This window comes from Quercus suber, unplaced genomic scaffold, assembly GCF_002906115.3.
Source record: "Quercus suber isolate HL8 unplaced genomic scaffold, Cork oak 2.0 scaffold_349, whole genome shotgun sequence".
Lineage (NCBI taxonomy): Eukaryota > Viridiplantae > Streptophyta > Magnoliopsida > Fagales > Fagaceae > Quercus > Quercus suber.
In genome coordinates, this window is record NW_027069801.1 from 633325 (window position 1) to 705413 (window position 72089).

General features: G+C 37.0%; 4 protein-coding genes across 5 annotated transcripts; 2 read left to right on the forward strand and 2 right to left on the reverse strand.

Annotated features, from left to right (window-relative positions):
* Window positions 1-2077: 2077 nt before the first annotated feature.
* Window positions 2078-2587, reverse strand: LOC112035475 (uncharacterized). The gene has a single exon (XM_024068298.1). It carries the CDS (start codon window positions 2585-2587, stop codon window positions 2078-2080), a length of 510 nt encoding a protein of 169 aa, XP_023924066.1.
* Window positions 2588-4507: 1920 nt separating this feature from the next.
* LOC112035492 (probable polyol transporter 4) lies at window positions 4508-8627 on the reverse strand. Of its 2 annotated transcripts, XM_024068320.2 has the most exons (3): window positions 8133-8627; window positions 5775-7174; window positions 4508-5289 (listed from the first exon to the last, which is right to left on the reverse strand). In XM_024068320.2, the coding sequence occupies exons 1-2, from the start codon at window positions 8353-8355 to the stop codon at window positions 5811-5813; spliced, it is 1587 nt and encodes a 528-aa protein (XP_023924088.1). In that variant the 5' UTR covers window positions 8356-8627; the 3' UTR covers window positions 4508-5289; window positions 5775-5810. The 2 variants fall into 2 exon arrangements, with proteins under 2 accessions (XP_023924088.1, XP_023924087.1); XM_024068319.2 differs by lacking the exon at window positions 4508-5289 and having other exon boundaries at window positions 5544-7174.
* A 13440-nt stretch (window positions 8628-22067) lies between these two features.
* LOC112035474 (putative gamma-glutamylcyclotransferase At3g02910) lies at window positions 22068-22499 on the forward strand. Its single transcript, XM_024068297.1, has one exon. It carries the CDS (start codon window positions 22068-22070, stop codon window positions 22497-22499), a length of 432 nt encoding a protein of 143 aa, XP_023924065.1.
* A 1142-nt stretch (window positions 22500-23641) lies between these two features.
* On the forward strand, window positions 23642-30744 carry LOC112035485 (uncharacterized). The gene is made up of 18 exons (XM_024068309.2): window positions 23642-23964; window positions 24644-24763; window positions 24882-25007; window positions 25126-25188; window positions 25273-25380; window positions 25912-25989; window positions 26876-26968; window positions 27141-27227; window positions 27535-27636; window positions 27731-27850; window positions 27970-28032; window positions 28268-28404; window positions 28612-28693; window positions 28805-28863; window positions 28971-29016; window positions 29823-29914; window positions 30000-30069; window positions 30289-30744. Exons 1-18 carry the CDS (start codon window positions 23776-23778, stop codon window positions 30358-30360), a joined length of 1707 nt encoding a protein of 568 aa, XP_023924077.1. The 5' UTR covers window positions 23642-23775; the 3' UTR covers window positions 30361-30744.
* Window positions 30745-72089: the final 41345 nt, after the last annotated feature.

The following is a 72089-nucleotide window of genomic DNA, read 5'->3' on the forward strand; positions in this document are numbered from 1 at the left end:
TGGAGATGTAAAAAATTTTGTGAAACTCCCTCTCTTTCTTGGAAAATCTCCCTTTTTCTCTTCTTTTTTTTTTTTTTTTTTTTTTTATTTGAAAGTCTGACTCATTAATTCTTTGAAAATCTTTGAGGAATTTTAGAAATTTTGAAAATAAATTTTCCTGTATTCTCTTATTTTACTTGTAAGATCTCTCCCTTTTATTTGCTCTTTTTTTCTTTTTCTTTTTTTCTTTTTGAATCATTCATTTGAAAAAGTCTCTTATATATATATATATATATATAAAGAAATTGATGCCACAAATTTTGGAAACATTTCTGAAAAATTTTAAAAACCATTTTCCTTTCTTTCTTTCATCCTTTTTGCAAAAATCAAAAATCCTTTCTCATCATTTTTTTTTTTTAATCTATGGAGAATTCTAAAAATTTGAAAACAAATTACTCCTACTTTCTTTTCATTTTTCTTTTTCTGCTTTTTCTTTCTTCTTCTTTTTCTTGAGTGAGTTAACTCAAGCGAAAAAGACAAGGGGGGGGGGGGGGAGGGGAGGTCGAAATTTGGCCCCCCTTTTAATTTTTGCTTCATCTTCCCTTTTTATCGAAAAACTTTCCTAAGCTTACTTCAAAGGCACATTTGAAGGTGTTTAACTTTAAATGATATTGTTTGAGCATCTCATAAGTCTCGGTTAGTTCCGAAAAGTGGTCTCCCACTATTTCGCTTTTCATCACCATGTCATCAATATAGGCTTCCCTGTTTCTCCCTAGTTGTCCACCAAATATTTTAGTGACTATCCTTTGAAACGTGGACCTTGCATTCTTTAATTCAAAGGGCATGACTTTGTAGTGGTAATTACCAGTGGGAGTTATGAAAGAAGTCCTAATAGCCCTGAAAAGCATTAAGAAAACTCATACTCGGGTGCCCAAAGGTGGCATCTACAAGCTGATCTATTTTTGGTATCGAGAAGGGATCCTTTGGGCAAGCTTTGTTCAGGTCCATGAAGGCCACACACACTCGCCATTTCCTAGTCTTCTTCACTACCATGGTGTTGGCCAACCATTCCAAATAGAAAACTTCTTTAATGGCTCCAGCCCCTTTCATCTTGTCCATTTCCTTTTTAATCGCATTAGAGTGAAAATCCGAGGATCTCCTTGGGTTTTGTTTCTTCGGAGTGCATTTAGGGTCCACATTGAGCCAATGGCAAATGAACTCTGGATCTATCCCTTGAGCTTTATAGGAACTCCAAGCAAAAACATCTCTGTTACTAACTAGGAAGAGTAATAATTGTACCTTTTCCGAGAACGGAAGGCTTTTGCCGATTTGGAAGTACTTATCCCCAACGTCTATGTACACTCTTACCAATTTCTCACACTACTCTTTCGGGGCAAACTATAGTTGCTATAACTCCCTAGATGGCTTAGGCTATACTTGATGTTTATGTCCAATAGTGGCTATCAGGCATTGTCGGGCTGCACTCTAGTCCATCAGAAGTTCATAAACTTCTTGATCAGTAGCGAACTTTGCTTTCTGATGCAAAGAGGAGGGCACAGCTCCCATAGAGTGATCCAAGGGTGGCCAAGAATGGCTGTGTAGGGAGAATAGGAATGCACAACTATGAAATCCACTAGTTCTTTCCTTCCCCCAATCTCCATGGTAAATTGAATCTAACCCGTTGGAGTTACTACAGTACCATCAAACGCCACCAAGGGAGTATCATACTTTGACAAATCCTTCTAGGTGAAGCCCATACCTCGATATAAATTAGAGTCCATAATCTCAGCCACACCCCTTTAGTTTGTCATCACCCTTTTTACATCAAAATTGGCAATCCTCACAGTTACCACTAACGCGTCGTCATGAGGTTGGATAGTCCTTTCCTTGTCTTTTCTTTACTTCAAAGTTCTGCAATCCTCAGTGGTATAGTTTCTTTCCCAGTTATAAGAACCATACAAATTTTGGTTCCTCCGAGAAGCGTCCCCACTCATCTTGTTCGGCCAGCAAAAATAGAGCTCATTCTTTATCTTATCTACAATTCAATAAATTGGTTCCTTGATAATGAGTTCACCACCTCGGATCTCTGCTGCTGTCTTTAGGGGTAGAAGTCCCTTCTCGGTCGAGGAGGATGATCCAACCTAGCCTCTTTCCTTTCTACCACGAGTGTCTTAGACTTGGAATTTACTTGCAACTGGTCATCCTCCAATATTTTGTACTCTTCCACCCTCTCTATTAGCTTATGCATATCTGTGATAGGTATCAAGGTGAGCGAAGTCCTCAGCTTGGAATCGATAGCAAGCCCAACCTTGAAAGTGCTAGCAACAACCCCTCTATTATTTCCCCTAATTTCGTTATACAACTCCCAGTATTGGTCAGAGTACGCCCTGAGAGTTTCTCCTTCTTTCATGGACATAACAATTAATGAGTCAAAAGGTTTTGGGACTCTGCTACATGTCACGAACCTGGCACCAAATGCTCGAGTTAGCTCATCATAACTATGAATGAAGCTTTTCTCCAAACTATAGAACCACCTCATAGCCATAGGTTTAAGGTTGAAAGGAAAAATCTTACACGTCAATGCCTCATTCTTAGAGTAGATGGTCATGCTCTGGTTGTAGTAAGTAACATGCTAGACGAGGTCGGACTTATCGTCATAGTTCACAAAGATGGGCTTGACAAATCTTTAGTGTAGGTCAATGCTTTCTATTTCCTCGAAGAATGTGGAACAAGATATCTATTGCAAGGCCCTACTCATAGCATCATTCCCTAAATTCTGAGGAGTTGATGGTTCCCCGTGGCCTACTTGTATCCTAAACCTCCTCGGCGAAGCTTTTCTCATTGCTATCCGTTGGGGAGAAAGCCCCCTACTCCTATCCCTCCGTGGGGGCAAATCCACCCTTCTATATGTCCTAGGTGGAGAAACTGACCTATTCTTGTATCACCGAGGTGGGTAATCCCTCTTATCTCTATCTCTTCGATGACTCCCTTCGCTATTTCCTCCTCTACGGGAATCTTCCCAAACGGGGCTAACGTCTTAGTGATTTTAGAGCTTCTCTCTTCACTTGACATCCTGTTGCGAGGCGAGCACTTAAGCTCTCAATCTATCCATCTCTTGGTCCCTGCTAGAACAAGAAGGTCTTGCAGAATTGGTAACCAATCTTTCCTTGTGAAAGGGAAGGGACCCCCTTTCCTTGTTGTAATTCTGTGGGACTGCTCTCGAACTTCCCTTCTTACCTCGGATTGCAGTTGCTTATTTTCAGAGATGGATTCTTCTGAGATGCTTGGCTAAGACTAATTGGGAGCCCCTATTCCTTGCCTGATTCATCATCTTTCTATTTCAACTAGCTCCTAATCCTACTGCTTAGTGAATTTCCCGCCGACAATGCTAATTGTGGGAGTCAAAAACACTTGATAGAGGTCCTAAACAAGAATTCTTAATCAACACAACTAATTTCTAACAAATGGGAGAGAAGAATCCACGATAGGAAGACTAAGTAGTTAATCAAAGACAGAAAATAGCTGGATCATGTGTTTACATATGAAGAAATGATGTTCATGTGGTACAAAGATGAGTTCTAAGTGATAGATACAATTGAAAAGTTCTCTCTCTCTCTCTCTCTCGTTCTTGCTCAAGTCCTCTCTTTTTTCTAGATCTCCATTCTTGGTGTCCTCCCCTTTCTTTTATAGCCATTTCCCCTCATCCTACAATTGTTCTGCTCTTAGCTGCATTTGGGAATACTTGTCTCATCCCTTTCTTGCCTTGTCATTTCTTGATCATGAAGAGAGACTTTTAGGGGTGTTTTCACTGTTCATGCCAGTCATTCAGCATTTAATGTGGCTAACATTAGGTGAGGGATCTCATTAATATGGAGGTGATTGTTACATTGAGCTTTGCATTTTCTTCGTTATGTTACTCAGGGGGAGTGTGGGTGACTGGTGATCCCACTTGAGGGAGAAAATTGTTCCCTGGGCGATCTTTGTGATCTCGGGAAATATGGTTTTAGGGATAACCTTGATAATGGGCCTCAGGAAAAGTAGGTATCACGAGTTTCTTCAATTGTGGGCCTAGATTGCCTCTTTCTACCAGAAGACCCTTTTATCTCTCATCGATTGTGGGAGGAATTCCTGGTTCCACAGTACGTAATTCTAATTTTTAATATCCTTTCCTTTTTCTACATTGATTTCAACAATTAATGATTTTACAAGATCAAATCAGGCCACTAAATTTCAAACTTTAAGTTGCACAATAAAGTAAAAAGAAAAAAATTAAAAAAAAAAAAAAAAAGAAGAAGAAGAAGAAGAAAAGAACCCAATTTTTCCAATAGCATTGTGCCATTACTAATAGAATTTACAGCAGGCTATCCAAACTAACATTTAACCAAAATTATATCTATAACCCGTAAAAATGAACTTTGCATTGGGCTCAACAATGTATTACACAATTCTATCCAAAAAAAAAATATATATATATATATATCGCCCAATTGCTAATGAATGGGCAATACCTTAATACACTTACTGAGATACTATTCATTGATATTAATACACCAATTAAAAATAAAAAATAAAAAATAAAAAAATTCTGACCCTCTCTCTCACATCAATGATCAACATACATCGGCAGTGGTGCATAAATCTGGTGGCGGTGGTGGTGGTGGTGGTATTATGTCGATCGGTGGTGGTGCATCAAAAGGTGGTAGATAGATCTAGGGGGACGATGACAACGGTGGAAGCCAAATTACATACCAGCCTTTGTGGCTAAGTATGTACAAGATGAATCAAAATTCAATTAATGAATAAAAGCCAGATTTTTCTATATATAAAACTTGCGTCATTAATCCAACATAATCTGCATATATTTTACACTTGTTTTGTTTGGTCATGGAGAATGTAATCGCATCCTAAACATATACAGAAATTAATGAATTGTCAAACATAATTCATCTTAATGTGAGGGGGAAATTTTTATTTTATTTTATAATGATACCAAGATTATGCATTCAATTCTATTTTACACTTTCATCTTTACTTTTTCCCTGACCTCATTGTTCCATTCTTTTTACTAGTTATCAATTCTCATACATATATTTTTCTCTCCCCTCCTTAATGAGGTCACATCTGACACTACATTAGGAGCCCATTGTCTCTTGAAAAACCTAATGTTTGATTAGTAGAGATAGCATGTTAGTTCTAAATCTGACCAGGAATGAAAAATGTTCCAATTCAACTAAAAATAGAAATGTCTCCAGCAATGCCCATGTTGATAATTTAGGGCCAAAGAAATCAAGAACTGAAGATTGTCAATGCCTGCAGAATAAAACTTATATGTTAAGACCAATTCTTAGAATTCTCTCCAACAAGTGTGATACTTAAAGAAGATAGCAAGCTAAAAATCAAGCCCCTATTAGCTATAATGAGTTCACTTTAAAATTTATTTGTACTTCCACACCATTATAATTGAAGTATGGCTCAATGTCCAGCATTATTAATTATGCAGCTCAATAGGCTCAATAGGCAAGAACAGTTTTAAAAAAAAAAAAAAAAAAAAATCAAACCCAATATGAAAGAATCATACAGGAGCAAATGTACAAATTAAGCTCCTAATAAGTTCAAGCAAGGGCAAAGAACAATTTTGTAACTCTATAAGACAAAATTTTGACCCTTTCTAGTTCTGTTATGGTGTTTGACTCTTATCCACAACATTAAATTGAACCCTCATGATGTGAACTTGGTAATTTCATGGTATTTCTTGAATAATTCCAAGCTAGTTGAATGAGTTTTAGAATTACAACCTCTCTCTTTAGTAGTCAGACATGCATGCCACCCCCTCATTCTTTTTGCACCAACTGCTGTATATCTCCCATTTCCAGCTCTTGTCTATTCCATTCTCCCTCATTTTGAAAGATCATTTCAATTTGCTCCAAAGTCTTCCCTTTTGTTTCTGGAATACATGTGTGGACAAAAGCAACAGAAAAGGCTGAAAATACAGCGAAAACAAAGAAGGTTCCCCCTACCGTAATTGCACGTGACACTGAGAGGAAGGACATAGCAACTGCACCACTACTGACTCTACTACCAACTGCCCCAAGGGCAGATGCTTGAGCTCTTAGCCTTAGAGGGAAAATTTCAGATGACATTACCCAACAAATTGGGCCAATTCCTACTGAAAAGAAAGCAACATTTCCACAAACTGCTAAAATTGCTAATCCAATCCCAATTTTCCCTTTCCCCATGAAAGTTAGAGTAAGGCTTAGACCAATTAAGCAAGTAGTCATTCCAATTGTGCTCACATAAAGCAGAGGCTTTCTCCCCACTTTGTCAATAAGAAACGTAGCAACCAAGATGAACATAGTTTTGGTAAACCCAACAGCAACAGTTGCTGCAAGAAGCTGAGTATTGCCTCTAATTCCAGCATCTTTGAAGATCGTAGGGCTATAATAAACAGTTGCATCAATACCTGTAATCTGTTGGAAACATTGGATTCCACAGCCAGTAATTAGCATCCGTCGGACTGAAGGAGAAGGGTATAATATTTCATGCCACACAGCTTTGGCTTCATACTTCTCAGCATTAGCCATCCCAGCAGCTACCTGTATTTCTGCCAATCTTTCTTCCACTTCTCTTTCACTCTCATTGGTTTTTAGCAGCACTTCTCTTGCTTCCTCAATCCTGTTCTGCATAACTAGCCACCTTGGAGATTCAGGAATCACAAACAATGCAAATCCCATAAAAATTGAAGGAAAGATTCCGACACCAAGCATGATCCTCCAGCTTAAATGTGCGGGCAGTCCTGAAAAGGCATAGTTTGATACATATCCAAGAAGGATTCCTAAATTTACAAATATCTCAGGAAAGGAGGTAAGAGATCCTCTGGCGATGGCAGGTGATATCTCAACAATATATACAGGAGCAATCATGACACCAAAGCCAATTCCTATTCCAGCGAAGAGCCTACCTATCATCAATACTCGAAAATTAGGAGCAAAAGTCATTACAGCAGCACCGGTCTGAAAGATTATGGCTGCAAATGCAATTGTCCATTTTCTACCGATGGCATCCGACGTTTTCCCGGCAGCTAAACTACCCAATAAGGAAATTATGCTTAAAATTCCAACAAGAACCTCTTCTTGCACCTCTGATATCTTCAGATCTTCCTGAATGAATAAAATTGCTCCACTCATAACACCCACATCTGCGAAGTAATTAGCACATATTGTAACCACAGATTTGGAGTACACTCAATTAACCAGCCTAAATAACAAAACAATAATGAAGACTGGTGCAAATAAAGGTTTTACATATGACCTTATACACACTAACACAAACAAAGCTGATAAAGTGTCAATTTTTGCATATACACATGTAGCCCAAAAACATTATTACATTTTGATTGCTTTAGGTAGAATTTTGCAACTCACCATGCTAACTCAACAGTCTAGAGTAATTAAGGAGAAAATATTTTAGTTTTGATAATGTTTTAAATTGATCAACAAAGTTTGTTACTTGGTAGTTTAGCACTAACTGCTGATCAAAAAAAAAAAAAAAGTTTTGCACTAATTGACATGGGATAAAATATTCTCTTCATTTGGAACATTTTGATAAACTGGCATGCCTGGATCTCCATGTGCATTCATTCTTATCTAAATTGGCCACAACAAAGTCCTTTAGTCCAAGAAGTAGATAAGGAAAGCACATTATAGGCACATGAGCCAACTGCCTTCACGGTCTGCAACATCTTAGCAGGAAAGTAATTCTCTTTACACATTAAGAGGAAATTTCACCTTGATTTTATTCTACCACTTTTCCCCAATGGGCATTTTCTTCCCTCATGTTCATTTTCAGGTTCTTACCAAACAATTCCCCATTAATTACATAACGCATACTATGAAAGATTAAACAAACACCGTGCATTTCTATATTCAATCACAGTCATTATTTCAGAGCCCCATAATCCCCAGAGTCCAAATTCCAAAAAGAAAAGAATTTTAACATTACATCACACGGGATTCTACCAAATAATCAGATCAGAGATTTTTTTTTTTTTTTTTTTTTAAAAAAAAGAGATGTTATCATTGTGGGTTCTAAATTCTAATGATCAACCAGATCAAAGTTAGACCATATTGAAAAGGTGACAAAAAGGAAAGACAAACCATATCCAAGAAGCACGGAATTGAGGGAGGCAAAGATGGCACAGAGAAACACAAATTTCTTGGAATTAGAATTCTTCCTTGTCATCACCATGCCATCACTGTACAATGCCAAATCCTCCTCTATGAAATCAGAATCCATCCTCTTGTATTTGTTTTTGCTTCCAATATGAACCTCTCCCACCCTTTCTCCATTCCCATTTTCCTCACCACCCACCAAGCCCATCTCTCTCTCTCTTTCTTTCTCTTCTATAATAATATATATATATATATATAAATGTTTGTGTGAGTTTTAGCTTTTATATATGAATATACAAATGTAAAAATAACAATGGTCTTTGGTGGTGGTGTTCTATAATCTAGACTGACAATATTCAGACAAAAGAAAAGAAAAGAAAAGAAAATGTTAGATCTGGGATTGGCATAGGCATGAAGTAAAAACGTTGTTAAAAATGGTGGGGCTGTATTAGTATTAACGGGGGTGGGGCCCAAAATTGCTCTTTTTTGTTTTTTGACTTTTTTCACAAGGATGGGTGAGGAGGACATTCTCCTTCCTGCCAGTGAGGAATGTGGGGCCCTGTTTTTTCCTCCCTACTATATTTTCGTAGGAAACAACGGAGATTCCCAAACAAATCTTGTAATCCGACACCGTTGATTTAAAACCAACGGTAGTTGTTGCACCGACAACAAGTTCCGCGTCTTTTTCGCGTGTTAAGCCAGCTTCTATTTCTATTGGAAATAACCTTTTTTTTTTTTTTAATGGAATTTGGAAAAACATTGTTACAATATAAAAAAGAAAAGATATGGAAATTGTTATACGCTAAATATGTTTGATATTTATGTCAAAGTCTAAGGATGTGTTTGTGTAAAACTTTTTCATTTTTTCTTTTACAATTTAAAATGGAGTAAAGTTAGGTGGTTTTTTTTTTAATCGAAAATATTCTTAATAAATAATCTATATATCTATATATATAATAATAGGTGAATAAGAGATAGTGTGAAATTAAATTCCAAATTAGAACTCTAATTGTGTGCCACGTGTACACACTAAATTAGAATTCCTAATTAGAGTTCTAATTTTGTGCCATGTATCTAGAATCTAAAATTGAATTTTGCATCATGTGGCTAAATGTATGTGGACTCATTTTTATTAAAACCACTTTTATGTATCGGGTCAAGTGAGTTACTGTGTTAATTAAGTTTTTTTTCTTGATTTTGCAGTCAAACATGAAAACCAAAGAAATTAATATCGGTGATAAGTACTTGGTTTGGGTACATTGCATAATTTCCAAAAAGATAAATGTATGTGGGCTCATTCTCATTAAAACCACTTCTATGTATCGGGTCAAGTGAGTTATTGTGCTAATTAAGTTTTTTCTTGATTTTGCAGTCAAACGTGAAAACCAAAGAGATTAATATCGGTGATAAGAACTTGGTTTGGGTACATTGCATAATTTTCAAACAGATAACAAAGCTAGATTTTGCATCTTTGTTATAAATTGCTTACAAAGTTTGCATCTTTACATTTGCACTGAGTTTTGGATTAAAGTGATTTCTTCTTGGTTCTAACACTGAGTTTTGTTTATTATTCACTTACAAAGTTTGTATCTTTACATTTGTTATAAATTGCTAATATGTGATTAGATGCACATTATGCCTAAAATTCACTATCCTTATATTTGGCTTTTTATTCAGGTTTGTCACCTATAACAATGAAGAAAGCATTGTCGTGGACCAATGGATGATACTTTTTACAGGCCTTTTTTAAGCTACGAAAATTTCAATCACCAATAGAGATTGAAGATTCAAAAGCGTGAATGGATCTTTTGGATAAACATTGTCACCAAGGTTCATCTTTCTGTGTAAAATATATATACTGCTAAGTTTTGTTAATGAAATTTTCTGGTTAATAAAATGAATTTAGACTCTTTTTAAACATGAATAAACTCATGATTAATAATATATCCATTCTCGTGCGGTAGCACGAGGCTACATACTAGTTTTAAATAATACAGATAAAGTGAAACCCTTCAAATCAATTTTTTTGATTCTCAAAAAAAAAAAAAAAAAAAATTTAAGTAAAAGAATATAACAAGTCAAATAGTTCAAATTAGAAGGAAAATTAGAGATTATGAAGAGATATGCGTGTCTATAATGAAAATTGAATTAACAAGTCATCATTATATAAAAAAATTAAAATTAAAAAAAAAAAAAAGCAAAATTTATAACTTAAAAAACTAAGCAAATAAACTTCTATTTAAAAAATATATATATATATATATATATATTACAATATTTGTATAACAAATTTGAAGTGGTAGGTTGATATTGACTATTATTGGTGGATAAAAGTAATTTAAATTATGAGTTATTAAAAGGGATAGAAAAAAAAAAAAAAAAAAAAAAAAAAAAAAACTTATATAAAGAGTTGTCAAATTGTTAGACCTTTAATTTGTGGTTGTAGTTTGGAAAGTAAACTATTAATATCCAAACAAAGATATCTTACCTTTTTTTAAGCAATTAATACATTACTTCTTTATTTGTAGTCAAAGTAATAGTTGAATCTAGATAATGTCCATTTTTTTTTTTAACTTCTTATTATTGAAAATTTTAGAAATTTTGTTGATGATAAGTTATTTAAAAGATAAATTAGCCATTAATAGAGGAAGGTAAATCCTCAAGCCATATAATATATATTATCCCTAACGGGCAAGGTAATAATGTGTTTTACCATTAAGGCTCTTGATTTTGTGCTCAAGTTTTTTTTTTTTTTGGAGAAATCGGCCTAGAAGCCCAGGCAGGACTTTTATTCCAACTAAAAACCATTAAGCAGAGTCAACAAAAGCCAAGGAAATAATTTCCCTGGGAAAGTCTTCTAACCAAACTTAGGACGCTGAACCTACTCTAGCCTTCTTAGCAAGGAAGTCTGCTACCTTATTACAAGTACGGGGAACATGACTGAAATCACAAAACTGTAACTGGGATGTTTGTTGCAAAACATCATCAAGGATATGCCCATACATGGACTGGTCTGCTTGACCGTGTTTGAGGGCTTGAACAATGATCACGGAGTCACCTTCAAAGACTACCTCGTTGATGCTAATCTCCTTAGCCAGTTGGGCAGCTTGACGGCATGCGAGAGCTTTCACTTCCTCCACCGTGGTATATGTCTTAAAAGGGCACCAATAACTTCAGTATTGGAATCTCGAATCACCACTCCAATTCCAGCAGCATTGATGTTGCTGAACACGGCTTCGTCAAAGTTAGCTTTAAACCGTGGATGATCTGGAGGTCGCCACTGATGTGTGATATGCAGTTGATCAAGTGTGGGCAAATTTGGTTACGCATTGATGTACTCCTAAAGCAAACCACCTGCCACCAAGAGTGTCTGATCTAGCGGATGTGTTGGGCGATTCAGGCGTACTGCATTCCTTTGATTCCATAGAGACCAAGCAGCGAGAATGAATATTTCAACTCTATAATCCTCAGTAACCTGCAAAAAACTAGCAAACAAGTTAGAAAAATTGCCCGGCTGGGCATGCACCAAGGAGTTCGTCTAGCTTAGTGTCTGCTAGACCCCTTCCACTGCATTAAAGCTCCACACCGCATGAACAACATCTTCTGGGACAGAGTTACAATTACTGCACAAGTCCGAATTCACCACCTGTCGACGAGCAAGATTAACCATTGTGGGAAGGGCCTCATTACAAGCTTTCCAAGCAAAATGCTTCACTTTGGCAAGAACACGTAGCTTCCATAGACCTCTCCAAAAAGACTTCTGGGGGCCCAAATTTGAGCTACTTGGATTATTGGATAAAGCATTAGATGCCAACAATCTGTAAGCACTTCTGGTAGTAAATTTACAGGAAGGATTTATGGACCAAATCAATTAGTCAGGGGGTAGTCTGATGCTCAATGGTATGCTCAATATTTTTTCTGCTTCTTGAGGTGCAAACACCTGTTTGATCAAGTCAACTTTCCATTCTCGAGTTTTTGTATCAATGAGGCAGCTTACCTTCAAATCAGGTGGGATAGAGGGAAAGGGAGAGGTGACCTTCTTGTAGCATTAGTTTGGTAGCCATTTGTCTTCTCTAATACCCATTGAATTACTATCACCAATACGCTATACCATCCCATTCTTCACTACTTCTCTAGCACTAAGGATGGTTTTCCATGCATAAGAACTAGCTTTGGACTTGTTTGCTTCCAAAATCGAACAATTTGGGAAAAATCTAGCCTTAAAAACTTTAAAGCACAAGGAATCAGGATTGTTCATCATACACCACACTTGTTTAGCCAACAAAACTTCATTGAACTTCTTAATCTCCTTAAAACTCATACCTCCATCCTCCTTAGGACTACACAGACGCTTCCACTTTACCCAATGAATCTTTCTAGCATCTCTATTGTATCCCCACCAAAATTTTCGAATCATCACTTCAATATCCTTAATCAAACATTTTGGAAGAAGTTTGAAATAGCTCATGACGTAAGTTGGGATTGCTTGGATGACAGCTTTTATAAGCACCTCTCTACCTGCCTGAGATAATTCCTTCTCTTTCCATCCCTGTAATTTTTTCCAGACACGCTCTCAGATGTATATAAAGCTTTGTTTCTTTGCTCGCCCCACAAATGTAGGTAGACCCAGATATTTTTCATAATGTCTTATTGAAGGCACACCCAAAATCTGTTGAATGCTAGCTTGAAGATCAAGTTGAGTATTGGAGCTAAAGAAAATGTTGGTTTGTCTCAGTTAATCTTCTGACCTGACCCCTTCTCGTAGATAGATAGGATGTTAAGAATTACCTGGCATTCTGATTCTTTAGCTCTACAGAATAGGACACTATTAGTAACAAAAAATAAGTGAGAGACATGCGGTCCAATTCTACAAATTGAGACCCCCCTAATGAGTCCTTCACTTTCGGCTTTGTGTAATAGACCCTGTAACCCTATATCACACACCAGAAACAAATATGGGGAAAGAGAATCTCCCTATCTTAGCCCTCTACTAGGCTTTATATTACCAACGAGCTCCCCGTTAAGGAGAATGGAGAAAGACACTGAGGTTATACAAGCCATGATCATGCTAACAAATCTGTCAACAAAACCCAAGTGTAGCATAGTTCTCCTCAAAAACTCCTACTCAACTTTCTCATAAGCTTTGCTCATGTCCAGTTTAAGTGTCATGAAACCCAGGTTGCCCTATGTTTTCCGTTTCAAATAATGCAAAGTTTCAAATGTTACCAAAACATTGTCAGTTATAAGTCTCCCTAATAAGAAAGCACTCTAAGAATCAGACAAGACTTAAGGCAAGATCATTTTCAGACGGCTAAGCAACACCTTAGCAATAAGTTTATAGACCACATTGCAAAGACTAATAAGGCAAAAATCAGAGACCTTTTTTGGGTCCTTGATTTTTGGTATAAGAGCAATAAAAGTGTGGTTTAAAGATTTAGGTACAAACCTAGAATTTAATGCAGTTAAGACAACATTTGTAACATCACTTCCCATAATGTGCCGAAAAGATTTATAGAAAATAGGTGGCATACCATCCGGTCTTGGGGCAATGGGAGGGGCCATCTAAGTAGTAATCCTGTATTCATTTTTGGAGTGACAGTTGGGAGCATACCATTGAGAACATCATCAAACCTAGATGGATTCGAAGAGGTGAAAATACTAATGAAATAGGCCTCAACTAGCCCACCCATGCGACTTTCATCCTCAGTCCAAAGTCCATTATCATCCTCAAACCCCAAAATATAATTATGCTTGTTTTGCTGATTTGCCTTGCAATGGAAACACCTAGTATTTCGATCACCCTCCCTTAACCAGTTCACACGGGATCGTTGCTTCCACATTACTTCTTCCTTGGACTTAAGCCCTTGAATTTCAACTCTCAATTTGTTGATAAGAGCCGGATTGGACTTGTACATACCAAACTCCTCAGCCCAATTCAATTCCTTCAATTTTTTTGCCAATGAAATCCGAATATGCCCAAAAGTCTCACAGTTCTAAATTCTGAAATTGTCTTGGCAAGTGGATGTTTTTTTGACAGCACACCAACTGGATTAGGGTCATGCACCTCTGCCCAAGAATTTGCAACCACCTCCTCATAAGTGTTGTCTCGTAGCCACATAGCTTCAAATCTGAAAGGCCTCCCCTTCCTGTAAAACCTCTTTTGCTCGGAATCTGACATGAGGATAATAGGTTTGTGATCCGAATGGAAAGCTTCCGAGTGATGAATTCGGGCAATGGAATAACAAAGGATCCAGTCTACTGTGGCCACCCCACAGTCAAGTCTCACCCAAACATTTTGATCTAGCCATATACACGCAAGAACAAGCCTATGTACACATGAATCCAAGCTGTGCATGCAAGAACAAGTCTACGCACGCAAGAACGAACACAAAAGGTTGTTCTTTGATATTTTCCAAGTTTTCTCAACCAAAACTCTACCTAAACATGTTTCTACTCCTCCTAGAGTGTTAGGGTTTCATCTAAACCCATCCCAAAGCAAAACCCAAGCATTTACAGGCCTAAAAACATATCAAAATGGAAGATCAATGGAAAACTTGAAAAATGAGAAAAGTTTGAAAAACTTATTGATCCAGTCCTTGCATCTTCCGTAAGTTGTTGTTATGATCTATAAGTTAAGGGAGGAGCCGCTGTTAGCCTTATCGCTCCATTCTAGCGGGTGAGATGGAAAGCATCGGTGGAGAGGATGTAAGAACTCTTTTTGGACTTGGGTGCCATTAAAGGAGATCAATCCAAGCATGCAAAATATGTTATTCTACTAACCCAAGATCTAAACATGTGAAAACTAGACTCAACAAGGCCTAAACATGTGATTAAAACTAACCAAAACAAACAAAATAGCAAAAACCCTAAATTTGGGTTTTTGGGCATGAGGATGCATATGTGTACGCATGCCTCTAGTATGCATACGCATACATGAGTATGCGCATGCATATTGCCTAGAAAGATAATTTTAAAGCAGGCAACAAACAACAATCAAACAAAACCTAGCATGCTTATAATATATAACCAAACAACCTAAACTAAAAACAAAGATATTAAAGATTAAGAAAAATAAAGATAAACAAAACAAAATCTATTCCTAAACATGCTTTGAACCTAACAACAAATAGGAGCAACACTTAGCACATCAAAACATGTTCATTAATATATCCAATCATATCAACTTTCAAATCAAAACATGATGAGACAAAATAAAATAAAATAAAACAAAACAAAACATATTTCTAAGTATGAATAACATACAAATTAAGTGAGAACAACAAAAACACAAATTATAAAATATCCAAATCAAGGAAAAGCCATGAAGAGAGACTTGCTTTGCTATGGAACACAAATTTGATTGACATTTAATTGGGCCCTCAGTGCCTACACAACAAGATCTAATGACAATCAAAGGAATCAAATTATTTCAATAGTTCATAAGTGATCACAACTTAAAATAAAAAGACGTTCTTGAAAAAATTATTTTGAAAAAGGTTTTGAAAGGATTTAGAAAGTCGTTTTTTCCTTAAGACTACTAGAAAGAGGTTTTGAAGAACCAAAAAACGTTCATGGTGGCTGTGTGTGCAGAAAATCAGAGTTAGAAAAGCGTTTTGGAGAAGTTTAGGTGAAAACTAAATTCTCTCTTGCTAGGGTTTTATTTTGGAGGCATAAAGATATATTTATATGTTTAAACTAGAGTTTTCAGGTTTATTTTTAGGGTTTTGGACGTTCTAAAGGGTCTAGGGTCGGGGCCCCATCAAAGAGGGAGGCTTTGGGCCCTAAAACATGAAGTTTTGGGCCTCTAGGAAGTGGCCTGCATACACAGGTTGGAAGCTATGTAGACATGCATGCTCCCCACGCATGCATGCGTCCCTAGAAATCTTAATTTTGACAGTTTTGATGGCCCAACTTCAAATGGTCATAACTCACTCAATTTAAGTCTAAATTAGGCAGAATTTGTGTTCAACTTGAAGCCCATGATGTCTATTTTCCAATGAAATAAATCTCACTTAAATATTCTTTATAGATAAAAATTTATGGTCAAAATTGTGAGCAAAGGTCATTTTTCAGCATTGTTTTCGAAGTGATTTGAGCACTTTTAAGTTATGATTACTTCAAAACTATCAAAATAACTTCAATTACCTTTGTAGATATGTTAAGCTTGTCATTAGGACCAGGGACTAAAGTTTGTTAACTGGGTATGAAATGAGGTGTCTACAATACTTGACATCAAAAGATCATAGTCTTGTACGCTACTTAGCTATCGTCCCTGTGAAGTCCGACCTCCACAACAACGATTGCAGGGGACGATTGGTCAAAACATACACTGTGTGGGCCTAAAAATAGTGCAGCAATTTCCTCATGGCGTGCACCAGGGCCAAAGCTATCTTTTCTAGAGGAAAATAATGGGTTTTTGAGTCTACCAAAGTCTTGCGGACATCGTACACTGGATTCTATATACTGTCTTGAAATCTTATTATTACTGTGTTCACTGCATGCATAGACATGGCAAAGTACATGTACAGGTCTTTGCTGGGCTTAGAATTGGTTAAAATAGGTGGGCAAGCTAGGATGAGCTTCAAGCTCTAGAAGGCACTGTCACACTCCTCAGTCCATTGAAATCTCTTCCACTTCCTGAGTAGTTGGAAAAAAGGGTGACATTTGTCAGCTAACTTGGACACAAACTAGTTAGGGTTGCTATCACCCCTGTAAGCTTTTGTACTTCCTTTGGGTTCTTTGGCGGATTAAGCTATTGAATTGCGTTGATCTGGTTAGGGTTTACCTCGATTCCTCAGCACGTTATCATGTAACCAAGGAACTTCCCAAATCCCACCCTAAACACGGACTTAGCGGCATTGAGGCGTAATCTGTGGTGCCTCAATATCTCAAATACCTCAATCAAATCTGGCATGTGCTCCTCTGACTTCTTACTCTTGACTACCACGTCGTTGATATACACTTCTACTGTTTTACTGATTTGCTGCCTAAACATCCATGTAACTATTTGCTAGTAAGTTGCCCCAGTGTTCTTTAAACCAAAGGGTATGACCATATAGTGGTAATTACCTTCTGGAGAGATGAAGGATGTCTTCTCTTGATCTTTAGGAGCTAAAGCGATTTGGTGATACCCTTAGAAGGTGTCTAGAAAACTCATCCTCGAATGGCCGTACATGGCGTCCACTAATTGGTCAATCTTCGGGACTGTAAAGGGATCCTTAGTGCATGCTCTATTTAGATTTGTAAAGTTAATGCAGACCCTCTGTTTCCCATTCTTCTTTTTAACCGCCACGACATTGGCCAACCAATCCAGAAAGAATACTTCTTTTATGGCCCTAGCTTGCTTCAACTTCTCAATTTCCTCCTTCATGACTTCCACGTGGGGTTTAGCTGATCATCGTGACTTTTGCTTCTTGGGGGATACAAGGGGTCCACGTTTAGCATATGCATTATAAACTTTGGGTCTACCCGGGGCACCTCATATGGGCTCAATGTAAAGACATCAAAGTTTTGGACTAGTGAAAATAATACTTTCACACGATCCTCGATTGGAAGGCTTTTACCCACCCAAAAGTACTTGTCTTCATAGGGTAAAATGTGGACTTCATCCAACTTCTTTGCACTATCAGCCCCATTGGGATGGTCGGGGCTCTATGATTGCTATAAAGGATTTGATTCCACATGTTTCTTCTACTTGATTTCGTGATTGATTGCAGCCACCAAGCACTGCCGAGCTACATTTTGATCTCCCTTCACTACTACTATTCCTTGCTCGGTAGGGAACTTCATCTTTTGGTGCAGCGTAGATGGCACGACCCTCATGGCATGGATCCACGGTCGTGCTAGGATCACCATGTACGGCGAGAATACGTGAACCACTATAAAATTCACCATCACCTCCTTCCCTTCTATCACTACAGGGAGCTTAATCTGTCCTGCGGGTATCACCGTCTTCCCATCAAATTCTACTAACGGGGTATTATACTTGGTGTGATCTTCATCTCTCAAACCCAACCCTTTATACAGATTGGGGTACATACTTTCCGCGCCCATTCCCCTGGTCGATCATAACTCTCTTTACAAGGAACCCTTCAAGGTCATTGTCATTAAAAGCTATCTTTTCCCTACTTGACTTGAGCTTTTTCCTGAGATAATCAACTACCTCCGGTTCCTACTGAGGAGTTATGCTAAGTATCCCCCTTTGGCGACTAGTGCTAACCCCAATCGACGTGGCGTGTATGACTTCGATGATGCCGAGGGGAGGAGGCATTGTCCCTCCTCAGCTTCCTGAATCTTGCCTTGTAGTACTCCCCCTTGACTAACCACATATTCCCTTAGATGCCTCGCTTTCACCATCTGCTCCAAGTAATCCTTGAACGTCCTACACTGCTCAATGGTATGCCTCTTATCCCAATGATAGGTGCAATACAGATTTTGGTTCCTCTTGGCTAGGTCTCCGCTCATCTTACTAGGCTAGCAAAAATGAGGCTAATGCTTGATCTTCTCCAAAAAAATTTTATAAGCTCCTTAAAAGTGACGTTTACCCCTTCTGCTCGGCTAATGAGGTTTTGCCTCGTAACTTCTCTTTTGGGCCTTTATCGAAAGCCCTCAATTCGGGATTCCTTCTGGTACTGAAATGCTACAAAGGCCTTCCATTTATTTTGTTGCCTGTCATCCTCTAGTCTCTTATATTCTTCTATCTGCTTCATCAATTGATGCATGTTCTAGGGATTGCATGGTTAAGGAATCCCTTAGCTTGGAATTAAGGGGCAGCCCCAGTTTGAAAGTACTTATGGCCATATGTTCATTGTCTCCCCCAATCTTGTGATACAACTCCTAATGCTTATCCGGGTATGACCAGGGGGTCTCCCTACTCCCCATGGCCATCAATAAAAGCACGTTGATAGGTTGTGGTTCTCGGTTACAAGTCACAAACCTGGCTCCAAAGGCTTGGATGAGCTCAACAAAGCTGTGAATGGATCTCTTCTTTAGACCATTGGACCATCTCATTATCGTGGGGTAGAGACTGGAAAGGAACACTTTCCATAGAAGCCTATCATTCTAGGAATAAAGTGCCATAAGTTGGGTGAAATGACTTATGTGTTCCATCGGGTCCGTCTTACCGTTATAATAGGTGAACGAGGGGCGAGTGAAGTGCCTTGGCATCTTGATGCATTCTATTTCCTCGAAAAAATGTGACTGGGCTATCTTCCATAGTGCTTGGCTCATGGCGTTCATGGCGATGTTTGGGTGCCCATCCCTTTCTCTCCTTGATGATACCAAACTTCTATCCCTGGACTCGTTCAACCTGTCCCTTGACGACTAAGAGTGACTTTGGTGAGATGATGTCCTAGTATGATCGCTTACTGAATCATGGTTATGGGACGACCCCTTAGGAGCCCTCCTTCGATGCCTACTCCTTGCCTCCAGCTCTAACTCTCTAACCTACCTTTATAGATTTTTTAGCTTGCGGTCTTGGTTATTATGGTTCGAACCCTTTAGCACGTATAAAAGTGTCCTTTCTCCTTGGGACAACGTTGCATGTGAGTCATCCTGAGTCACTTGTCCCTCGTAGTTGCGACGTTCCTTCGTACGCTCTTACTCTACCAACCTAAGGGCTTGAGATGAGCCTTTAGATCGGTTTCCACTAAAGCCCATGGACCCTTCACCTGCATGTTGACCCTTCATCAGGTTGTTGCCTCCACCACCTTTAGACCTTTAGCGTGGTAGGATTTTCCCACAAACGGTGTCAATTGTTGTGGTCCTTTCCTAACAACCTTAGGCTTTTGGGCTTGGCTCCAAATTTACTTGTACTTTGGGTTGGGCATATCCCACAATGAGAGTTCCAAGAAGTATTTATTCAGGTCACTGATGAAGTTCTAGTGTTACTTTGGCACCTAACTCTCTGGTTTTTTGCTCGGCCGAGATGGCTACTAGGCAGCCGACCCCCTCCCTAAAATCCGAATGGGATTCCCTTCTCCTCAGGATGTGCTTTTCCTTAGTACTCTCATGTCTCTCTCTTCCTCTAATTCTCCCCTCCCCTTACTCCTACCTCTCGTCTGCTATTTATATCCCTCTCTTAGTGGGGTCATTATGATGAAAGGATATTTCATATATTAGTGGGTCCCTTAGTATCATGTCATTGGTCAGAAGGGACCCACTTCTTGTAGTTAACATGACCTCTTAGTAACTCATGCTTGACGCCGTTTATTGCGTGGCAGACAAATTCTCCCAAGGCATTATCTCTTATTCACGGCATATCTTGGGGTACTTAATTCGTATGTTTGGCCAGACCTATCTCAACTCGGCCAAGTGGGCTGAGATGGGCAGAGACTATTTAATGAGTGGGTTTGCTGTTTGGGGTCGGTCTACTATTTTCAGTCCGTACATCTTCGCAAACAATATATCTGAATAAAAACAATATAAAAAATATGCTCATTAGTTTAGAGAAAAAATAACAATAAAAATATAAACAATTTAATTTATATGGAAAGTTAACAAAAGCAAAATCCAATTTTGATTCTAATTGAATTTTCTCTAAACTTTGGTTTAAAAAAGCAAATATATATATATATATATAATCTAGTTAATAATGGATCGTACATAGTTATGGTATATTACATAAATGATTTATAAATTTGAATTGTTTTTAGTTATTAAAAAAAGACTCAAATATAAAATCATTCAAACTCTCGCTTCCTCTGATTTTATATATAGAGTTAGATATATGATTATGTTTTTTATGATTTATTTATATTTGACTCCTCATTTTCTACACTAAATTAACTTATTTGGCACAAAAATTTTAAAAAAACTTTGATTAGATGGGACACGTAGTGCAAAATTAAATTTTAATTGAAATTCAAATTTTACACTGAATTAACTCACTTGGCACAAAATTATATTCTAGTTGAACTCCAATTTGAAATCTAATTGGATTTTCTCTCAGTTTTACCTATTAATATAGATATATAGATGTGAAAGTAAAAGCATGTGCATCTTTTCTTTAAGATTCAGAAAGTTAGTTATACTTTCAGAAAATATCAAAAATAACCCTAAGTTAATTAGATAATCCTTATTCTTAATAAATAAAAAGGGTTAAAATTGTAATTCAATAAAATTAAAAAAAAAAAAAAAACCTACAGAGAAACTTTTTTTCCTAAAAATTAGCACGCTCTCTATTTAAATATATTTCACATTAAATTTTAGTTTCTTAAAAATCCCTTCATGTATAACCTCACTAATATAATAATAGATAAATTTAAATTGAAAATTACATTAAATTTTTTTTTTAAAAAAGAGTAATTGTCCCACATTGCTTAAGAGATTGTATTGTGTGTAGTATAACTTGGCCCCCACCCTCCCTTAAAAGTTACCATGGCTTTTGAATAGAGTTATGGTATGCCTTTGTGTTAGAACCCCTTTCTCTCTCCCTTGTGTGTGTGTTTGTTTGTTTCTAAAAAAAAAAGAATGAGTAATTGTCTCACATTGCTTAAGAGAGTGTTGTGTGCAGTATAACTTGTCACACCCTTCCTTAAAAGTTACCATGGTTTTTGAGTGGAGTTGTGGTGTGCCTTTGTGTTAGAACCACTTTCCCTCTATCTTATGTGTGTGTTTGTTTCTAACAGAAAAACTTAAAAAAAAAAAAAAAGAAAATTAAAAAAAAAAATACTGATTAAAAAAAAAAAAACCATTTTAGAACCAGCACATCAGAAAATTCAACACAGTCAACGCAATGCAACTCTAAACTAAACACCATTTCATCAAAAATAAAATCCAAATTAACCAAAACCAAAGAGAGAAAGAGAGAGGATAGAGAATTGAACCTTGAAGGAGCCGACAACGACTTCGAGGTTCAATTCTCTATCCTCACATACGACATACTGAAGCAAGGTTTTCGGAAGTCGGAACCACGGCCTAATGCAATCCCTGATAGACCAGAATGACGCCGTTTTCCTGGGCACCCACGTGACCCTACACTCCTACCCACTTGTGTGCAGACCCAACTGTATCCCATACTTGATTAACCTCTTCGGGTCGGGTCACCGGGTCAAGGGCGAGTTCTACTCCGTGTCAACTCGTGGACTCGGCCGCCTAGACGAGCTGGAGGGCACCGCCCTCGGCCATTACGAGTGGCTCCCTATTCAGACTCAGGTTGAGGCGGAGGCTGAGGCGTACTATGCGCACCGTAGCTTTAGGGAGGAGCTATGGGAGAAGAATGGGAGAGAGGGGTTGAGTGAGTACACAGAGAGAGAGGCGAGTGGGTTTGTGAGAAGAGAGGATAGGCTTAAGGATCGAAGTTTTGTTGATGAGGATAGGCCTAAGGAACTGTTTTCGTTGTTAATGTTGTGATGGGTGGGTGAGTGTAAAGCTCAAAATGAATGCTTCACCTTTGTTTTGGTTAATTTGGATTTGATTTTTGATGAAATGGTGTTTAGTTTAGAGCTGCATTACGTTGATTGTGTTGAATTTTCTGATGTGTTGGTTCTAAAATGGTTTTTTTCTTTTTCTTTTTTTTTTTAATATTAGTTTTTTTAATTTTCTTTTAATTCTGAAATTTATTTTAAAAAAAGAAAAAAAAAAGAGCCAAAACGATGTCGTTTTGGCTCAATTAACGGTAAGACATAACTGAGGTTTAACAGAGTACTAAATTGACAATAATTGAAAGTTAGAGGACTAAAATGATAAAACTGAAAGTTAGAGGACTGAAATGAAAAAGACTAAAAGTTAGAGGGTCAGTTTTGCATTTTTGCCTAAAAAAAAAAAGAAACCCTCATCACATGTGCGAAACAACTTTGCTTTGACTCGTTTGCGCTATTTTGTCCTTTGGAGTAACGCTGAGATTTGTTGAATTGATGATCAGTACATGGGCGTTCAAAATCTGACTTTATTAAAAAAAAAACAGCATGCGGAGATATTGACACATGCTATAGTGTGGATTGGATGGATATGTAAAAAGGCTCATTTATTTGTCTGTATATATTAAGAGGAGTCAAAAAATTAGTTATTATTTTTTTTCCTGTCAAAAATACCCCTAAATTAAATAACCAATAACTTAAAAATAATGGTAAAATAGTAAATTGGAAAAAGAAGATTAGTTATTTCTTTTTTTACTGTAAAAAATACCCCTACTTAAACCTTAAAAATTGAGTTAAAATAGTAAATTGACAAAAATAATAAATTCCACGTTGAAATGTCTTTTTGTTTTTAATAAATTCTTACTTTTAGGTTGATTTAAATTCGTACGTTTACTCACTAACTTCCTATAAAATAGGATTACTCTTTTATTAGTTTTAAAATTCCTTTAATCTACAAAACTCACCCCATATTTTTTTTAATATTTTTTTAAAAACATTTCTTTACACCCTTAGTTAAAAAAAAAAATAAAAAAAAATAAAAATCCCAAATTATAATAAAATGCAAATCATTAATCATTACAAAAAAAAGAAAAAAGGAAAAGAAGAGCCTTATTATTATTATTATTACTATTATTATTATGAATGCCACGAGACAGAAGTCACAGTCCTTTCCATACGAATGAATTAGCATCGTTACCCAAACCCAAATTCACGTTTCTCTGAAGTGAAGTGAAGCGAAGCGAAGCGAGGAGAGGAAGGAAGTTATAATTATGGCTGCGGAAACTCTACTACTCTCCAACGGCGCCGTTGCCAATGGAGATCTGTCCTCTAACCCTAACCCTAACCCCACCAAGAAGTCCCGCGATACCGAACGACGTCGTCGCCGCCGTAAGCAGAAGAAGAACTCCATGGCCTCCCAAGCCCCCTCCAGCGACGTTGATTCCAACGATCCTCAACAGGTTTCTTTTCTTTTCTTTTGCGTGGGATATTGGAATCTGTGATAGCAAAAATGCTTAATGTTTTGTGGATTTTGGTTTTTGAAAGTTGAAGTTAGGGTTTTATTTTTAATGTGTGCTGAATTGAGTGGAGCATGGAGTTTTTCTTTGTGATTTATTTCCTGCTTTGTTTGTTTGTTTAGAAACCGAAGGAAAACGAGAGAAAGATTATAGGAAACTAGCACTTGATGAGATTTGTTTAAAACTATTTAAATTAAAGAATATATTTCACGAATATCTTTAAAATTGAGCAATGAAGTAATTGTTCTTGAACTCGAAGAAAAGGAATATAAGCTTGAACTCTTTAAGGTGTAATCATTTATGGGGGTAAAACTTTCTATTTGGATATTTGAAATCTGGATAGAACTGGAAGTAATCTCTCTCTCTCTCTCTCTGATGGAGTTTAATTGAGAGTTTATTTAGGTTTAGTTTTCACATTGCCAGAGAAGAAAAACTGAATAAGATAAGATGAATTTCCTTTTCAATTTAAGCTGGTTTTGCATTAGCTTGAAAAAAGAGAATTAAGATCTATTAAATATAATGCCCATATTCATGTTGTCCAATGAATTATAAATCAGGAAGTTCTGTTACATGGTGTTGAACATGTTTGTTTCTCTTATTCTTATATGTTGGGAATTTGTAGACATTTCCGCAAGTTGAAGTGGAGTATGTCCCAGAGCCTGCCGAGCTTGATGATGGAATGGATGAAGAATTTAGAAAGATTTTTAGCAAATTCAGTTTCCGTGAAACTACTGCTACTCAGGTTAAAGGAATCCTCCCCGTCCCTTCTTTTTATGTAATATTGACTTTAAAGTTATTCTATTTTTCTGCTGGGAGCAGTATGAGCCTAACATGATGCATTAATTATTCTACCCATTCAGGATAATGATAATAAGGATGAGTCTGCCGAAAATGCAGCCTCAACCAAGAAGGCCGACTCAGACTCAGAAGAGGAAGAACAGGATAACCCACAAAAAGAGAAAGGCGTGTCAAACAAGAAGAAGAAGGTATACATATGACTTGTTAATAAATATATCAATCAATATTTTGTATAGTTTCATGTAGTCGTTATGACTGCAACAGTTTGTCATAAAAGACTAAAGGATTTCTGTTCTCATCTTTCAGCTACAACGGCGGATGAAGATTGCTGAACTGAAGCAAATTTGCTCAAGGCCTGATGTTGTGGAGGTAGGGAATGCTTGTGCTTTGTTGTTTCTTCTTATTATTCTTCTCGTTATTTTCCTTGCTTATATACATTTTATTCATTTCCAGGTGTGGGATGCAACCTCTGCAGACCCGAAGTTGTTGGTGTTTTTGAAATCATACAGGAACACTGTGCCTGTCCCAAGGCATTGGTGTCAGAAACGTAAATTTTTGCAGGTTAGTAAGCATCACTAGAATTGAAGACTAATGGGTTAAAAATTAAAATGTGCATGCATGGCTTGTGGAAGTAGTGAACCTGTGGGATTTAGAGAATAGGGTGTAGGTAGATCAAGTCGATAAGGTTTCTCTTATATGTATATATGTGGTTCTTGCAGGGGAGCTGCTGTGACAATCATGGAGCCTGGACTTGTAGGTGTTTGGCAATGGGCACCCTTAAATGATTTCTTTGTTTATGTATTTGCTAGTGTGGGTGGGAGGGCGTAGATATTTGTATGAAGCCAAATATGGGGGAAATTTAATTTTTTAGTTTTATAACGGAGTACTTTTGCATGATATATGTTGGGGATTTGTTTACATTTGAATTGCTAATTAATCTGTTTTGAATTTACAGATGACTTTCCATTGTGCCTAATGCTCGGGCTGAATTCCTCTTAAATTTGAAATTTTTTTACTACTGCAGAATTATCATTCTATTTTGCTGGTGCAATTACTTGTGTCTCATCGGCCATTGGGTATTCTTTTTTGCAGGGCAAGCGTGGTATTGAGAAACAGCCATTTCAGCTTCCTGATTTTATTGCGGCAACAGGAATTGAGAAAATCAGACAGGTAAGTACAATTTCATGCAATCTTTGCAGTTAATTTTTTTTTTAATTTTTTTTTTTATAACATTTTTATCTTCATGATTTTCTGAGATGAGGAATAATAAAATCATCTTTGTGTAGCTGTACGGCTACCTTTATCTTGTCAACAAATTTTCATTGTTGGATGTTTTTGACTTTATATTATTTTATTTGTTTATTTTTTACCTGCTACTTTTTTTTTTCTAATCTCCACGGTCCTTGTAGCTGTGTTTTAATTGTTAAATCTTGAAACTTCTCCCGGTGTTTTGAGTCTCAGCTATATCTTTAAAATTTTTTTTTTCTTGGATAAGTAATAAATACATTAAAAATGCACAAAAGAGCATGGCCCTTGTACATGGGATGTATTCAAGAGAATGACCCAAACAATTAAAATCTAAAACTCAAAAGATCAAAGGACTCCATGAAATTTTTGGAAGAAATGGCTGTCTTCAAATCGTAGAGTGCTTTTAAGAATAGAAGTTTTACATAGAAAAATCACTCTCCTCAAAACTGTGTGCCGTTCACTCCAACATGAAGGGCTTTCCAAATTTGAATATTATGCTGTTGCCAAAGTGTCCCTTCCAACATGCCAGTAACTCAAACACTGTTTTTGGTGTGACCCACCTGGCCCCAAACAAGTGAAACATAAGATACCACATTTCCCAAGCGATATCACTATTTAGAAATAAATTATCCATTTTCTCCTCATTAGGCCTACACATTTTACACCGATTTGTAAGATCTAAAATCTTGTTGGTTTTTTTTTCTTCTTTTTCTCTGGTCTGAGTATTATGTTGATTCATCTACCAAAATGTGCATCTTGGTAATGCTGCTAATGACCTGTTGCACTGTTTCTGTGTTGTCTCATACAGGCTTACATTGAAAAAGAGGACAGTAAGAAGTTGAAGCAGAAGCAACGAGAGCGGATGCAGCCAAAGATGGGAAAAATGGATATTGACTATCAGGTTTGTCTCACTTTTATTTATTTTTTTTTAAAATTTAAAATTTATTTATTTATTTATTGTAATTTACCCTACCCAACTATTTTGTGATTCTTTTGTCTGCATGTCTTGCTGCAGTTTAGGTTCAGAATGATTATTGTCTGTCTAATCAATGAGTGTGATTTCTGTTTGTTAGGTTCTCCATGATGCATTCTTTAAATACCAAACAAAACCAAAGCTTACAACTCTTGGAGATTTGTACCATGAAGGCAAAGAGTTTGAGGTGTATTTCTTATATTGATCTCTCTCTCTCACTCTCTCTCTCTCTCACGAGCACACACACAGAGAGTAAATTGAGATACATGTGTTTTGAAGTTTTCTTTCTATTTTCTCAATTGTATTTTTTTGGAGTTTCTAGATTTAAAAATTGTAGCTTATATATATATATATATATATTTTTTTTTTGATAGGTAACAATTGTAGCTTATATTAATCTTGACAAAATAAAAACAAGAGTGTAATTTTTGGTATTTAATAATATTAGCTGTTATTCACATTATTTGTATGTGTGCGTGTTTTGTGGTATTCAGGTGAAGTTAAGGGAAATGAAGCCAGGCATGCTGTCGCAAGAACTAAAAGAAGCCCTTGGAATGCCAGAGGGTGCTCCTCCCCCATGGCTCATCAATATGCAGGTCATAATACTGAATATCTTGCGCTTGGTAGAGAGAGTGTGTGTGTGTGTGTGTTACCATTTTTATATTTTGTTAACGGTTGATTTTCTTCCAGAGATACGGTCCTCCACCATCATACCCACATCTGAAAATTCCTGGGCTGAATGCTCCTATCCCTCTTGGAGCTAGCTTTGGTTACCATCCTGGTGGCTGGGGCAAGCCTCCTGTTGATGAAGTAAGTTTCCTAACCTTGATATCTTCCTCTTGTTTCCTTTTGTTCTCTATGTACGTTGGTTTTTTTATAAGTGTAATCAGTGTCTTAACAAGTTCACTTCTCCCTGTTTGTGAATATAGTTTGGACGTCCTTTGTATGGAGATGTATTCGGCGTTCAGCAACAAGAACAGCCCAATTATGAGGTACTTTCACATGGAAGTTATTCTTATTGTGATTAAAATTTCAGTTGTGTTTTTAGTTTTTATATCTGAAGCTGTCAAAGTTGGCTGTAGCAAAATGTTGGCTGCATCAAATTCGAAGTCAAATCAAATTTTTTCTTCCAATTTAAATTATTGGCTGGTCAGATGTGAGAGTGGTTTACCCTTAGATTATAGAATATTATGATTGCTTTAATTATGCGCTGTCTTTATCATTTAGGAAGAACCAGTTGATAAGACCAAGCATTGGGGTGATTTGGAGGAAGAGGAAGAAGAAGAAGAGGAAGAGGAAGAGGAAGAACTGATTGAGGAAGAGGACTTAGAGGCTGGCATTCAATCTGTAGATAGTCTCTCAAGGTATTTTTTTTCTCTCAATACCAGTGTTTTTGATTCCTGTTCATGACATGCATTTAGTGCGTTCTTGAAGGTTTTATGTTTAGGTTCCTCAGCTCTTTCTGGCTAGGGCTCTACACATTTTTGAAGCAAATTTGTAACAAGATCATTGTTGGACTCATGTATTGTACTTTGCATTTTCCATGTTTTAATTCCTTTCTTCTTTACCAGCACACCTACTGGTGTTGAGACACCTGATGTTATTGACCTTCGAAAGCAGCAGAGAAAGGACACTGAGCGGCCACTTTACCAAGTTAGTATTTGTGATTCAAGATTCTGGTTCTTATATTAACTTTTTCCTTGTATTTAATGCTCCAATGCATGACATTATCTGAACTTTGTCTTATTTTTGTGTTTTATGAAGGTACTTGAAGAAAAAGAAGAGAAAATTGCCCCTGGTACTTTGCTTGGAACAACACACACGTATGCAATCTTCTTGTTTTACATTATTCTCTTTTTGGTTGTATTTTTTATTTATCTTATTGATTTTATTTCTCTAAATTTGTTTTGATCTACCTTTGTGCCTACAGATATGTGGTTAACTCTGGCACCCAAGACAAGGCAACTGCCAAAAGGGTAAGAATGTGTCTTCTGCAAGCAAGTTGTTGATATTGGTAACACAAATGGTTACTTTTCCAAACTAATCATTTGGTTTTTTCCCCCCTTGAAGAAGCTGGTGTGCTTGATTTAAGCTTTAGCAGACAAATGGTTACTTTTCCAAACTAATCACTTGGTTTTTTCCCCCATGAAGAATCTGGTGTGCTTGATTTAAGCTTTAGCAGCATAGAATGATGAAAACTCATAAAGAAAAGCGCATAGAATGATAACTCATTCTTTAAGTTTATGAGTCCGGTCAACAATTAATTTTCCTTTATTGTAGTGATATAAGATGTGAAAATTTGAGATTGAGAATTAGATATCTGCTTAAACCAATAATGATTATAAGTATCACAAGCAAAGTATATAAGCAGGTTCTTATAGATGTAACCTATGGAGACCCTGCATATAGAAGGCTTTTAGAAAGGCTTATCATTGAAGGAATGGGCTTTGTACTATGACTCTTACGTGAGCTAGAGAATGGTAACTAATGCTGAAAAACAAAGGGCTACATGAAATAGTTGAATTCTGAATTTTTTACTTTTATTTCAACGTAAGTTTTGGCCTTTGCACATGAATTGTATAGTACAAGAACCCTGGCCTCTAGTTACTTACAGAGCAACCTAATTGGAAGGTTTCAGTGATAGATGTGTAAACTTGATGTAGAGTATTCGATAATTGCACTAGAACTCCGGTAATTGGTTCCCTTTCCAACAATTAGGTCTTGATTTATCACTATGTAGGAGCATAATTTGCTGATGCCTGATATGGTCATATTCTTTCAGGTTGATCTGCTTAGAGGTCAGAAATCAGATAAGGTGGATGTAACTCTACAACCAGAAGAGTTGGAAGCCATGGAGAATGTTTTGCCGGCTAAGTAAGTAACATTTTCCTATATATTATTGTTAATGTCAATGTTCCCTAAAGGCATAACGAGTTCCCAACTTCGTTTCATTTCATAGGTATGAGGAAGCAAGAGAGGAAGAGAAGCAGCGGAGTCAGCGGGAGGATTTCAGTGACATGGTTGCAGAGGTGAGCCTATTATGTCTTCACTAATTTGATTTGAAAATTGGGGCTTCTCAAGGGAAATTTTGACAAAAAGGTGCCTTATTGGGCTGTGATGCCACCCCCACGTGGGGGGAGGAGGCGAGGGGAGGGGTGGGTTGGGTAAGATGTACTTACCAGGATGAGATGTTTATGATTTTTATTTTTATTCCGTTAATGTTTAATTTTGAGATGTTATTTGTGCAGAATGAGAAGAAGAGGAAGCGGAAGATGCAAGAAAAGGAAGGTAAGTCGAAGAAGAAGGATTTCAAGTTCTAGGGTGTGTTTGAATTGTGTTTCTGAGAAGATGGTTGCCGGGACTATCATGTTTTCCTTGAAGCTGGCATTATTTTCCATGGGGAGTTTAGAATGTATCTTATAATATGAGGGTTGCCAGCCATACGTGGTTTACTTGAAGCTGGCAGCATTTTCCATGGGAAGTTTAGAATGTATCTCCCATCTGCGTTTTTTTAAACACAGTTGTCTGACATATTATACATAACCTTTTGAAGTTCTAGTAGTGGGCGGTCTTCAATGTATGGCATATTAAAGGGGTGGCAAATGGGCGGGTTGGGTCATAAATGGGTTGGGTCTTAAATGAGTTGGGTTTGTAATTACCTATTTATCTATTTATGATCCGTTTATATATAAATTAATTATCTATTATCTGCGTAACTCATTTAATTAGTAATTCGCTCATTTAACCCAATATAACCCAAATAAATAAATAACTTGTTAAAAACTTTAAAAACAAAAATTAAAAAGTTCAAAAATCACTTTTCCTATTCTTTCTTCTCATTTTCCTTTCACAAAATTCATTTCTCACCAACCAAACAAAGCCACAAAGAGATTTTTTTTTTTTTTTTCTTCTCAGTAAGTTAAAGTTTACAACTTCAAAAAGAAAAAGAAAAAAAAAGTTCAAATCACTTTCATTTGCTTTTTCTCTCTCTTTCTTTCTCTTTCTCACTTGCCTTAACATCAAAGAAAGCCAAAGCAACGAGTGGAAACTCAAACTCAAAACCAAAAGCAAAGCCAAGAAACGTTACCACAGTAACAGCAGCAGTAGCAAAACCAGAAGAACAAGGCGAACATGAAAAAGTCTTCATCGAAAAACTTTGATTCATCGGCTCACTACAATGACTCGCCTCACTTACCACTCCGAATCCATTCGCCGCACCAATCTGAACTCGGCGACCCTCTTGAGACGCCTCTGTACCACTCTCCTGGGGCCTCGCTGGAGAAGCAGCTGTCGGACTACTCCAAAGCCGTTGTTGTCGACGACAAGTACACTTAGTTCTCTCTTTAGAATTTCCTTTTGTTTGGTTACTGAGAAAATACGAGAGAAAATCTGGGAAAGTGAGACTGAGAAAGTCTGGTAAAGTGTTTAGATAATGAGAAAATCTGACAATGAGAAAATCTTATAATGAGAAAGTTAAAAGTGTTTGGGAAAGTGTTTGGATAATGAGAAAATCTGGGAAAGTGAGACTGAGATCGTATTGATATTTAAGTTTTAGAATTTAGATGGGTTTAGTGGTATTAGTGGGTTTATTTAATTTTAAATTTTAGATGGGTGTAATGGGTATTAGTAGATTTATCTATTTAGACCCATCTAATTAAATAACCAAATAAGTCTTTATCAATTTAAGCTAAATAATCAAATGAATTGGGTTAAGACTTATTTAAATAAAGTGGGTAATGAACAAGTTCATAAATATGAATAAAAATTGCTACTCCTATACATAATCTTTTGACTTTTCCTTTTTGTATAGAAAGTAACTTATCTTTAATAATTTATCATGTTGTGACTAAAGTGCTTCAGTGAATGCTATAGATTCCTTGGACCAACTGTTTGACCTCTCTCTGATAGGCTCCAAACGTCATGAACACACCCCATTTTATATGCTCTTGATGCATGATTTCTTTAACGGTAAAAATACATTTTTTTGTCTTTACATTTTGGACCTATTTTTATTTTGGTCATAAATTAATTTTGCACCTACCTCAGTCTCTGAAATTAAGAAATCGTTTTTGTTTTAGTTCCCTGCTGTCAACAGAAAAATCATGGACTGTCCTATTTGCACAGTAAATATTGATGTAGTTAATAAAATAATAATAAAATATTTTAGTTGATATTTTTTAAATGAGCTGTCAACATTTTAATTTTTTAAAAGGAGCCATCTTAGAAAATTTAAACAAAAAAAAAATAAATTAAATTAAAAAAACCTTATATCTAATTTAATTATTAATTTTTTTGGTTACTATTCATTATTTTTTTCGTAAGAGTATTACATCTTGTTCTTCAAACTTCCCAGATCACAAGAAAAAAAAAAAAAAAAAAAAAAAAAAAAAAAAAAAAAAAAAAGAGAAAAAATTAAATTAAGAACGAAGCAGAACGAACCCATTCCAATCATCAAACCCAAATTCATCACAATCACCCCAACTTCATCAATGCAACCCAAATCAACCCAAATTCATCACAATTGCCCAGCTTCATCAACATAACTTAATCAACCAAATTCATTAAACAAGAATCCAAGCCAAAATCATCAACAGACCCAACTGACCCAAGAGAGACCAAAGAGAGAATTTTCACATCGTTTTCTCTGCATCAAGACTCCATGGACCATGGCCTCCATAATCAAAACCTTGAAGATCAGCTCCTTGATCTGCTCGTCGTTGGTCGAGAGAGAAGCCACTAGCATGATGCATGGTCAGATCAGGTGTAGGGTTTTGAGCAGAAATGAGATTTTGAGATTAGAGAGAGTGTCGGTCAGATCGGCGGCGCCTGGTGGAGAAGAAAGGCTGAGCTTGTGAGCTTTGCCCTCGTCCTCGCACTCGTCCTCCACCTCCCAATCCTTACAATAATCAAACCCAAGAGTTTCAGCCGTTGGATCCAAACCAGTTAGTTCGTCCACCCCGCCATTTCGCCCCAAGCCGTTGGATGATTGGAATTGGGAACTAGCCGAGCAACCCCTGCCTCCTAATTCTGGTAATCAATTTTGTGGCCTTTAAAGAAAGAAGATAACGAAATATACAAACACAAACACGCATCAAAAGGGAGAGAAAGAGAGCAAGTCATGACCTACATCTGTAAAGAAAGAAGAAAAAGAAACAGATAACAAACCCAAAGACTAAGAGAGTGTTATACCATTTATTTATTAATTTATTTTTGTTTTGAATTTTGTTTTTGGTTTATCTTAAAAGAAAGAAGAAAAATGAAATAGATACAATTATACAAATACAAACACAAACATATAAACACCAACATAGAGTGAGAAGGAGTCTTAATTTAGTGTTTGTTTCTTAAGAAATAATTTGTTATTTCATACTCTATTTAAGTAATTTTAAACGCAAATTGATATCTAAATCATTCTATTAAACTACATTCATCCAAACAAATCATAAAATAATCTGGTCTAAGTAAAAACGCTATTACTAAAGGTAACAATATAATGCATGTTCAAAGCATATCCTATCAAATTTTTTTTTATGCATCTAATAATCCAACAAGCTTATTAGGAGGGTAGTGCTTACATGTTCAGGTTCTATGAGAATATAAGATGCTAAATAAAAAGCTTTAAATGACAGATCAGTTTTTATTTTTTATTTTTTTTTAAGGAAAAGACTATGCAATATTATTAAGAAGCTGAAGAATCAGAAAGAACAAACTTAGAAATGTAAGATGAAACATGCTCCATCTTTAAATGACAGATCAGTTTTATTTTATTTATTTATTTATTTTTTATTTTTAAAGAAAAAGACTATGCAATATTATTAAGAAGCTGAAGAAACAGAAAGAACAAACTTAGAAATGTCAGTGGAACTCCATCCAGACTAACAAAACGTCTTTTACAAACTGACCGATTGAGAACTATCAAAACCATCCAATTTCAGAGCATTACACACCATCTCAGAATCCCTTTCAAGTGTTGAATGCCCAATTCCACGGTAAACTGAGCTTCCCTTCTTGCAGCTAAAACCCCAAGAACCTCCACTGAAAAAGGATTGGGGGTTTTCTCAGATAAGGCCGCTAACACTTCCCCATTGGCATTGCGAACTACAACCCTATTCCTGCTTCATCTGAGTCTTCAAACACAGCCCCATCAAAATTTGCTTTATACATATCACTCGATAGAGGTCTCCATTTAATTACCCCCGGTAGTGGCTTAGTTGTGTGCATTGGAAACTTCTGCTGGAATTCCGATAGGTAGCTACATGCTGCTTCAAAGATTCTGTTAGGGGCCAAGCACATTCATCAAGTCTCTCACCCTGTTTCTGCGAAACCAAATGAACCCCACCACATTAGCATACAATTCCAGTCTTCGAGATTGTTGGCCAACTAAATGAATTAGCTCCTTGAAATCCTGTAAACCTGGAAAATCTTTTTGAATCCAGCCGAAGAACGGATTCCAGATTTGGTGAAGTTTTTCACAGCCCTAAATGGCATGGAATGTAGACTCCTGAACCGTGAGACAAGCACTGAACCTAGTATCCTCCAGATTTTTTCTTTTCTTCAAATTCTCCATAGTAGGTAGAGCTTCAGAGCAAGCTTGCCAAAGAAAAGTTTTAAATTTTATTTGGCACTCTAGGCTTCCAAATGCGATTCCAAAATTTCTTTTGATTCAAAACTTTTGAGCGCGTCACCCCTACCTTCATTCTCAAACAGCTGCTGATACCCAGTTTTAACCAAATATTCGCCATTCTTACACCGAGGCCAGTTAATACTATCCACTTGTCTCGACACACAGAGCGGAATAGCTTTTATACGTTGGGCTTCAAACCAAAGGATGTGCTGGTCAATCAGATTGCAGTCCCACATACCAGTATCAAAATTTATCAGAAAATTAACAGGGCACCTTCTAAAGCAGGCACACATGGTGATATAACCTTAGTAGACTCATTACCCGGCTGCTAATTTTCATTGTAAAATTTTATATTCTTTCCATCTCCTAATCTCCACCTCATTCCAGCCGAAAATCACATTCTTGGCTTTCAATATGCTCTGCCAAGCATAAGATCCCGAGGATGCTGATGCTTCAAAAATTGATCCCCTTGGAAAATATTTAGCTTTAAAGACTTGATAGAAAAGAGAGCTATGATCATTCATTAATCTCCAAACTTGTCTCGCCAGCATTACTTCATTGAACTTCACCAAATCTTTGAACCCCATCCCTCCCTCTAATTTTGGCTTACATACCTCCTATTGTTTCCAATGAAATTTTTGTTGCTCACCCTTTTGTCCCCACCAAAATTTTCTAATTAGTGACTCAATCTCGTCACAGAGTCCCAATCGTAGCTTGAACAACTCATGGCGAATGTGGGAATCACTTGTACCACAACTTTAGTAAAACCTCTCTACCCGCTTGAGATAGTAGCTCCTCCTTCCATCCTTGGAGTTTACTCCATACTTTTTCTTTTATATAATTGAGACACGCTTTTTTATTCCTCCCTAGCACAGCCGGAAGGCCAAGGTATTTCTCATATCCTTTCACTTCAAGCATTCCCAAAAAATTTGAGATTGAGTCTTTTGTTTCTTCATTCACTGCCTTGCTGAAAAAGATGGTGGTCTTCTCCTGATTAAGCTTTTGGCCAGAAGCTTGCTCATACAAAGTTAAGATACTCTGTATCACTAGTAAATTTGACATAGTAGCTCGACAAAATGGCAAATTGTCATCTGTAAAGAATAATGGGAGATTCTTGGACCCCTTATACGATCATCATCAGCCGCCTTTTGTAACATTCTATTAAAACATTTGGAACATAATAAGAAAGGATAAGGAGACAATGGGTCCCCTTATCTAATTCCTCGTGATGGCCAAATATCTCTCTTAGGCTCTCCATTCACCAAAATTGAATAAGACACTGTGCTACTACACTCAAAGACAAGAGAGACCCATTTTTCACAAAAGCACAATTTCTCCATAATTTTCACCAAGTACTTCCACTCAACTCGGACATACACCTTACTCATATCTAGCTTCATGGCCATAAAGCCCACCTTCTTCGATTTTTGAGTCTTTATATGATGTAAGGTCTCAGAAGCTACTAATATATTATCTAAAATAGCTTTGTTAGACTAAAATGCACTTTGAGATTTAGAAATTACACATGGTAAGATTTCTAAGTCTATTTGCTAAAACTTTATAAATAAGCTTATAGAGAATATTACAGTGCAATTGGGTGATATTTTGAAACTCTTACTGAGATTTATACTTTAGGAATGAGAGTGATAAAAGTTTGGTTAATGGATGGGGTGACTAAACTTGTGTTGAGACAAGTAAGAATTGCATCTGCCACTTCATCACCTATGGTTGACCAATATTGTTGAAAAAATAGGGGAGGCATTCCATCTGGTCCTAGCAATTTTAATGATTCCATTTGCTGCAAAGCTGCATCCACTTCAGTCCTCACAAAAGTTGTAGAAAGTTCCAAATTCATCTCCTCCATGACAACCACAGGGGTGGCCTTTAATGTGACATCAATCTGGTCTAGGGTAGAAGAAGTAAACAAATTCTGATAAAAATCGACCAAAATGTTTGCAATACCAGCTTTCATCAACACATTTTGGAACTTCATTAAAACAAATGCTGATAAAAATTTACTTATTTTCACAGAAATATGAGGGTGACAGCAATACACATTACTTTCATAATATTGCTGTCACCTTCATGCAAACACAGCGCCCTTGAATGCTGTTTCCACAATTTTTACTCCTTAGGTAATAAATCATTTATCTCCTTTTTCAACCTTATTACCTGGTTCTTGGATCTCCCAACCACAACTACATCTTCAGCCTTACACAACACTCATTCTTCTCTTTCAACAAGTGTGTGATGTTCCCAATTGCTACATGACTCCACCATTTTAGTTTGGGCTGGCATTGACTAATTTTACCTTCAAACTGAGCCATAGGATGACTGGGAACATCATGAAGCCATGCTAATTCAATTGTGTCCCTACACCCCTCTTCTTCCAACCACATATTTCAAAGCACCACGACTTTTGTCTATTTTTTGGTATACCATTGAGATAGATGAAGATTGGCTTGTGATTCGAAGAGCCGCACTCCATATGGACTACCTTAGTTGTTGGTAAACAATCCATTATAACGACCACCCTATCCAATCTTTCCCATACTGTGAAACCATCATGCTGACCATTACACCACTTAAACTTCCCCCCTTCAAAACCAAGGTCACGAAATCCAAATTCGTCCAACACATCTCTAAATTCTTGCATCTGCCTAACCGGCCTTAATCTCCCACCTAGTTTCTCATGACTCCTAGTAATCTCATTGAAATCCCCTACGCATAGCCAAGGAATAGAATTTCAAGCTTTTAATCTTTGCAAACAAGTCCATGACAGGTGATGGTTACTTGTATCAGATTCCCCATAAAACCCCAATAACCGCCATTCATCCTTCTTTCCTTTATTTAAGATTCCATCAATATGATTTGGAGAAAAGGTGCCTAGAGAGAAATCGACATCCTTTTTCCAAAAAATAACAATCCCACCCCCTCTTACTTCACGAGATACTTTAATCATACCACCCAAATTCAAACAACCCCGAATTTCTTCTAGCCTTTCTTTATTAAGCCATGTTTCGGCTTAGAACACAACTGAAGGATGTTGTACCTAGATTAAATGACCAAGCTCCTGTTCTGTCTGAAGATTCCCAAGCTCCTAACAGTTCCAACATAAGAGATTCATTAGTTTAGGCGGGGCTGGGATGCAACCTCCACCACTGAGATATTCTCATTATTGTGAGAAACTACTATTCTTTTATTAGGTAAGTCACAACAATCCACTTCCATGTGAGTTCATTTAGAGAAAGAACAAACCTCACTCGAAGAGCCACCCTCTCCATTGTTTGTAGTTCTAGTAATCGTTGCCCATGATTTTGTATGGTGAACTTCCTTTCCTCCTTGGCTTGGTTGCTTATTGGATATATCTGATAAAACTGATGGGGGTCAAGTAAGTTCCCTAGGTGATCATCATGTGCCCCTGCAGTAACTTCAATTTAAGCGGGAGACTTTTAAACTTATCTATATAATGATCTTCCTCACCTGCCTTTTTTGGATTACCAATCTCACCGTTCTCCCCGCCTTTTGAGATATCAAATTTATTCAGCTCTTTGTCAATCTCTAAAATCTAGCTATTTAGTAAATCTCTTTGATTTATGGGATTTTCCACATTTGAAAAGGAAGTAGTTTTTGAAATAGTTGACTCAAAAGTACTTGAATTCTCCATGATATGCTCCCCAAAATCTGCGATTTCCTTATTTGATGTTTGCCCCACTGGAGTAAACTTGATCGGATTCACCCCAGATGGCGGAGCTGGTTTTTGAACCTATGAAATTTTTACCTTCGAATCGCCCTTCTTCCTAGACTTATAGAAACCTAGTACCACTACCATGGATTTTTTGATCATCGTGGTTGAGGGGGCACGTATCTAGGCCCCGTATTACTGATCACTAATATCTAAAGTGCCATCACTCTCTATCCACAAGTCGCAATCTCTATTGTCATGATACAAGCATCCACACCAGTAACATATATTACGAAGATGCTCATATTTGAAAGAAACCCAACCTTCCTTGCCATCTTCAATCAAGAGAACAAGACCCGTACACTGAGGTAGAGATACATCGACTCGAACACGAACCTTAATGAAATTTCCTCCTTCAACCTTAGCATTGGTTGAGGTTCGATCCATTTCTCCTATTACTTCGCACAGTTCCTTAGCAACACCTTTATTCAAATAATTGATCGGAATATTGTGAACTTGGACCCATATCGAAACTTTATTAAAAGCAAGGCCACAAACAGGAGAAGCAATTTCTAGCCTTTGGAGAACTACGAGATGCCTATCAAAACTCCAAGGTTCACTAGCCAAAATTTTTTCCACCTCTTCTTTATTATAAAAAACAAATAGTATCATATGATCGCCTACATTGCAAACGTTGAAGCCATTTATGGAATGCCAGAGGGGACTGAAAGTCCTTATTATCGCATCAGTGTTTAAGGCTCGTTTCATAAGAAACTTCATTAGAGCTTCTTTCTTTCTTCAAATACATCTTCCCTTCCTCCCTATCGTTTAGAGAAAGATTGCTCTGATGTTTCGTTAGATTATCCATGTTTCCTCACTTTGTGTTTCCCAAACCCCCAAAAGAAAAAACCACTAGCCCTATCGGTAATTGTGTTGCCCTAGGGGGCACTAAGCCTTACAAGAAGGGACAACAAAATTCTATAGCGAAGTCAGAGACCCCTTTCTTAGTAACAGAGAAACTTTTAATTACATATTACTTGGTGTAATGTAATAAACAAATCAGTGTTTGGGAATGTACAATTAATGCTAACTTGCAGGAAAAAGGAATAGGTTGAAGTTTTTCAAATCATTGGGACCTAGCATGGAAACACAGTTAGAGCAACATTTACATATGGAGATAAAGATCGTGGGTGCTATGGCTAAAGGAAGGGGACAAAACACCCAATTTTATCAAAGAAAAAGAAGATACACTCATTATCCAAGGGAGCAAAGATGCTCAAGGGTGTGGCAAATGGGGGGGAAAGTAAAGTGAAATCAATAGTTACGAAATATTTCAGTGATATCTTCACCAGCTCTAAACCTTAGAATACAGACAAACTACAAAGGGTAAAGGCCATTGATAATGGAGGACATCAACGCCAATCTGCTAATAGGAGTTCAAGGCTAAAAGAGGAAGTAACTTAAGCCTTCTCTCAAATGCAACCCACTGTAGACACCACATTTTGTACCCTTTACGACTTGGGCCCTCGTTCTCCAATGATGGTAAAATTCTAAAGCCCAAGGTTAGTTTAGGGTCTGATCATATTGAAATTGACTTAAGGAAGGTTTTTATGGGAAATATAACTCTTTTATGAGCTGAATAAAACTATTTTTGGAAAATAAAAGCCATGGAAATCCTAGGGCATGTATGCATGCGTATGCATGTTAGTGTTACAAAAACTATGAAAGACAAGTTTTTCTGCATTAAAGCTGAGGTTTGGAATGAATCCCACATCATCTGGGAGTCGTTCCAAACCTTCATTTTCTCAATATAAAAAGCCATACATGGTACCTTCTCAAAACACATAGAAAATTCTAAGGGAAAACCTAAGATTCACTTGAAATAATGAATCAAAGAGGGAGTTTTTTCATAAAACATCCTCAAGTCAATATTCTTCTAATTGAGACATTTTTTGGTCTTGATCTTTGGGTTTTGAACTTTACTAATAAATTTTGTTTGGTTGTGAATAAATTGATAGAATGGAAGGGTTAAAATCAAGCTTGAAAAACTTTGTTTTTGAGGTATTCAGTTCTAACCTTTTCCTTTCCTTTTCTTTGTTTTAATCTTGCTTATTATTTATTTTTCTTGTTTTGTTTATGTTTTAATAAGTTTAGGCAGCTTAGGGTTTAGTAGCCTTTTGTTTTAAAGCATGTTAGGTTGTTAGATTTAATAATTTTAGTTTATGCTCAGTTTTGCTCTTGCTATTTCGGGGTTAGGGTTTGGGTGTGTATGCGTATGCATGCATACGCATACCCTAAGTATGCGTACGTGTACAACTAGGCTTCGTACGCAGGCCCTATGTATGCGCATGCATACTCATGCCCAAAAACTCCAATTCGACCATTTTAAGCTTCTATTTCTTTTTTTCTTTTGTTTATATTCCTTTGTTCTAGCTTGTTTCCATATGTATATGTCTCTGTTTCTCTAATTGTTTGTTTAATCATCCTTAACATGTTAAATTAGGGTTTCCCTTTAATATTTTCTTTAATATACCATGAACATGCATATGATATGATCAATGCATTGATGCATAGGTGCTATGATGCAGTAAGGTAAGTGAGGTAAGGCATGCATTCACATGAGCATGCATTTATCTTGTGCTTTGATGATGGATATGAACATGCTTGGTTGAATGATATGTTTTAATGTGGGATGCCTATCACATGCTTATTTGATTATAAGATTCCTATGTTTCTGCCCTTGTGATATCTTGTTTATTTGCTGTCTTGGATGGGATAATATGATATGCATGATATATGTATGCTAGGTTCGATGTGATTTGCTATGATTGATATATGTTAGGGTTTTGGGATGACTGATGCCATATTGTATGCTTAGATGTATGCTAGTGTGTGTGTGAGTTTAATATGCAATATTGAACATGCATTTAATGAGATTAAGATGTAAGGCACAATAAGTGCAAGTTGACCCACGGGTTGGGTGGGGTTAGGTGCCTAACACTTTCCTATCCCCATACCTAAACTTTGAATCCATACTTTGGTAGTAAGATTAGTTCTTCCACGTAAGGGAACTATATATATGGTTCCTAGACTTAAACTAGGTGGCGACTCCAACATCTTTTCTCTGCCCTGGTCCACTCGGCCAAGGCGTAGCCCTCTACAAGAAGAAAGGCGTTGTGCCCATAGTGGTGACTTCACTTAGGATAGAGAGTTTGATTCCAATGTGTCTTATTTCTTAATCTTAATAAAGGCTTGTTCAATACTTGTTTTTGTACGCTCCACTTGGTTCTTTTGTCCCTTTTACCCTAGTTGGTGATAAGTGGGAAGATGAGTACACTCCATTCAGCCCAAAGTCTTTCGAAGTTCATCCCACTAACTTACAATCTATGCCATTACCTATGATGGGCTTTGAGTACGTTAACGGTTTGCCACCAATCCACAAAGGTCCATTTAGGCCCTCGGTTGGAATCATGGCCCACTTAGTTGTGAGTGACCTACTGATTTGTCCTTTTAGCTCTAGGGAGCCTACCCACACTTAGAGAGATCCTAGATTCTATCAATAAGAGGGTACCTTTTATATCTCTTGTTTGTTCAACCATATATCTTGTGTTCACCTAATTCTAAAAGACAAATAAAAGATGTAAAAACTTGAGGATGACCCAAAATTTAGGGCATACCCTAAGATATTGGGATAAAAAAGAAGCCCTCACATGTAAGAGGCTTGTCCCAAAATTTAAAGGTATATCTTAATTTGAAAGGTTCATAAGACTATAGCCTAGTTATTATCATAAGCCTAAATGAAAAAGCCTCTTAGAAATGAGAACCCTGGTCCTAGGGTAACAAATATGCTATGGACTTAGCATCCAATATCCTACAAAGCCAATATGAAATTTCCTAATCTTGGGACTCCTTGTTGCATACGTAAGCCCAAAATGATGAGAAGTTCTTGGACATTGAAAGGAAGACTACAATATATCCTAGCTAGAAAGCTACTTTAAAAAAATGAATGATGATAATGAAGGAAGAGCCCAAAAGTGATGGATACGTTATAAGTCCATATTTGAGACAAAGGGTTGAAAATCTCTAAGCACATTCTAATGAAAGCCCACGGGAGTAATATGAGAGCTTATTGTAAATGGACTAAAGCCCAATGAAATAAGGGGCAAGGTTCATGAGAGGAAAGGGAGTGACATTGTAATTGGGCCTTCATTAAAATGGACTTAAAGACTTTTCTAAGAACATCTAATAGAAAGGGCCTTTTGATTGGGACATGGACTTCATAAAATGAGACTTTTTTCAGGCACCATTGCACCACCAAGATCAAGAAAGCACATCCCTGCTCCTATTTGGGTTCAAGAAAAGGTCGATTGGATGGACTACATGGATGCCAAGGTAATGGAGATTGTGCTAAACATGGAGGGGGACATGGTCGCCCTCACCATTAAGGAGCCAAGTGATCCTTCTGCTTTCACCGTGCCTACTATTGGGTAGCTTTATAATTGGACATGGGTAGGGTTTTTTGAGAATATGGGAAAGAAATTTTGCAATGCAAGTTCAGATGTACTTTTTAACATTTTCAATAAGATGAATTCTAATTTGGCTTATTTTGATGTGTCCCATAATATTGAAATTTTGCACTTAAATGATTCTAATGGATTTGAAAATGAAATTAATAAAAAATTGGAAAAGAAATTTGAACTCATGGAACCAACTTTTGAAACTCTTAATTTGGGCAATAATGAGAATCCATGCTTAATTAATATTGGCTCAACTTTAAATGAAAAAGAAAGAAAAGATCTCAAAGAGCTTCTCATGAAATTCCAAGAAGTATTTGCATGGTCCTACAAAGATATGCCTGGCATCAATCCCGAGATAGCCCAATACCAAATTGATACTCATGCTCACATGGTACTCGTCAAGCAGAAGTTGAGGCGTATAAGAACCGAATGGCTTCTAAAGATCAAGGAAGAGGTCACAAAACAGTTGAAGGTAGGATTCATCAAACCCATGCACCAAGCCGATGGGATAGTCAATGTTGTACTTGTACCTAAGAATGATGGAAAGGTAAGGATGTGTGTGGACTTTACGGACCTAAACAAGGCTTGCCCCAAGGATGTGTGCTTAATGTCTTTCATGGATGGATTTTTGGGATATAACCAAATCAAGATGGCTTCTAAGGATATGACTAAGACTACCTTCATCACAAAATAAGGAATCTATTGTTACACCGTGATGCATTTAGGCTTAAGAATGCAGTTGCAACTTACCAAAGAATGGCTATAGCTTTGTTACATGACATGATGTACAATGAGGTAGAGGTGTATGTTGATGACATGATCGTGAAGTCCAAAGATAAAGAGGGCCACATAACTAATTTGAAGAAGTTATTTGAAGAGATCAAGAAGAATAGATTGAGATTGAATCCATAAAAGTGTACTTTTGGAGTAACTATAGGGAAGTTGCTAAGTTTTTTGGTAAGTGATATAGGGATAGAAGTTGACCCATCAAAGATCAAAGCCATATTAGACATGCCGCCACCCAAGAGTGAAAAAGAGACAAGAGGATTCTTAGGACAGTTACAGTACATCAGCCAATTCATTGCCAAACTCACCTCCACTTATGAGTCCATCTTCGAGCTTTTGAGAAAGAATGAACCCCATGCATGGAATGATGAGAGATCCATATACTATTTAAGCAAAAGGTTTCATGATTAGGAGACTATATAATCACCCATAGAAAAGTCATGCTTTGCAATCATATGGGCCGTGCGGAAAAGACATATATAATCACCCATAGAAAAGACATAGAAAAGACACATCATCCTACCTTTCTAGATATGGATAGTGGCCAGAATGGACCCGTTGAAGTATCTATTTGAGAAGCTTGCCTTAAGTGGAAGGTTGTCAAGATGGTTGATCCTATTGGAAGAATTCTATTTGAAGTTTGTGGCAAGAAAAAATATCAAATGTAGTGCAATGTTAGACTTTTGTGTTGAGAATCCCATTGAAGGAGACGATAGTAAGGAGGATTTTCTAGATGAGAATATTTTGGACATCCAATTGGGGGCATGGAAGATGTATTTCAATGGAGCTATGAACCAATATGGAAATGAGATAGGAGTACTCTTGATCACCCTTGATGGATTCCATGTACGTTTGGCCGTCAAATTGAACTTCAAGGAAACCAACAACATTGTAGAGTATAAGGCTTGTATTGTCAGAATGGAGGCTCTTCGAGAGTTAAGGGTGAGGCAAAAGTCTTTGGAGATTCGAATTTAGTCGTAGCCCAAACACAAAAATTATGGAAAGTGAAAGAGGAACACTTGAAACATTATCAACAATATTTAGAGGATTTGACAAAAACATTTTACAAGTGAAAACGCCATCATCCCTAGAGCTCAAAATCAATTTGTGGATGCCTTGGCTTCTAAGCCTTCATGGTTGAAATACTTGAAGGAGTATGGACATGACCTTTAGAGATTGAACAAAGTTATGAGTTGGTACATAAGAGGAGGACATAGTCTTCAGTCATAGCTATAGAAGAAGAAGGGGTTCCTTGGTATTATGACACAATGAAGTTCTTGAAATTGAGAGTGTACCCTGATAGTGCTGGTAAGAAAGAACATCATTCGGTTAGGATGATGGCAATGCAATACATCTTATGTAGAGGTCTACTCTATAGGAGATCTTATTATGGTATACACCTTCGTTGCTTGAAGAAGGAGGAAGCCGAAAGAGTCATGGAAGAAGTCCATCAAGGAGTTTGTGGTCCTCACATTAATAAGAAAATGTTAGCAAAATAGATTCTAAGGATGGGGTACTATTGGAATACAATGGAGACCAATTGTGTGGATTTTGTGAAAAGTTGCCACGACTACTAAACATATGCAAATTTGAACCATGTACCACCTAGTGAGCTATACAACATGACCTTTCTATGGCCTTTCTTGGTCTAGGGCATAGATGTGATTGGGAGAATAGCCCCTAAGGCTTCAAATGGACATGAGTATATTCTAGTGGCAATCGACTACTTTACTAAGTGGGTAGAAGTTGCCTCATACTTCGTGATAATAGCCAAGCATGTGGCCTGGTTCATAGAGAATAACATCACTTGTCTGTTTGGAGTAAGAGATCGAATCAGATAATGGTTCCCACTTTGAGGGAGAGGTTCGAAGGATCATGGAGTTGTACAACATTGAGCATCACAAGTCTTTGCCATACCAACCACAAACTAATGGGTTCGTGGAGGCAGCCAACAAGAACATCAAGAATATCTTAGCCAAGATGGCATGACATACAAGGATTGGGTTGAGAAGCTTCCATTCACTTTATGAGGTTACCAAACTTCTATCCGTGCATCAACTAGGGCAACCCCCTACTCTTTGGTTTATGAGAGTGAAGTTGTGCTTCTCGTTAAGGTGGTGATACAATCTTTGAGGGTACTAGTGGAAACCTAGGTCCTAGAAGAAGAATGGATGACTGAAAGATATGATCAGTTGGCTTTGATAGATGAAAAGAGAGGTTGAGCACAATACCATGCATAGGGTTATTAAAAGAGGATTGCTAGAGCATTTAACAAGAATGTGAAACCTAAAAACCTTAAGGAAGGAGATCTAGTCCTAAAGGTACTTAGTGAGAGTTTTGACCCAAGAGGAAAGATGAAGCCAAGATGGTATGAGCCTTTTATTATAAAAAAGATCATGTTAGAAGGTGCTACAAGAATTACAAATTTGGATAGGGAAAATATGCTTTGCCTATGATAGGCCACAAACTGAATTGACCTTTTGTGATAGAAATTAATTAATTAATTAGCCAAGTTATTAATTAATCAATTTATCATGCAAACATGTGGTAGCACAAACAAATCACCAAATAACTAAATATGCAGCGAAAATTAAATGACACGGTGATTTGTTTACGAATGGGGAAAAACCTCGCGGCAAAAACCCCACCGGATGATTTTAGGTCACCACTCCCGAAACTCCATTATTATCAAATCAAGTGATTACAAGTAAATGAATCCCAAGTACCTTACCAACCTACAGTTGAACCCTTACCCCAATACCCAATTGGACTTGATCTGTAGTGACAGTTCCCACCTTTGATGCACAACTCCCAAGTACGTGACTAACCATCAATGCGCGGATCCCAGTACGTGACTTCAACACCAACTTGAAGGAGAGGTTGACTGCAAAGTTCTTCAGTTCATCCTACACGATGAAGATCAGAAAGATGCTTGGTCACAAAACCCTTTGGTGCAAATACACAGCAACTTCTTTAAAGAAGATGAACTAGGTCAAGAACTTCGTCTTTGGTCACAAATTGCTTGAACAGAGTTTGCTCAATGCTTGTGCAACTTGTGTACAATTTGACGGCTCTTAAAATAATCCTTTTATATGTCTAGGGTTAGGAGAAAAGAAAGCCCAAAGACACATTCACGGATCCCAAGAAATCAGATCAGAAAATCTAATTTTATAAATCTCGACAGATAGCAGGTGTCGAGGAGCTATCGAGCAGGTGTCAAGCTTTAATGAAATTGCATTTCAGCTTGTTTTTATTGGACAGAATTGATGACTTCAACACTTGATCTTGAAACCATGTTTCTTGAAGTATTAGAAACACCTAGAACTACCCAATTACAAGTAGAGTGCGTTTTGTCAAAGGATTAGCCAATTTACATAAACAAATAATATATGTTCTTAACAAGTGAAAACACATATGTCCTAACAATCTCCCCATTTGGCAATCCGTGACAAAACCACAACAAACAAATGAACATATGAGAGAAGTCATAAATCACTCAACTCATACTCACTTGTTGAATACAATAAAATCTATCCTATCACAAACCCTTGAAAAACTTTGTAAGAAAAGAGTTTATGGCAAGTAGACTTTGACAACCTGTATTTCTGAAACACTTTAAACAAAACTCATCAAGGCATCTTTGTGTAAAACAGAAATAATAGATTGCATACAAGTATAAGAAACATGTATATAAAGATAGAAAAAAAACAACACATGTAGAGATAGGTGAAAGAAACATACATCCACATATAGAGAAAATAAGTACAATGTATGTAAAAACTGGTCACAAGACCTCATATACAAGAACAATGTTTCTAAAAAGGAAGAAAAGACAAGATACATCAAAACCTCACTACATCCCTCAAGAATCAACACTCCCCCTAACAAAAATGTCTTATACTAACTCTCCCCCTAAGATGACTACTCTCATATCCAAAACTACTTCCCCTTTTTGTCACGAGTGACAAAAGGTAAGAGTGTCAAGTAGACATCTCATCAGTAGAGCTAGCATCTCCATTATCATTCGAAGTGTCATCGTCATCACCATCATCATCATCATCATCCTCAGAATTAGAAGCCGCTGGAGGAGGTGGTGAAGGAGTAGCCTCAGGAGCAAAACCACCCATGGTCGCCTGCCATCGTGCAATACGACCAACACGAACATTTACTTGATACAACTGGGTAGAGAGCATATCAAGGAGAGCATCCATGCGCTGCAGCTGCGCCATGATGTCTCCGAGAGATACATCACCCATCGAGGAAGAAGGAGCAGATGTAGATGGAACAGATTTAGAAGGAGTGGAACGGGAGGAAGGAGTGGAATCCGGCTGTCTCGACCTAAACTGTGCTGCACTACATTTTACGATAGCGGCGTCTATGGCACAAATGTGTGTGAAGTGGTCGGACACTGGAAAAAGGGATAGAAAAATGGTGTAAGATCCTCGTGATAGCGGAAGGAAATATGAGCTTATCATGGGACGCCGAATCTAAATGAACATCTATGATAGAAAGAATGAAATGTGAAGGAAAATCTATAGTATGATGCTCAAGCAGAGATAACAAAAATCGAGCACGAGGCTCTGTGATGGAGTTGTAGTGAGATAGTGGATGGAGTACAAAGGTCATCACCATGTTTAAGAATCTAGGACCTTTAGCAAATGGTCAACATGATGTATAGTGATGCTCACCCCAATTAGCAGGGCGCTCACAAAAAGCAGAAATGAGCTCATCTTTGGACACAGTCCTCAGATGCTCATAAGAAGGATAGTCAGGAAATTCTATCCTAGGAACTCGAAGCATATCTGCAACTAGTTGCGGTGTGATAGGGATGCGCATACCTCGAACGCAAGTGAAAAAGAGAGTTACTGAACGATCGATCCCGTGCATGTTGGAGTAAAACTCCTGAATAAGCACGAGAGGACATGTGACTGGGATGTCACACAGTGACTCCCATCCCCTACTGTAAATGACAAAGGGAAGGTCAGTGTCGGTGAAGTTTGCCAAAATGACTTGGCGTTCCGAATAAACACCTCGTCTAAAGAAGTTCTTCGAGAATGCCTTGTGGGCATTATCATCATGGAACTGAAGATTAAGAGGAACGAAATTAGAGGAGGAGGAAGCTCCAGAAAGAAGAGGGTTTCGAGTAGGAGTGGATTTACGCTTAGGTGCCATAGACACTACTAACGTAAACAGAAAGAGAAAGAGAGAGAAGGAGATAATTAGAAAAGTCCCAACACAGTTCAAATATATCAAATATATTGAATTGAGAGTACGATGCATGGAGAATGCATGAACATGTGACATGCAAAGTAAAAAGCATCATGGGCTCAGCTCAATCTAAACCTACTAGCACACAAGCATAGTTCACACTTCTAAATGCATGGAAATACCATTCTAATGCAAATGTGACGTAGTGCATGAAATTTTGAATACATTTAAATGAAAACCCATCCCAAAATTTCAAGAAAAACTCATCAATTTTGAAAAACCCCAAAAATTTTCAAAAACCCCAAAACCTAAGATTCAAAACATGAAATGCATGAATGATGAAGGAAAAAGAGATCTTACCAAGTGATTTGAAGCAAGGAAGGGCCGAAAGTCATGTGGGTTAAGGATTTTGAGTGAGAAAAAGGGTTTAGGGAGATGAACAGCCGCAGATAGATCGAGAGAGATCGAGGAAATGAGAACCGGATCGCGACAGGAGCTTATATAGAACCTTCAGTAATTCTCGATAGATGAGGTATCGAGAGGTGTCGAGATAGCTGTCGAGGTAGGTGTCGAGAAAATGAACGTCGACAGATGAAGGTGTCGAGAGGTATCGAGATTCAAAAGTCACTTTCAAAGAATAGAAGCTCGATCGATCGACAAGGTATCAAGAAGGCAGAAACTTTCTTGATTGATCCACAAGGTGTCGAGAATGTGTCGAGATTGCGATAAGAAAAAGGCTTGGAAAGCTCGACAGATGAAAGGGTATCGAGAAGGTGTCGAGCCAACTTTTAAAACCAGTTTTTCGAGAAGAGAAAAACACAGACACGAATGCAATCCATCAAGCATCTCAACCAAAGATCCAAACAACATAGTAAGCTCTTAAAATCATCTCTCAATAAAAATTTTAAGCACATGGATCCTCAAAAACACACACACACACTAAACAAGTTTAACCAATTTTATATTTCAAAAACGAGTCAAGAAAGTTTAGTAAGCATACATTAGCACATGTAAACACTTGTGATGACCAAATCACATTGTACCTGCACATGTATCAAAAGTAGCAAAGAATATTGCGTGTTGTGTGTGAAAAATATCGCAAGATTGCATATGTGTATACATGTTATAATGATCTGAGATATGAGAAAATAACTTTAACTCACACACAATCATAACTATTTGATGGGTATTATCACCTTCGAGGTACATCATATAACTCCCACATCTCCTAGAAAACACGCTTGCAATCATATTTAAAGCATTTTTGATCTTTTTGCTTTTTATTTTTCTTTGCATATTTTCTTTTATTTTTAGCATATCATGCATGGGCATAAAAAAGAGAGAAAAGAAATACCCAAGATGTTAAGCATTTGACATCGCACTTTTCCTATGCTGAAGCATACGAATGTCTTTGACACTATACTTTTGCTATGTCGAAGCATACATGTGTCATATTATGATTGGCAGGCAACAGTGGTGAGATGATTAATTATGCCTTTCTCTTAGAATTTTCTAGTCCTACTTGTCAAAAAGAGTGATACGAGTGTTAAGTTTAAGAGATAACTTAATCTTACTCATCACAAACAAGAGCCACAAAGCTCACTTGCTTAGTTGTGCATAGAGATGCTCATCTAAGCTGCACAAGATACAAATTTTAGAAACTTTGTTTCAATGGCCATCCAAGGTACACAAGTACCAAAGTACACAAAACACACACTGTTTTTGTATTTTTCTGATTTTTCAATTTTTTTTAAAATTTTTATATCAAAAACTAAATAAACAAAACTGAAAATAACACACAAAAACATGCTGAACAAAGCAAAGCATAAAACTAGACTGACTCAAAATAAATGCAAAACACACAAGCAATACAACAAACAAAAACAAGAAGAGAGAAGAAAGTGATGAAATTACTTAGAGTCCTTTTTCTTCCACACCTTGGAAGAACCTTTCCTTTGATTAAACCCTTGAATCGGCAGTGAGGGGGAAGAATTGAAACCGTTCAAGTTTGAAAGGAACATGAGGGCTTTAAGAAGATCACCAAGAGGAGCAAGAGAGGATTAAAGCTGATTCTGGCTTCTAGACACGATCATGTCGTTGCTTTGTTGAGTGGCTAGCCACTTATAGCAATTTGGTCGGGTATGACCGGTAGCTCCACAATGATGATAGAGATGCTGCTTCTTTTGTTTAGGCTTTTGAGAGTTAGCCTTCTTTACTCTAGGGTTTTTAACATCTTTCTTATCCTGCTTAGGGGGTGCTTTTATGATAGATTTACCCTTGTCTAAGTTCTCACTAGCTAATTCAGTTTTATCATCAGTGTTCTCAATTTTAGTGTTTTTAGCAGTAGAAACAAAAACAGTAGCATTAGTAGAAGCAATGTTAGAGGAAGAAAGGCCATACCCTAAACCTGTTCGATTCAAGGTAGATTTCTGAATGCTGAGCATCTCATCAAGCTTTGCACTTGAAGTCCTCTCAAGTTGAGCTCTGACTTGAAAAAACTCTGCTTCAAGCTTCTTGGTCTTCTCAGCCAAGAAATTGTTCTCAAACCTCAGCACTCCAATAGTTTGATTCACTTCATCAAACTTTGTGGACAACTCTTCACGATCAAGTTCCACATCACTGAGCTTTTTGGTGGCCAGCCTATACAGTTTCTCATGCTTCTTAGAGAGCTTGTATAGTTTCTCATAGGCTGAATGGATATCATCTTGATCATCCATTTTTTTGAATTTGGACTCCACCAGTTCTTCTTCTTCATCCACTTCTCCAACAATCCCTTCAGTAGAATTGACTATGGTAGTGAAGGCATTTAAGATTTCGTCATCCTCATTGTCGGAATCATCTTCAGGCTTAGTGTCACTCAGGGTTGCAGCAAGTGCCTTACTCTTCCCAATGCTCTTGAGATATGTAGGGCATTCATACTTCATGTGGCTAAATCCATGACATCTAAAACATTTTGGTCCTGCAGGAACAGTGTACTGACCACCATCCTTAGCATCCTTCTTCCCTTTGTCTTGGCTCTTAAACTGAGAAGAACTGGATTGTCTGCAGTCCTTGTCGAAACTCCTCCCATTGGCATTCTTCATAAACTTCTTGAACTGCCTTGTAATGTAGGACTTCATCTTGGAATCTTCATCATCTAAAGACTCATCTGTGTCACTGCTCTTTGCCTTCAAGGCCATGCTATTACCTTTACCCGTCTTGGCAATCCTAGATAATCCTATCTCGTAGGTCTGCAAGTTTCCAACCAGCTTAGTTAAAGCAATCTTGTCAATGTCCTTTGATTCCTCTATAGCAGTAATCTTTGCATGGAATCTCTCGAGAGAGATCTGAGCACCTTCCTTACAATCTTGGGTTCAGGGATGGTTTCCCCCAGATTGAAGGCTGAGTTCACTATGTCCTTGAGCTTGGCATAGAACTCATCAAACGACTCATCCTCCTCCATTTTCATTTCTTCAAAACTTGTTGTGAGCCTCTGAAGCTTTGAATCCTTGATAGCCTTTGTGCCCTCATAGGTTGTCTAGAGGATGGTCCATGCTTCCTTAGCCATTTCAGTTGAGGATATCTTCTTGAACTTCTCATTGGTGACCGCACTAAACAACGCATTCAATGCCTTGCTGTTGAAGTTTGCCGCCTTGATCTTGGCTTCATCCCAATCGGCCGACACTTCCTTTGGCTTAGTCCAGTCAATCTCTATAGCTTGCCACACCTTTTCATCTAAGGACTGCAAAAAAACTCTCATGCGTACTTTCCAGTAAGCATAGTTAGTCCCATCAAATAAAGGAGGTATAATTAATGACTGTCCTCTATCCATGACAAACAGGGGCCAATGGATCAAACACAGTAAAGATTAAAACCTAATCAGAGTGTGCCTACTCTGATACCACTTGATAGGCCACAAATTGAATTGACCCCTTGTGATAGAAATTAATTAATTAATTAGCCAAGTTATTAATTAATCAATTTATCATGCAAACATATGATAGCACAAACAAATCACCAAATAACTAAATATGCAGCGAAAATTAAATAACATGGTGATTTGTTTACGAATGGGGAAAAACCTCGCGGCAAAAACCCCACCGAGTAATTTTCAGGTCACCACTCTCGAAACTCCACTATTATCAAATCAAGCGGTTACAAGTAAAGGAATCCCAAGTACCTTACCAACCTACAGTTGAACCCTTACCCCAATACCCAATTGGACTTGATTTGTAGTGACAGTTCCCACCTTTGATGCACGACTCCCAAGTACGTGACTAACCACCAATGCGCGGATCCCAGTATGCGACTTCAACACCAACTTGAAGGAGAGGTTGGCTGCAAAGTTCTTCAGTTCATCCTACACGATGAAGATTAAGAAGATGCTTGGTCACAAAACCCTTTGGTGCAAATACACAACAACTTCTTCAGAGAAGATGAATTAGGTCAAGAACTTCGTCTTTGATCACAAATTGCTTGAACAGAGTTTGCTCAATGCTTGTCCAACTTGTGTACAATTTGACGGCTCTTAAAATAATCCTTTTATATGTCTAGGGTTAGGAGAAAAGAAAGTCCAAAGACACATTCACAGATCCCAAGAAATCAGATCAGAAAATCTGATTTTATAAATCTTGATAGATAGCAGGTGTCGAGGAGCTATCGAGCAGGTGTCGAGCTTTAATGAAATTGCATTTCAGCTTGTTTTTCTTGGACAGACTTGATGACTTCAATACTTGATCTTGAAATCTTGTTTCTTGAAGTATTAAAAATACCTAGAACTACCCAATTACAAGTAGAGTGCATTTTGTCAAAGGATTAGCCAATTTACATAAACAAATGACATATGTTCTGAACAAGTGAAAACACATATGTCCTAACAGCCTAATTGACCTGGATAGACTTCGAAAGTATAACATTTGGAAAAAACAAAAAAAAGTTTGCTAGGTCGAAAATCCGAAAGGGTGGCCTAGGCAAAAGTTAAGGCAAAGAAACCCTGCTAGGTTCAAAATTCAAAAGGGAAATCTAAGCAAAAGGTAGGGGAAAAGGCCATGGACTTGGTGAAAATTCCCACAAGGACATCATGGGCAAAATTACATGGCACAAAAAAAAAAAAATAAAAAGAAAAAAAAAGAAAGAAAAGAGAAAAAAATAAAAATAAAGACAATAAACAAAGATAATAAAATGGTTCATTCTCCTATTGCTCAAATTAAAAGATAATAAATTGTTTTCATAGGGGACTAGGAACATTACAATCCTTCATTAAATTCAAAAAGTAAAGACATGAGAATCATAAAGTGTGGAAAAGTAAAATTTGGGGTATATCAAGGTGGTCAGTCGGTCCTCTTCCTTTTGTTAGAATTTGGTAATCTTTCTATTCCGTATGAACTGACCTCATGTCAGCAATCAACCAAGTCTTGTAACCCGAAGTAGGATGGAAAAACCAAGGGAAATGGATATCCTTAGCCACCATCCTTTTCAACCAAGTCTCACGGATCTTGCCCAAGACCTTCTTAGTGAAGACTGAGATATGAAAGACCCCATCATCATTAGGAACTCCTTGATAGTCACCAAATTGCCTTGCAATGCAGCTTGGAGAATAGTAAGAATAACTGCGAAGCCCAATCATAGGAACACAGTTGTCTTTGAAAACACGATTGACCATCCTTGTAATGTGCCACCATTCCACCACCCATTGGACACCCAGGGGGTAAGACGCTTCAAGAATTGAGTGAACTCAGTAGGGTCCATCTTTTTGTTTTTAAGCTTGCAGTCATGATAATGTTGTGGTTGTTATTGACTAGGGGGGACAGAGGGCGGTTGAAGCAATCGAAGCCTCTCGTATAACCATATTTGAATGAAAGAGGGAAAAGAGAGAGAGAAAAAGGAAGCATGAGTTTAGGGTCAAAAATGGAGAGATAAAATAACGAGAAAAAAAAAATAAACAAAGATGATATAAGGAGTCTCGATGGGTTTAAAACTGAACGGAAATCCATGCAAAAATTAGAGGAATCCTACTAGGTTGAGAAACTAGGCAAAAGTTAGGGATCATACTTGAAGGAGGAGAAGGCTCCCTGCAAAGAAAGTTGCTTCCCCTCTATGAACGACATCCAAACCATTGAGAGTTTTGGCTAGGATCATGCCTATGGGACTTCTCCTTTCTAGATTTATGACCATCGAAAGTATCCTTTGATCTACACGAGGTGTCTCATGCACCAAGAAGTACCTTCCAAGAGGGCATAGACAAAAGGCATTAAGATAATGAGAGTGTTGCGCCCAAGCCAAAGGAGCATTCTTTTGAGAAAGTACATGAAAACCATGCAGATATTCAACTTGTTAAGCTTGCACCATCTTTGAGCCATAGCAAGAGGAATTCCCAAGAGTTGATGAGCCACCCATGATTGCATTAAGTTCTTCAAGAGTACTACATAATTCCACACCACTGAATTAGAAGACATGCTGAGTTGGGATCCAAATTTAGCAGCGGCACAAAGGAGAGGTTCATCTACTTTGATTTGATGGTAGGGAAGAATGCAAGAGAGGCCAAGAGGGATGAGAGCGTCCTTGAAAGTGGGACCAAGCATCTTTATCCATGCCGAGACCTTCAAAGGGGTGAACTCTGCCATATGGGTACCTTACTGAGTGCTTCCTAAGTTTAGAACACATTTTATAAGGATTTGGAGGCCCCAACGGCTATTTTGTACTTAAAAGAGGCGGCTAGGGTTTTCTGGCTTGCGACATGCGTATGCATGGTCATGGCTGCGTACGCAAGGTCAACACCTGCATACACAGGCCCGTGTATATGCACGCAAGGAAGAAGGCATAATTGAATTTCTTTTCCTATTTGTGGTGTGATTCCTCCATCGAGGCTCCTCCTATGATTCCCACAACCTAAAGGACTACTTAAGGCACAATTAAGCTCAGATTTCAAACATCAAGGACCAAGGAAAATAAAATTGCATGAAAATAAGTACAATTATCCCTACGAGTTGTAAATTAAGTACATGTCTTAAATAAAAATAGAAATGCAAAATATTTTCTTAAAATACGACCCAATGTCTCAAATAAAATCCAAGATATAGGAATACATGATAAAAAAAAGGGATAATTACACTTTACCCACCTGTGGTTTGCCTCTAATTTGATGTGCCTACCCGTGGTTTAAATTTTGACACTTTACCCACCTATGATTCTCACCGTTACTGTGCCGTAACCCACCTCTCCCTCACCGTTACTCTAACACAGAAATATGTCAAAAACAAAAGCTCAAATAGATAAAAAAGTTAGGGTTATTGAAATTTGTGGTAGTTTAGTCACTTTAGCTCCTTGCAAATCCAACACCTTGAGCAGCTTGAATCTAGCATAAAATAATTTTGAAATGGACAACTTACGTGGCAGATCTTTGACTCCAAATACAAGCAAAGAACGAAGATGAGATACATCCATGTTGGTATTATGTTTGTTAAACTTTGTTGGATTGTCTGCCTCCTGCATTTTCTAGATATGCTTTCATTGCAAAATTTTCATGTCTCGACTTGGAAACAATTTGTATGTGGCATTTCATGATGTTGGGAAATTTAGACCACAGTTGATAAAATTAACAAGTTTTAAACCAAAGTTGTTAATTAGATTTATTATGAATAAAACTTGTTAAAACAAACAAATATCAATATCATGTCAATAATGAATGCAGCAGAAAAGTAAATAAGACAAGATATGATAACCCAGGAAAACCAATGAAACCAACCAGTTTCATAGTAAAAAACCTGAAGGGAAACCTTCCTGAAAAGCAATCCACTATAGTAAAAAGAAGTTTCAGATCTAGTACAAAACCTTTGTTCCTAGACTCTACAATCCCGTAGATGAACTCACAGCAGAAACCTTCTACTGCTTTAGAACCTCTGAACTCTTCAATATATGAATGCCACCCTTTGATGATGCACGAATCCTAGTACGTGACTAACCAATTGCGCAGATTCCAGTATGCGACTTCAATCACCAATTAGAAGAAGATGTTGGCTGTAAAGTTCTTCACTTCATCAATAATGAAGATCAAGAAGCACTTGGTTACAAAACCCTAAGGCACAAAGACGCAGTAGCTTCTTTCAGAGAGAATAAGGCATCGATTACCTTTTGCATATGTTCTCCTTGTATTCTCTTATGTGACAGCCTCTAAAATAAGCCTTATATAGGTTTAGGGTTGTGAGAAAAGAAACCCTACACAAATACAAAAGCTAAGCCCAAAAATCAAATTTGAAAATTCTGATTTCTCATAACCTCGATCGATTGGGAGGTGTCGAGCTTTAAACCTCGATAGATAGCTAGGTGTCGAGAGGCTGTCGAGGGGACAAGAGCTTTCTCGATTGATCCACCAGCTGTCGAGAAGGTGTTGAGATTGCGATAACATACACCTTAAGATCTCGATAGATAGCCAACTGTCGGGAGGTGTTGAGCAGCTATTGAGATATCTGTCCGTAGGTGTCGAGCTACTGTCTAGCTTTAATGAACACCTTTTCTTCATGGCTTTAATACTAGACTTGAACAACATGGTTCTTGAAGTATTAAACACATCCTAGATCTACCCAATTACAAGTAAAGTGCGTTTTGTTAAAGGATTAGCCAACTACATAAATATTGACATATGTTCTTAACAAGTGAACCACATATGTCCTAACACATGACTCTTGCGTCAACAATTGTTATAGCTATTTGTATCAAGCTTCTATTAAGGAGTTAGAAACTAAAAGCTAAACCTAGAATTTTTGAACATAAACCCATAAATCTTGAACATAAACCAAAAATTAAACCATTAATTTTGAACATAAACCCATAGCCACTACAACTAAAAATTAAAACCAAATCAAATATGAGAACGAAGGAAATCAAATGAACCCACAACCAAAACCACAAAAAATGAAACCTTTGAAGCAAGAACAAAGGAAAATGAAACCCATCGCTGTGGTCGCTGATGTCCTCCTTAACTCCATCATTGGAGAGAGAGAGCAAAGACCACGAGAGAGCAAAAACCCTAACTTTTTGATTTGTGGGGCTTTTGTTTTTTTACATATTTCTGTGTTAGAGTAATGGTGAAGGAGAGGTGGGTTACGGCACAGTAACGGTGAGAATCATAGGTGGGCAAAGTGTCAAAATTTAAACCATAGGTAAGCACATCAAATTAGAGGCAAACCACAGGTGGGTAAAGTGTAATTATTCAAAAAAAAAAATTCAAATATCCCTAGTGGGTTCCCAGAAGGTAGGAAGTGCAAAAGAAAATTCAAGAATGCATATAAAAGTGACAACAATACCCTCAGTTGGGTAAAAGACACAAAGACTCTCAAAACATTCCCTAGTGGATTAAAAGCATCTAGAGCATTCCTTGGTAGAATAGAAATCCTTAAGAGAACTCCCCCATGAGTTATGATCATTAATCAAATCCCTAGTAAAGAACAGTATCATGGAAGTACTCCCTTGCAGGTCTAAGGCACAAGGACAACCCCTTTGAGAGTTTTGAAGAAATTTCCCCATGGAGTTGATAAAACCCCCTCGTAAGTGGAATCAACACAAGTTCCCCAGTGAGTTATGAAGGAGAAGAAGAAAATTTCCACTAGTGGACTACACACCAACAAAGACTTCCTCGTAGGTCAAAATCACCACCAAAACTCCCCAGTGAGTTATATTTCCCCACTGGACTATACACCATCAAAGACTTCCTTGTAGGTTGATATTACCAAGAAGGCTCCTTTGTGGGTCACTAACACACTTATGAGCAAATCATCCCCCCACGGGATCTTTCAGCAAGGGCTTTTTCGTAAGTCAAAACACCAAGGCTACTTGTGCACATATCCTCCGGAATTGAATATGTAGGCACAGATCCCATACAAGTCAAAAGATAAAGTACATAACTTGTGCACATATCCTCTAGGAATTGAATATGCAGGCACATATCCCATACAAGTTGGAAGAGAAAGTACAGAACTTGTGCACATATCCTCCGAGAATTGAACATGTAGGCCTATACCCTGTATTAGTTAGAAGAGAAGAATACATAGAACTTGTGCATATATCCCAAGGGAATTGAATATGCAGGCACAATAGAAGAGGTAAAGATAGAGATAGAGACCAAGGTAACCTCGAGGCAAGAGCCTTATTAGAGTAGGTAAAGATGGAGATAGAAGACAAGTATTACCCAGAGTCATAAGTCACCCGGAGAAGTTTGAGGCAAGGGCCTTAGATGGACACCATAGATATTTATCATTTTAAGCTCATAAGAGCACCTTGTTTTTTTGGTTAATGGTTGCAGCCGTTGGCCATGTTTGTTTTTCTTTTTAAGTGACTCTAGAATAGTGAGTTACTTGCCTTTCGCTTGCAACTGTCAAAATAGCATCTAGGATAGTGAACCGGTTGTTGCTTGTTTCTCGAGCAACAAAGGTTGGAATTTAGACATATGAATCCCATGCAACTCTGCGGAGTTGCAGCCCGCCCCATATATGCGTGTTATGTGTCGTGTGTGTGGGTTAGGGCCCAAGCCATATGTCAAAACAAAATATTTTGTCTCTTATTCTTTTGATTCTATTAGTGGAGCTCGCGAATCAAAAGAGGGGCATTTGTAGAGACTAGATTTTGTACCCCTTACGACTCGGGCCCTTCTTCCTTAATGATGGTAAAATTCTAAAGCCCAATGTTGGTTTAGGGCCCGATCAAATTGAAATTGACTGGAGGAAGGTTTTTATGGAAAATATAACTCTTTTATGAGATGAATAAAACTATTTTCGAAAAATAAAGGTCATGGAAACCCTAGGTCATACGTACGTGGACACGTGGATGCATATGCATACACGAGCATGCATAAGCATGTTAGGGGTCTAGAAACTATGAAAGGCAAGTTTTTCTACATTAAAGCTGAGGTTTGGAATGAATCTCACATCGTCTAGGAGCCGTTCCAAACCCCAATTTTCTCAATATGAAAAACCATACATGGTACTTTTTCAAAACGCATAGAAAGTCCTAGGGGAAAACCTGAGATTCATTGGAAATAGTGAATCAAAGATAGAAATTTTTTTACAAAACATCCTCAAATCAATATTCTTCTGATTGAGACCTTTTCTGGTCTTGATCTTTAAGGTTTGAAGTTTACTAATCAATTTTGTTTGGTTGTGAATAGATTGACTGAGGGGAACAATCAAAATCAAGCTTGAAAAGCTTTGTTTTTAAGGTATTCAGTTCTAACCTTTTCCTTTTCTATTTTCTTTTTTTTAATCCTACTTTTTATTTTTTTTTCTTGTTTTGTTTATGTTTTAACATGTTTAGATAGCCTAGGGTTTAGTAGCTTTTTGTTTTAAAGCATGCTAGGTTATTAGATTTAATAGTTTTAGTTTTTGCTTTGTTTTGTTCTTGCTGTTTTTGGTTTAGGGTTTGGGTGTTTATGCGTACGCATTCCCAAAGTATGCGTACACATACAACTGGATTGCGTATGGAGGCCCTATGTATGCGCACATATACTCGTGCCCAAAAACCCTAATTCGACATTTTCTGTTTTGTTTCTTTATTTCTTTTGCTTAATATGACTATGTTCTAGCTTGTTTCCATATGTATATGTCCCTGTTTCTCTAATTTTCTGTTTAATCATCCTTAACATGTTAGATTAGGGTTTCCTCTTAATATTTTCTTTAATATACCATGAACAAGCATGTGATATGATCATGTATTGATGCATAGGTCTGTGATGTAGTATGGTAAGTGAGGTAAGACTTGCATCCACATGAGCATGCATTTATCTTGTGCTTTGATGATGGATATGAACATGCTTTGTTGAAAGATATGTTTTAACGTTGGGATACCTATCACATGCTTGTTTGATTCTAACATGCTTATGTTTCTGCCCTTGTGATATCTTGTTTGTTTGCTGTCTTGGATGGGATAATATGATATGCATGATAGATGTATGCTAGGCTTCATATGAGTTGCCATGATATATGTATGTTAGGGTTTTGGGATGATTGATGCCATGTTGTATGCTTAGATGTATGCTTAGATGATTGATGCATAGGGTTTTAGTATGCAATATAGAACATGCCTTTAATGAGATTAAGACGTAAGACACAATGAGTGGAGACCGACCTACTGGTTGGGTGAGGTTGGATGCCTAACACCTTCCCATCCCTATACCTAAACTCCTAAACCATACTCTGGTAGTAAGATCAGTCCTTCCACGTAAGGGTGCTATATAGATGATTCTTAGACCTAAACTAGGCATTGACTCCAACATCTTTTCTCTACCCCAGTCCACTTAGCCGAGGCATACTCCCCTCCAAGAAGAAAGGTGTTGTGCCCACACCCACAAAATCCCCATACTTGACAATGAGCTAGCTTTATTTTATATATAAAAAAAGAGTACATTTGTGTGTGGAGATTGACTAATCTACATTGCTTACAAAACATACGGGGAACATTCATGGTCAAGAGCGCGTGCAAGGTATGGGAGGTGGGATTCTTTATGCTAAGAAAGCCAAGATATAGCTTTAGCCAATTTTGCACAACAAATGTCTTTTTGGAATTTGTTTATCCCAAAGGGTTCACCAGTAACACACTGATGATAAAATTTTAGTTAGTTATGGGTTTTTGGGAATGAAGGTGAAACACTAATGATAAAGTTAATTATTTATGGATTTTGAGAAGTAAAATGTTAGAGTTACCAACTATTTTACAAACTACTAATGTCTTGGGTGGTTATTAGTTGGTGAAAAAGTGATATTATTGATGAGCCTAAATAGTTTGTAAGAATTGACCATTAAGAATTGATCACAACAATAGTTTGTAAAAATGTTCTAAAGTAGTTTGTGATTGTAGTATTACTCTTTTGGGAATGAAAGTGTAATTTTGTGATGTATGTCATTCTAGTCTAGTATCGTTTAGGGGACAATTCGGCGGCTCAATGTTTTGATCCACTTTAGAAGAGATGGGGAACATAACCGATTGCACTGAGGTTGTAATGGTGCAATGAGGATATGAATATTAATTTACATGGTTGGTGCTTATTTTCCGATGAGGGAATTGGTCATGTGGTGAGATCGGCAGGACGATCTCCCATAGTTTTGCCTTACCGAAAATGGTGGTAATTTGGTGTTGTTAGGAACTTTGGCTAGGTCTACTCTTTTCTCCATTGATGCATTTTTTGACCCTTACACAAGGTGACAAAGAATATAGAAGCAATTGGTGGTAAGAGCACTCATAATGATGGTGTTATATTGCTAAAATGCTAAATTTAGCACCATAAACCACAAAATTCGTGCTACATTGATGGTGTCATTTCTAAAACAATTTGACAACTTGCTTAAATATTTTGCGAGAGACCGCAGGTCTTAAGAGGGCGCTCTTAGAAAAGAGATTTGGGTGATTTTAAGGGCACCTCTCTTTTTAGGTAAGTGGTGTGGCGTCGCCACTTATTTTTTTTTTAATACAAAAAATAAGAGAAAACTAAATACAAAATACATATTCAGAAATGCTTTGAATGTTATTGATTGAATAAAGAACAATACAATTTTTGTAAATTAAACCTTACAATGCGTTGGGTCCTAGTTACAATCTATGTAACTACGACCTTAAGAGTCGAGGTAGCCTTTAGATGTTGAAAGGCATATGGGAGATATTGTCTCTAGACATTAAGAACATCATTGATGAAGTAGGCTTCCAGACCTTTTTCCAGGCTCTATTGAATCAGGATACATATGAGTACAAAGATCTCTAGTTACTCCTTGCTTTGTCAGAGTGGTTTTGGGACACTACATGCCCTTTCCATTTTCCAGGCATTGGTGAAGTGATGTTGACACCTTATGACTTCTCGGTCATTATTGGCTTAAAACTGGGTGGTGAAAGAATCATGGTCAATGACTTCCTCACTTCAAAAGAGATTAAAAGTCTTTTGGGTGTGATGCCTTCAAAACTGAAGAGCAAAACGTCTCTTTGATGTGGTTGTATGAGAATATCGAGAACTGTAAGACTGTAGCAACCGACACATGCATGTTCATGCCTCTCTTCATTGGAACTTTCTTATGTCCAGACTTGGGTAGTACTATGAGCTTGCGCTATTTGTGGAGTTTGAGAGATATTGTCCAGATCAAAAATTATGATTGGGGTGGCATGGCTTATGCAACCCTCTTGCATTTCATGACTCAACTTTCTAGGCATAGTCTCTCAAGCTTAGGAGGTGCACCGTTTGTTTGGCAGATATGGTTTGGAATTTTTGGCTATGTGTGAGTTTTGGAAATTCATTTTGGCTATGTCGTAATGATGTATGTTGGTTTTTTCAAGTCTGGACATATGAATATTTTGGGGTTGGTCCTCAAGTTCGGGAAGATGTTGATGGCATGTATTCGAGGTTTCTCTGTTGGTTGCCCAAATAGCGTTTGTCAACACCTTTCAAGCATTCTTTGGAAGTTTGGCATACGATGATTGACAACTTAGCTGCTGCTGATGTGAGTTTTTTGTGGGATTTTGTGTTTAGTTAAGGGTTTTTGTGCTTGATTGTGGTTTGGTCTTCTTTCCATTTCAGGTCCTTTGTGATTTTCAGATGTCCTTGGATCATTGGCTTGGGTGTGAGTAGTATACTGAGTGTGAATGGGCTCAGGAGCTGAATGGTCGTCAGGTATTATTCGAGTGTGGCCATGGGAGGTATCGGTATCTTGGTGACCGAGTGTTGCCTCAGGTTCAACATGTGTAGCCTCCTGTGACAATTCTGATTCCTCCTTGTCCCTCCATTCGGTTGGTTGACCTTTTAGCCAATGAACAAATTGCTTGTGCTTGAATTGGCCATGTTGTTTCAGGGACGCTGGGAGAATATTATGAATTTGTTCAGACTCAATTACAAGGTGGTCGAGCTAGCATTCTTGTAACCTCGGTATCTCTCTTTCCTTCTGAAGTCAAATTGCATTTCATCTTGTATGCTTATTTCCCATATTTTAGCTTTGTGACAATATTTGTATGTTGCACTTTTTGGCTTCATCTTTTGAAGAAGAGTAAGACGAAGAAGTGAATCCCCCTCCTAGCCATGCTAGCGGCTCTTCTAGTTACTTCATAGGGACATATCCTCATTTTCCTGCATGGCAATATGAAGTGGTAAATCCCGATGGGTCGTATAGCTTTATGGCTTTGGATAGACCAGATCATACTCCAAATGTCCCTTGGAGTGATCTAGTGTGTTTTGAAATCCTTTAGTTTCTTGTCCTCAAAATGTTTTTTGAATTGTTCATGAACTGGTGCATTTGTGTTTCAGGTCGGGATAGATCTTGTTGAGGAGAAAGCATGCGGATAATTGGAGGTTTGCAACCGGTAGCACACACTCAATCTTCCTAATACGAGATCCATGAAGTGAATTGGGTATAAGATGATGCTTTCTGAGTGTTCTCTTATCTTCTTCTTCCTTTTTTTTTTTTTTTTTTTTTGCTCTGTGTGTGTGTTTGAACTTCCATGATAATTGATTTAACACTGGTCTTTGTTGATTTTTCAGAACACCTGGATGGGATTGGCTAATGCCAACACAAGATCTTTGGAGGAGAGGATCAGAAATCTTGAACTTTAGACCCAGTAGTAAGAATCTTGGTTTTATGCAAGTCAGGAAGGAGACACTGAGGGTGGCTTCTCTAAAGGCAGGTCAAGGAGATCTTCCCACAGGCGGACCCAGAGTCCCAATGATTCTTGACTTGTATTTTAATTTTCCTACAAGAACAAGAAAAAGTATTTCTTAGACAAATTTGTATTAATCTAAGCTTTTAGCTCTTTGTCCTTTGAATTGTTTCTGATCTTGTTAAAGCTTTAGATGAGACAAGTTTAGAATTCACCTAATGAAGTCTTGTAGTAACAATTTAAACTTATCTGCCCAATTCTAATGGGATTTGCACTTGCTTGAATGAGGCACAGCCGAATGCCCATAGTTTGGAAAGTTTTATGCTTGGTAACCCTTCATTTTCATTTCATTTTTTTTGAAAAGAAATTTTTTTTTCTCTTTTTTTGAAAAGAAATGAGAGATTTTTTTAGAAAGATGGGATAAGGCATAGCCGAATGCCCCTAGTTTATTTGATGAATCCATGATTTTGAAAAATCTCAATTTGATCAATTTTTTTTTTGAAAGTAGTGATGCAGGTGACTTTTATTTTGAAACAAATGGACAAGGCCTCCTTGTATGCCCTAGTTTAACAAAAGAAATCCTTTTTGAGTGAAAAATAGAGTTGAAAACGGATCTGAAAAGTGCCCAAAAACACAAAATAGGGTAAGTGGTACTTGGTGGAGCTGAGTGCCAATTAGCACTCTTAGAGTGTCGTATGGCACTTATGGACTTTAAGGTGCCGTCAGGCATATCCAATTGTGGGCCGACTCCTCGCTCTTTCTTAATGCATTTTTTACATTTTTGAGTTTTTTGAAAAATATTTTCTCCGTTTGTGACTATAAAACACTTTCCTAGTCAGCTACAAACTCTTGAAACTTATTTCAACCTTATTAAGGATTGAGGTTTAAGGAATCCTAAATAGTTTAGGACTTCCATTTTAGTTAGTGATTCTAATGAGATTAGAGTCTTCAACAAGTGCAAGGTTATTTGTTGTGATGGGATCACAATTATTTAAGAAAAACCCAAATAATGAATAGGAGTGCTGAAATAACCCTTTTGTTAAGTTTATTGTAATTGGAATAGATACCTTGTCTTGTCCTTGAGTCTTGCATTCCATGTGGAGGGTATTTATTTCACGGATTACATGATTAAACTTCTTTGTGATTACATGAATGTTCGTTACACTTCTGTGACATGACTTAGTTAGATCACATTGAATTTAAACAATTAAACACATTTGATGTGTAGGGTTAAAATTGTGATTATATCACAATAATTTCAAGACAATCCACTTGTTTTAAAATTTCTAGTGGGAGAGAGATACAAGGGTTGGATCTAACAACCACCATTATTGGTTCATAGTAGTGTGGGTAAGCACCTCGTCTTGGCGTATATGCATGATCCCAAAGGAGGGTGTTTACTTCATAGTACTACAAGATTGAACTTACCCGTTTAAAGTAATGTGAATAAGCACCTCGTCTTGGCGTATATGCCTCGCGATCCCAAAGGAGGGTGTTTTGTTTCATGGTACTACAAGTTTAAACACTATAAGGGAGATGAAATATGGCTACACATGATTCTAGATAATGGTGTACACTAGATTAAGTGTAATGTTAACCTCCCAAAGGAGCTATGTCATTATTACTTAGAGGCTAAGGGAAAAGCGGCAAATTATTTTTGTTTGGTAAGAGTTAACATGATAGCATTAATAATGAGAATAATTCTCGCCTGATCATAGTGGTTGGTATTCACTCTATGCTGAGGAATATTAATTGCAGGATTAGGTTGTCATTGCACCTAGTATAGTATGGTTTCTGAGTTCCATATTATATGGTTATGGATGTAAAATAATAATGTCCTTGTATTTATGTACATAGGATCAAAATAAAGTTGTCATAAATTTTTGTTCTCTAACTACTATTTTTATTGAATCACATTAACTAAGAAATAATTTTGGACATGGTGCTTAAAGGAGTTGAAGTACATAAATATGTTTTGATTCAGCATTGTCATAATTTCCTATACTTGATGCATTTATGGAAGATAGTTTATGATGTGATCATAGTCTCCATTGAAATGTTAAAATGTTACATTGGCTTCTATCTCAATTGTACTATAGCATGAGAAGCAAGAGTTAGTACTAGATTTAGACTTTATATTAAGTCTAAATGAGATGTTTGGTATGAATCATATTGAGTGCTCAGAAAGGCTCAAGGAGTTCCAATTCTATATCATTTTATGAAAATGTTTGATTGTTTTCTAGATGAAATTTACAAGTTATACTTTTTAAAGAGAAAGTTTTCATCCTTAGGTATTGTATGTTTTGGCACTTATGTCTAGATCTTATTAATCTAAATGATATTCAAGATTGGTGAAAGATGGGCTTTTAGAACCATTATTTTGTTATATTTCCAGTCTATGAATTCTATTTAGAGGATAGTAAGATCTAGGGCTCCTTTTTGTAAAGGGATGAAGTTTCAATGACTTCTTTAAGTCAGTGCATACATAAAGGAGGAATAAGGCTCTTTTAAAGGTAGATTGTTCTAGAAGAAAAATGTCAGAATTTGTTGTAGGACAACTATAAAATACATTTGGAAATGAGATGGTTGTATTAGATACAACACAAGACTTTATTCTGTCGATAACTATTACACCGGTACAATATCATGGTGGGAGGATTATCAATTACCAAATAAATTCATACTTTTGAAATAAACTTTTGAAGTCATTCCACAAGGATATGAATTTGATCCTTGGCCCTACATAAAGGCAATATATGATATGAATATGGATTACTGGATCAAGGTTATGTGAATAGAATAAGATTCTATTTAAAGTCTAGAACTTGTAGAGGCACCTAGTGGCATTAAACCTATTGTTTTCAAATAGGTCTACAAGAAAATGAGATTGATAGATTAGAAGGTGTAAACCTTCTAAGTCAAGACTAGTGGTGAAAAGATTTATTTAGAAAGAAATGGTTCGATGATGAAAAGATTTTTTTACCAATAGTTAAGTTTGACACTATCTAGATTCTCTTATTCATTATATTTCATTTGGATGAAATATGGCAATGGATATCAAGAAAACTTCTTTTAGTAGCAATCTTGAGGAAGACATCTATTGATGTAACTAGACTTGTTCGTAACAAAGAACCAGTAGTGTTTAGTATGCAAGTTACTTAAAATCCATTTATGGACTAAAGCAAGCATCTGAATCATAAAATATCATCTTTGATCAAGCAATCAATATTTTTGATTTTGATCAAGTATTAAAAGGCCTTATGTATGTAAAAGCTATATAGAATAATAAATTTTTAATGTATGTTGATGACATTCTAATCATTTTGAATGATGTAGAGTTATTGTCATCAATGGAGTTTTTTGTTGTCTAGTCCAGTTTGATATAAAGTGCTTGGAAAAGACTGGTCGCATCCTAAGAATTAAACTTTGTTAAAATTTAGAAATTAGGATGTTAGGTCTATCTCAAACTGCTTAAATAGATTAAATTCTACCCAAGTATAGCATGTAATATTCTAAGAAAGGATTCTTTCCTTTTAAGTTTGAAGTTCCTTTATAAAGGACTATAGTCCTAAGACATATAAAAGGAAGAGCATAGTAAGATGGTTCCTTATACCATATCAATAGGAAGCCTTCATGCTATGCTATATACTAGGCTAAATATCTATTTTGCGGTGGGCATGGTAAACAAATATCAATTGAATCTAAGATCACTTAATCAAGTGGGAGAAAAGCATATACTCAAATATCTTAGGAGAATGAGCGATTATATGCTTGTCCACCAAAGTGAGGATTTGATGGTTACTGGTTGTACAAATGTTGACTTGTACTTTGATTGTGATTCATGAAATTGGACTTCAAGATATGTGTTCAACCTAGGTGGTGAAGATACACATTAAGCATAAGTATTATCTCATTAGATAGATATGACTGCGTTAGATGTAGTAGTAGAAAAGATAATTTATCCAATAAATTTGGCTGAAACTTGTTTCCAAACCTTGCCTTAGAGTGACTATGAATTACTCTAAAGGGAAATAAGTGTCAAATATATGGTAAATTATCTTTGAGGGCAAGTGGGAGATTGTTGGGGTTTATGCCCTAAAATCCAATTTATTGGCAAATCATAAATAATTAAATTGTTTAATTATATGAGACAATTTATAAATGAACTAATGGGATATTATCATAGTCCTTGAGATGCATTGTATGTGATTTAGTCATAGAAGATATAAATCATAAGTTCCTTGTAAACTCAAAATATAGGTCGTAGTTAGTGATGAAATTGAGCGTTTCATTTGTGAAGACTATAACACATCAACTAAAATGGTTTGTCTTGATTATGGAAATGGAGACTTCTAATTGATGTGTCTTAAGACATATTGAACTAGACCGCTGTGAGATTAATTATTCAATCAACAATTGTCACCTGAATAATTAATCTCACGACTTCTAATTTCATAGACTCTTAATCCTGAGAAGATAGTGAACTCGATTATGAAATGTAGGTTACTTTGATATATCGGAAGCAAGATTTAATATTCCTGGTCAAAACCTCAGTATGTTGGGTAACCACATGTAGTGTTGAAGGAACACATGTTCTCAAGATGGAATCCATAATCTCTTTTTATAGAGATATGAAATGTCCCCTTGAGATAAGTTTAATGAGAACTGGTTATTCAGGGCGCCCACTTTAGTAAGAAGTTACTAAAGCTTATATTTATTGAAATCGGATTTCAATAAATGTGAATTACTAAAAGATTAAACCAGGTACTCAAGGATAAAATAGTTGTCTACAAAGTGATAGTTCATTATAACTTTGTTCACTATGGATATTTCATGGAGGGGTCAAATGATATCATTAGAGTCTTGGGATATAATTTGTTAATAAGGCCTAGAGTGCAATTATATTTATATAGCGGTATTAAATATAATTAATGATAACTTTGGACTTGTCAAGAGTTGACAAAAAAGCCCAAGGCCCATTACTAGAGTCTTTTTTGTTCCCTTTGATCGCATCTCTAGCCACAAACTAAAACCCAATTGGGCAGGCCCAAAAGGCTAGCCTAATTAGTAATCGGTTATGTTTAAGGAGAGAAACATACAAAATTTTTAGAATATGGAAATAATAGATTTTGTAAATGGTGTGTATGTGAGTATAAGCGACTCTTTTATTCTCCCTTGAACACATACATGTAAACTGATTGAGAGACCAAACTTCTTGGGCACCATGTGGAATTGAGATAATGATTAGAGGTATTCTCAAGTCTTGGTTTTGAATTTCATTGCATCAAGGTACGCTTCCTATTCTTTGTTATAGAATTAAAGGTTACATGTTATCCCTCATGAATGAAGTAGATCCGTGTCTGCTTAAATTTTCCACTGCGTATGTTTTGTATGAGATGCAAAACCATATTTTCCAATAGGCAGAAACTCTTTTAGGATTGGATTCTGTATTTCATGGTGGTGAGTCATAAAACTTTCTTGGGAGCCCCTTAACTTTGCAGATATGGTTGATGGAAAGACTAGACATGATTTCTAGGCCTATTGTTGCTAAATATGGTCCTGGCAGTTTCCTTAGTAGGACTGTCCTCAAAACTGAGTGTTAAACTGAAAGCGACTAGGTGAAATTTCTGAACAAGAAATCCAGTGCCTCAATTCGATGGAATTGTTATTGGTGGAGGTGTCCACCCCCTTTGTTGTGGTCTCCAGGATCATATCACATCTTCATAGTTAGACTAAGGAGAGCAACTTTCTATAAGGCATATAGACTCTTGAGGCAATTCCAATATGAGTAAGGAATGCCCAGTGGGAGACAGATAAAACCTTTCACTCCTATGGACACAAATCCTACTTCTATATAGAACATGTTATTGGGTTTGGAGATGGCTAATCGAGTGGATCAATCTTTTGTGAAGGTTCACTTCCATAGAATGACCACACAAAATTGTGGACAAGGAGGCTAATGTGGCTACTATGAGAAAACAATTTCTTAGAGACAACCAAGAAAGTGTTGGGATTAGTGCCCTTAAATCCTATTGTATGATGCTATGTATGATATTATGTATGACATTATGTATGACTTAATATTGTAATTAATAAAGTTGTTTTATTATTACCTAAAATGATGGTAACATGAATATTCGGATATTATCATTTAGTCCATGAGATGCATAGTATGTGATTTATATGATTTAGTCACAGAAGATATAAGTCACAAGTTCTTTGTAAACTCAGAATTTTAGTTCATAGTCGGTGATGAAATTGGGCATTTCATCTGCGAAGACTATAACATATCAACTAAGATGATTTGTCTTGATCATGGAAGTGGAGACTTCTAGTTGATGTGTTAATATGTTTTAAGAGTTAAGACATATTGAACTGGACCGATGTGAGATTTATTATTCTCCTAACGACTGTTAATTGAATAATAAATCTCACGACTTATATTTGCATGAACTCTTAATCCTGAGAGAATAATGAACCTAATCATGAAGTGTAAGTTGCTTTGATATATCAAGAGTGAGATCTAAAGTAACGGTTAAAACCTTAGTATGTTGGGCAGCCACATTTCGTGTTGATGGAACATATATTCTCAAGATGGAATTCATAGTCTCTTAACAGAGATATAAAACATTCACCTGAGATAAGTTTAATGGGTTTAGTTATTCAGAGAGTTAGGCCTAACCACTTTGGTAAGAAATTACGAAAGTATATATTTATGAAATTGGATTTCATAAATATATAATGAATAACTTCAAAGGATTAAACCGGGTAATCAATGATTAAGATATAGTAATTTACAAAGTGGCAGTCTATATTCATGACTTTGTATTACTACGAATATTTTATGAAGGGGTTGCATGTATAATAAATTCTTAGGATATAATTAATTAATAAGGCCTAGAGTGCAATTATATTTATATAGTGTTATTAAATATAATTAATGGCAACTTTGGACTTGTCAAGAGTTGATAGAAAAGCCCAAGGCCTATTGGAACTAGTGTCTTATTGGTCCTTTTTGGTCCCACTCCAAGCCACACACTAAGGCCCAATTGGAAAGGCCCAATAAACCAGCCCAATTAGATAATCAGTTAGTTATAAAAGAGAGAAACATACAAAATTTTTTTTTTAATATATTAGAGAAAAAAGTGAGACACCATTGTGAAGTGGTGTGTATGTGCGAGTGAAACCACTCAATTATTCTCCCTTGGAAACGGATTGAGAGACCACACTTCTTGGGCGTAAAATGGAATTGGAGTGAAGATTAAAAGTGTTCTCAAGTACTTATAATCTTTTGTTTTGAATTTCACCGCACCAAGATACGCTATCTTGTTCTTAAATTCTGAAATTTATATAGTACAAGTTATCGATCATGAATGAAATAGATATTTGTTTGTTGCTTCCGCTATGTGTTTTGTATGAGATACAAAACCAGATTTAACCAACAATTGGTATCAGAGCCAGGTTTTCAGATCATGATTGTATAGCATGTGATTGGATTTTAGAATAAAAGAAAAACAGTTTCTTGATGTTCAACATTGTTTCAAGTATAGTTACTGAAAGTTATTGAGATAACCGTTCATGATGATGACAATCGTATTGCATTGTTTTGTTCGAAGTGGCCACACAATTAAGATA

Excerpts from the sequence above, each read along its gene's own strand:
- LOC112035474 (XM_024068297.1), top strand. The coding sequence starts at position 22,068 with ATGCAATCCCTGATAGACCAGAATGACGCCGTTTTCCTGGGCACCCAC.
- LOC112035485 (XM_024068309.2), top strand. The coding sequence starts at position 23,776 with ATGGCTGCGGAAACTCTACTACTCTCCAACGGCGCCGTTGCCAATGGA. Across the intron at positions 29,017-29,822 it reads ACAAGGCAACTGCCAAAAGG|GTTGATCTGCTTAGAGGTCA; the intron begins GTAAGAATGTGT and ends ATATTCTTTCAG. Across the intron at positions 30,070-30,288 it reads TCAGTGACATGGTTGCAGAG|AATGAGAAGAAGAGGAAGCG; the intron begins GTGAGCCTATTA and ends TTATTTGTGCAG.
- LOC112035492 (XM_024068320.2), bottom strand. The coding sequence starts at position 8,355 with ATGGGCTTGGTGGGTGGTGAGGAAAATGGGAATGGAGAAAGGGTGGGA. Across the intron at positions 7,175-8,132 it reads TTCCGTGCTTCTTGGATATG|ATGTGGGTGTTATGAGTGGA; the intron begins GTTTGTCTTTCC and ends ATTACTTCGCAG.
- LOC112035475 (XM_024068298.1), bottom strand. The coding sequence starts at position 2,587 with ATGACCATCTACTCTAAGAATGAGGCATTGACGTGTAAGATTTTTCCT.